General features: G+C 37.8%; 2 protein-coding genes across 3 annotated transcripts in view; one reads left to right on the forward strand and one right to left on the reverse strand.

Moving 5' to 3' along the window:
- The first annotated feature begins 281 nt into the window (after nucleotides 1-281).
- On the forward strand, nucleotides 282-36935 carry LOC114654715 (uncharacterized). The gene is made up of 6 exons (XM_028805442.2): nucleotides 282-455; nucleotides 17044-17608; nucleotides 21670-21933; nucleotides 29783-30051; nucleotides 36579-36668; nucleotides 36881-36935. Exons 1-6 carry the CDS (start codon nucleotides 435-437, stop codon nucleotides 36920-36922), a joined length of 1251 nt encoding a protein of 416 aa, XP_028661275.1. The 5' UTR covers nucleotides 282-434; the 3' UTR covers nucleotides 36923-36935.
- Nucleotides 36936-42097: 5162 nt separating this feature from the next.
- LOC114654714 (DEP domain-containing protein 1B-like) overlaps nucleotides 42098-72089 on the reverse strand; it is a 34913-nt gene continuing 4921 nt past the window's right edge. The window contains exons 3-11 of one of the 2 annotated variants that reach the window (XM_028805440.2): nucleotides 69986-70124; nucleotides 68682-68809; nucleotides 65944-66074; nucleotides 58277-58324; nucleotides 56494-56634; nucleotides 49074-49240; nucleotides 45614-45790; nucleotides 43835-44020; nucleotides 42098-43109 (exon numbers count right to left, since the gene is read on the reverse strand). In XM_028805440.2, the coding sequence (XP_028661273.1) occupies nucleotides 42948-43109; nucleotides 43835-44020; nucleotides 45614-45790; nucleotides 49074-49240; nucleotides 56494-56634; nucleotides 58277-58324; nucleotides 65944-66074; nucleotides 68682-68809; nucleotides 69986-70124 (1279 nt within the window). In that variant the 3' untranslated portion in view covers nucleotides 42098-42947. The remainder of the gene's footprint in view (nucleotides 43110-43834; nucleotides 44021-45613; nucleotides 45791-49073; nucleotides 49241-56493; nucleotides 56635-58276; nucleotides 58325-65943; nucleotides 66075-68681; nucleotides 68810-69985; nucleotides 70125-72089) is intronic. The other variant, XM_028805441.2, reaches the window with a different exon arrangement.

A 72089-nucleotide genomic window follows, 5' to 3' on the forward strand; every position in this document is an offset into this window, starting at 1 on the left:
CAACTAAAAAAATGTTTAGTTTCTAGAATGACATTTCGAAATGATATTTTACATCGATCCATTCTCTTGGTTTGGCGTTCTTACTTTACAATTCCAAATGAGGATCGGCTCCAGTATATCGCCGAGCACGAGATGTTGTGCAACATCCGGCAGCCAAACCTGTTTAGAGAGCTCACGTTGGGCTTTTCATCTTCTTATTCGGGCGGTGCGTGTAAAAGAATGCTTTCAGAGCCAGCCCGTTTGAGAACCGCCTCGATTTACCCCGACACACCTGCGTGAACTTTACGCCGAGAAGAGAGGCATCAGAGGCTGGCTCGGCGCCCGGCAGGCGCGTCTGCGCACAATCTCGAACACTCTTGACACTCCTCGGGGGAACTTCTGCCGTGTCGGCTCCTTTCTGTACTCAAGCGGGAATCGGCTTGAGCCGGTGGGCGATGGCCGCGATTTGGCACCTTGTGAGTATGGCACTATTGTTATTATTATTTGAACTGTAGTAAAGTGGTTTTCCCGAGATCCACTCCGGTCTGGCTCTGCTTTATTAAGTGTCACAGATAACAATCATTCCTCGCAAAAAATGATCACGAGCCAATCGATGCACAGTAACAGGCTTAACTTGTCCGTTTTTAACCTTCTTACCAGTGCCACTTTACTCCGAGTTCACTTTTAATAAGATTCAGAACTTCCGATGTCCTTTTACTTTTTTTTGCTTCCACTTTCGTGTTAACTTTCATTTTGTAAGTGGTGGATCTGGAAAAGTGAACACCGGATTTAAAAAAAAAATTGGCGTATAAATACTCATAACAATAGTAGATATATCCGAATGGCAAATGAACTTAAAAAAGAAAAAGTAATCAAATGAAACTGTGTGATTTTATAATGGTCTTGTTAACGCATTTACTCGTCGCAACTCCTCTTCGACTTTTGATAGCAACAGTGGACGTGCGGAGACTTGGAAACTTGTACAGTTCCTCCACATCCTTTTTGCTCGCACTAGACTCTTTTAGGCAATTTAAAAGTTAAACTTTATAAAGGAGAAGACAAGAACTTGGTAAAATAACTGTAGCCAGAACGGTTTTCCTGTGGGTGTTAGTTTTTTTGTGTAATCGATGAATTAGAGCAGAGGAAGCAAAGTGATGGACAGTCGTCATGAGCTCATTTCCAGTTTTTACATTCCCTGTTACTCTTCATACAGTTTTACTTTTTTATTCCATTTAAAAATGTAAGCTGCTCTCATTACAACAATTAACATATACAGTATCGGAATAGATTGTTGCTTTTCATTCCAGCCAAGCTCTTATTAGCCATTTTAGCAATGAGAGATCAACATCACCTATCATCTGCTCAGGTATAAATCTGGTATTTGATTCCGTTTGAATTCACAAATACCAGAGCTGCCTCAGCCTGTTTACAGGCAGCTTTCCAGTTTGCTATGTTGTTCATCTCTCAGACCATGCTGATCATACCAGCTTGATTTCACATAGCTCAAAGTTAAGTTACCTTTTTAATTTTTTTTTATATCATTTGCTCCATCCATACTAATTTTCACTCTATAATACTTCATAGATATTTTAACAACATCAGGGCATATTCCTTATTTTCCCTTTTTTATCCTAGCAGTTGTTCAGGCTATTTTTAACAGAAACTGGGACAGCTTCTTCCATTTACTCCACAAATGTGCCTCGTGTTATTCCCCTTGCTTTTCAGTGGTGGTCTTAATACATGGGCACTGGCTGGAGGCCCCAGGAACATATGAGCCCACAATGTTTCTGATGCCTATATACTGTATGCATCTGTTTTGCTATCAAAACAGGGACCCCCAGTGTATTACTTTGCCTAGGAGCCTATGATGCTGTTAAAGATGGGCCTACTAGTTAAGTTCACAAAGGTTTTAGCTACTTGAAGACACGCTTGTCAGTTTCCCTAGAACACATGCGTCCTTGTTTTATTTCAGCTGAATTCACAAAGGGCTATATTTAGGCAAATGCACTTATTGTCTTGTTATGTGCCTGCTGCTTTTCATTTCAGATGAATTTGCTTATGTGTTAGCATCTGTAGACAGACTCCTTCTACATACTGCTTTTCCTTTGAATCCCACAAGAAGTGTAATGATAACTCCTTGACTGAAGAAGGGGCCTGAGCTGCCTCAAAAACCTGCATATTGTAAGCTACTCAGCCAATAAAACGTGTCATTTGCTTCAGTTCTCATTGCATCCATAAGTGACTAACGCGGTACATCACTCTGCCACTTTGAACCCCATGACACCCATTTTCCCTACCAAGCCGATTATAAAACATTATTAACAATTCGCTCCAGTAAACTGGAATCTGTTGTACAACATAGTCCACCGTGTCTGAAAAGATTGTTTTAAAGTTAGTCTCAAGGAACTTATGGCATATTTACATGACCTTTTCCATTTGAGCTAATCTCCTGAATGAGAGCAGAGATCTCCAAATAATTAGAGAATACATTAGTACAATATGAGATTGTTTTAGATATAAATGTGAAAGAATGGGTGGAGAAAAGTGACAGTAATAGAAAACTGGAGCTTGTTATTTTACTTTTCACAGATAATGAAAATATAGAAACAAAGCACATCAGATACTTTTTTTTTTTAAATTAGCTCATTTCTAGTTTTTCTTTATAGATTTTTAAAAGATTGCTTTCAAATTGGTTAACAGAAATAGAATGAAGTCAGTAGGTAATATGTGAGACCAATTTGACTGCACTTAAGATTTCTAATTTAAACTTGATTGGCTTTTATACACAGAGTTGAGGGAACAGGACAGCAGAGGTGACTTAATATGTGTCTTTATGAATATCTGGATTATTTCACCATTTAATTTCATTGTATTATATATGAATACGCACTCTAAACGTATCCTTAGTGAAGAGTGCTATACAAGACTAAATTGAATTGACTAGTAGATACATGCAGACCAGGGTAACGAACTGTTAGCTTAAAGATGCACTAGGAGAGTCTTCTGAAGTTTCAGTTAATTGTTTGTGGCATTAGGTGATCTTTGTAGACTGCATTTTATTGCACTGCACCGTTACTGCAATTTTAACTACAAGAACGCTTGTTACACTTGTTAAGAAATGCACAGGCTTTAGCATCCAACAAAACTCCCCTTGGAAACGGGTTCATGAAGGATGCCAACCTGAACCGTGTTGGAAGTACTGAGAGTAACAAAAAAATGTGAAAATTAATAGCCCCTCACGTTTCAAGTGTTTTTAAATTTGGTGTGTTACTTGCTATTGTTATTCTAAACTTTTTTCACACTTCATACCATAAATAAGGTGCTTCATGTGGAAAATAATGAAAAAAATCTGTCTTTAAATAGGCCAAATTGGAACAAGTTGTCTAATGGTCACTATGATATCACCCTTTTAAAATTATTGCATGCATATTGAATAGCATTGACAACCGAGAAAATAATACTATTTAACTGTGGGCTGACAGAAAAGCTTTGTGTCCGGTGAACATGCATTTCAAGCCCTGCATTCAGTTTTCCTTCGTGTGTTGATTTTTGAGGAGATGTGTACCAGCATGGTCAGCGCTGTAGGAAACTAAAACCCAGCCCATTCAGTTTTAATGTGGAGTTTGCTCTTCCTCTCCACGCCTAAATCATCCTCAAGGCTGGACTCTAAATTGGCAATGATGTCAATGAGCATTAGAGTAATCTGTTACAGACAAGCACCCCATCCAGGGCTGGTTCCCGTTTGAAGCTCAATGCTGCTGATGTAGACCCTTGTCCTGTAGTGCAGGGGTCGTCAACTCCAGTCCTGGAGGACCACCGTGGCTGCAGGTTTTCATTCTAGCCCTTTTCAGAATGAGTGACCTGTTTTTGCTGCTAATTAATGTCTTTTGAACTAATTTTAATTGATTTGCTCTTGAAGACTCAGACCCCTTAATTGTTTTTTTCCTTAATTAGCAGCCAAACAATAATGAGATACAAAATGAGCCAAAACAACTGGTGTCCATCATACAATATCTGAAAATAACGAAAGATGATGGTCTTAGGAACGCTGATCTGCTCAGGTCCCCAAAACATTTTAATAGTGCTCTTAGAAAAGAGAAAATCAACAATTTTGAAAATATCTGCTAATACACCACGAGAGCAGCAACAAGCCATGAAATTAAAGAACTGGTTTAATTAACGACAGGAATTGGCACCTCATTAAGCAGCTGGTTTGAGTGAAATTAGTTGGAGTTTGAGGCCCTGACTTAGTTGGTCTGTTGGCTCCCTCACTTCACATTTCATTTCTGTTTGGGTGCCATTTAAGGAAAGAAATGAAGTAATTCAGAGGAACAATGAAGAAATTCAGGAGAACAAATCTTAAAAAAGCAATTAAATTATAATGAATTCACAAGAAGTTAATTAACAGCACAAACGGGGCACTCAATTAAAAAGGGTTAGAATGAAAACCTGCAGTCATGGTGGTCCTCCAGGACCGAACTTGGCGAACCCTGCTGTAGTGAACATATAATTGAAAAGATTTTATTTGTAAAGTTATGTATAGTATGTAATGTTACATAAATATGTTTTAACAAATGGAAGACTTTAAGGAGTGCTTTTGTTCATTAAACTGAATCATATTGTGTCTTTAACATTCTTACTTTAAATCACTGTAAGAAAAGAGCTGCTTGTTTACAATACTCCTGAAGGCAGTTGCCTTTTAAGTGGTCTGCAGGTTCTGGAATATTTTAAATAGCATTAAATAGTGTTTTTCAATGAAATTGAATTCTAAAACCATAAGATGATAAAAATTATTTTATTGTTGAAACCAGCCTTTTCAAAGAGTAAATATTTAAAAACTGCAATGAAAATACATAAGTAAATAAACAAAACACAAAAAAATGATGGCAATATGGGGCAGTAGTAATGTTGCTACCTCACAGTAAGGAGACTGGGGTTTACATCTCGGGTTCTTCTTGCATGGAGTTTGTATGTTGTCCCTGTGTCTGTGCGAGTTTCCTCCCACTGGCTAAAGAAATGGTGAACTGTTGACACTAAATTGGCCCCAGGGTGTATTTGGTACCTGTGTGTGTTGGCTTTGTGATGTACTGGTGCCGTCTGCTGGGTTTGTTTCTGCCTTATGCTCTATGCCAGCAGGGATAGGCTCCAGCCCTGACGTCACCCCTAACCCAACCCATGACCCTTCTCTGGATTAGAAAATAACATGACACTAAAAACAATTAATTGGATTTACTCATTTGAATGTGGATAGCAGTTTTACATAAATTGTTTGCATTTAAAGTGCCCTATGTTTTCTGCACTCTTTCAACGCATAAATATTGGGTTACTTCAATGTAATTCTTCTACCTCCTTTGGCTGCTCCCGCTAGGGGTTGCCACAGCGGATCATCTTCTTCCATATCTTTCTGTCCTCTGCATCTTGTTCTGTTACACCCATAGCCTGCATGTCCTCTCTCACCAGTATGGAAATTTGTATTGTTGTCCACATACTGTATTGATTTGGGCAAAATTTTACATCGGATGCCCTTCCTGACATAACCCTCTCCATTTATCTGTGCTTGGGACTGGCATGAAGAAACACAGTTGTGCATCCCCTGTAGCTGGGTTGGTTACTTCAATGTAATTAATTTAAGTAAATTATATATACAGTTTGATAAACCTACTCCGGCATGAACTAGTTAGGTTAGCATTGCACAATTGTTTTTTGACAGTATTTTTTGATTATTTTAACCTCACACAATTTAGTCATTGCTTAGCATCATTGTTTTACTCAATTTGAATGGTTTATGTAAGTGAAAACATTCCCATCTTTTCATTAAAAACATAAATAGTTCCGATTTAAGAGCTTAATTCTGGATTTCCACCAGTGAACCACCTATAGAACTCCATACTACTTGGGAAGTTGTATTGTTTTCAGTCCTCAGGACTCACTGCTCAGTGCCCAGCACTTTTTTTTAATGTTTTTTTCCTGCCCAAACACCTGAATTAGCCTCTCAGCTAATTATTAAATGTGGCATCAGGTGTGATTGGCCACAATCACCCTCAACGTCTTCTAGTTGTTCTTTAATCCCATTTTAAGCACTTAATTACAACATGATCAAATCACTTTGAAATATAACCACATGCTAAGTTCAAACATTCGACTATTAAAGTGAATCCATGTGATCTGCTTTTATATATTCAACAGAGGCTTTTTACTCTTATTTCAGGGCAGTAACAAAATGTGAGCAGAGTTAGTTGGTAGGGTTCTTTCTTTATTTCTTGGCTGGCAAGATGTCCAAATTCTTATTAAGCTCACCTTGTTTAAATAGTGTTGCCACTTGTCCCAGTGCTATTTGCCCTGGTATGGTCCTTTTTTCTCCCTTATTGCAAGTCTGGCTCTAACTTTTTTGCTAGGTAAAGATGAAAATGTTGTGCCCAAACTATGAAGCCTTGAAGGTACAGTAATTGTTTTCCATCTGTTGCATGCATGAGCTGTCCCCCCCTTGTTTTTCGAACTCATTGCTACAGAAATATTGTGTATCCCCCCCATCCCTCATAAGCTTTTCTGCTCTACGTAACCGCCTAGTTCACCAGTATGGTAGAACTGGCCCTTTTCCTTTGTCCATTTGCTTTTGTAAAAATATGTTTATTCCTCATTGTAAACAAACAAGTGCAGTCTTCTAAAGATAGTGGCCATGTCCCACAATTCAATGTGGCATGACGTTTTATTCATTCTCTACAAAAACGGAAGAGCTATTTGAAAGCCTCATCGATTACCAGTGCAGAAGAGTAGTGAAAAGATCATTATACATTTGGAGAAAAAAATGGCATTTTTACTCATTTGACCAAATACTTAATGTGCCTTTTTGTTGTCTGAAAATCTGGTGCATCCTTAAACACTAACAGCACAAAACTGTTAAATGAGCTAATCTGACAATCACTTCAACATGCAAGTTACCCGTCTCGAAATAGAAATGCATGCTGATAGAATATCTTAGCTGTATCATAAAGTTTAATTAGCTTTTCCCTATAGTAGTGCCACTGCTAGCTTTGGTGGCTTCCCTGACTCAATTGAGAAAGTGTCATGTATCTCTATAATGGAAGTGGAGTGATGGTTATTATCTCTGATGGCTGTTTATAATTTATTTTAGCAAGCCATGTTAGAAACTTTATCAGTGGTTGATGGATCACCTGGGTCACAGTGGTAAGTCATGTGGTCCGTAAGGTGACACTCCTATATGAGTAAAGTGACTTTTAAATTGCTTAGATGTCAGTCCGTTATATACAGGTATGTCTTTATAACTGCTGTGCTGCTCTTTGATACCTATACTATGCAGTAAATGAGGATCAAATTGAAAAATTATCACCATGGAGCACAGCATCCAACTATCTTCTGTGACAACTAATGCTTCATGAACAAGAACAATCAATATTTTTATTAATGAACAAAAGGAAAAACAGTATGCATGCCATAATCACTTTTTACATACAGGCCCTTAAGCTAATTTACAAATCCTTTCTGCATTACTATAATTCTTTTAATAAATTGTACACATGTATGTTACCTGAAATATATGCGCATGCCACACCCCATATTACAGAAGGGGTCCTCAAGTGCAGCCTTGGTGGACCACAGTGGCTACAGGTGTTTGTTTCAAACCAGTTTCTTGATTCAAAGCTATTTATCACTACTGACACAGTTATTGCTTAAACAATATTTTTTGTGCTCTATTTTATTTAACTCAAATAATATAATTTCTAAACCTTAATTTGCCTCTTAGTTCTAAGCAGCTGCATTCACAGCTGTTCACAACATTTATTTCGATCACACATTTAGATACAAAGTATAGCTGAAAGTGCTTTACAAGATGTCAAAGAAGTAGTTACACACAAAGAAAAGCAAATTAAAACTAGATAAGAAAAATAATGCATAATAGTATAAAAATACACACTTACATAAGATATATAATTAAGAGAACTAGAGTCCTTAAATATAGGATTGTTTAAGTCTCTAAATGACAGTCCAAAGATAAGGTCAGTGGCCCAGGGTGGATAGAAAAACTCCAGTTACGCTGAAGAAAAAAGCAAACAAAATCTGCAAGGGTTCAAGGCCTAACATTAATGTTCTTAAGTAGTTGTTTATTTTATGTATTTTTAATTTTTTTAAGGCTTTGTTTCATGGCATTTAAACATCACAGGCAACTGCAGAGGACTTTGATCAGATGGTGGTGGCGCAGAACTCCACCACAGAAGAACTAAAAGAGAAAACAGAAAAAAGTAAAGATTAATGAAGTTTGCAGGTTCATTGGAGAGTATGATAATTCTGTGCAGATCTAGTTTATTAAAGACAGAACAAAAATGTAGCTTTAAAGAGGCAAATTAAAAATGTGGCTTTTTAGGAGTTTTTTTTTTTTTTTTTATATGATGCACAGAGTTAGTCTGGCGTATCTCTAATTAGTAATGCATTCTAGACTTTTGGTGCATTTTAATCATTTCTTGCTTTCTTAACCACCTGCCAGTTAACAATGAGATGGAAATGACAAAGGAACTAGCAGTTCACCATCTAATAACTCAGTGGATCCCAAATTCAATCCTGGCTCCACTGTAGTAGCAAATTTTCATCCCTGCCAATTTCTTCTTTTAATTGGTCTCTTACCTGTCAGTTCATAAATTACAAAATGGGGTTTTCTGAATGTTTACTGGAATACTATGTAGCATGTATTTATTACTTTATTTGGTGATGATTTTATGTCTTTTTAATCTTGATGTTTAAGATGTTCATCATCATCACCACACTTTTTATTGTGCTTTTCCTGGTGTTCTGGTTCTGGTTGTTGTAAAATTGTCATTGTTAGATTACAATTAAAGGAGCAAATTCCACAGAGAAAAAGATGAATTAATTGAAAAAAAAATGACAGAAATAGTTAAGCATTTAAAACTGTGTAATATTCCTAAATGTAAATATCACACTGCTGCGATTTTCTGAATGCAGAATAAGAAAAGAAAAAAAAAACAAGATTAAACAACATCATCAGCCAGACGTAAACTGAGTCACTGATTGTGAAACTGGTTGGAATAAAAACCTGAAGCCATAGTTACCCTCGAGACGTAATTTGAAGAAATCAGATCTTACTTGGCCCCACATATAACTGAGTGCTCAACATAAAATTTCTGGTTTAATAAACTATTTGGAAAGAAAAGGAACAGGAAAAATTAAAGGACTGAATATTATTAATCTGATCCACATTCTGTTACTGACAAAGGGTAAATTTCAGTTAAGTAATTGGGTTGGAACAAAAGCCTGTGCCACTTCTCTTTCTCTCATTCAACAATTACAAAAAATAAATCAAACGTATTCTTAAAGTAGTACTGACTTATATGAAACGTTTTCTTTTGATTGGATCAATATACTGCTTATTCTTTATCCTGAGATAATTGTTTACAGTAACAAAAGGTAAGAAATTGAATCTATACAGTGCTTGATTTCTTCTATTGATGAGCCTAAATAAGCCACTTTCACTGTTCTACTAAGGTAAAATGTTATTCTTTTGTATTTTTCAAAATGCTTCTTAATGTCAGCCAGAGAGAGTAAAAGTTGTCTGCCTTGGTTACACTGGTGACATTACTACAGAATGGGGTCACATTACCTTCAGTCTGTTCTTCTGGCTCAGTCTCAGCAGGCAGGTGAACAGCTCCTAACATACTGTCTGGTGAAATCACACAAGCAGCAGTTGGTGGTGTTAGCTTAGCAGTAGCAGACAGATTGTTTGGTTTGAACTATTTTGCAAAAGTCAGACTTAGCAAACAATTTGTTGATCTTGAACGACATAAAGAAAACTGAAGATAATGAACATTAAAGGTATATTTTTCTGTTGACAAGAATGACTTCTAACTTTTGTTCTTTTCACCTGAAAATCTTAAAAGGTGCATGACAGTTTGTGCTGGGGCTATCACTGCATCTGCTTTATAACCAATACATGCATACAGTGCAATGGAAATGTCATCCACAAGAAAAACTTATCTAAACTATTTATATCATAACAGTACTTTTTATGTGTGTTTCATGAAAATAAAATAAAACAACTGAACGTTTAACTTTTTAATTAAATATAAATAGATCAAACTTTAACAAATGACTATTTAAGGGGTGCTTGTGCCTCCTTCATGTTATGCATATTGTGCATGTCAAGTACCAGGATTACAAATTGTCATATTTCGTTATTGCTTTTTAAGCTGTTAAAGCCTTAATGTGTTAGCCAAACATAAAAAAGGGTTCACTAAAAAATTAATTTTTGAAATAGGTATCACATTAAACATTCCACTACTTGATGAGTCAATGACACAGAAACACCTGTTTTTCAATGTTTGATGATGCCGAAGATCAGGAAAGTGAGAGTTTCCGTTCCAGTTAATCCCTACAGATAATTGCATCTATATTGCTTGTGCTAGTAATATTGAAAAGAACGCATATGCATTGTCATTTTACTGCCAGTTAAAAGTTATTTATGTTTTTAAGGGATGTGCTTCATTGGGGTAGCATATTGTCACAATGGTTTGCTATGCAGTCTCACAGTTTCAAGAGTCAGGATTCAAATTTGATATTGTCTGTGTGGCGTCTGCATAGTTCAATTGCATCACTGTGAGTTTCTTCCTGCAGTTCTCTCTCTTCTGAACAATGCATCTTCAAAATGTGAGAATTTTCTAGTAATTCTAGGCTTAATGAATCCTCTGGTGTGAGGCAGCTTTAAAAGAGATACCAAGGCCCCTTAAAGCTAGTGAGTGGCACTTTGATTCAATTAACTGAATTCATTTGATCAACCCATTTATGTGAAAAAAATCCTGTACTCTTGGTGCTTACTGTACTCTAAACTACAGTAATACAGTAATAACAGTACAGTAATAACTGATGGCTAAACCAGTTGAGAAGTTGGGGGTTAATTAATGTAAAAACAATGACTGTAGCAGGCTTCATGCATCTACTTGCTTGTCTTTTAGGGAGAGGTTTGAGATTAAAACAGTTAATATGACAAGAATATGACAAGAAATATTTACTGATTGACTTTAAAAGAATTAAATACATGAATGGCAGACATATTTTCAGTTGTTCGGATTTATGTATTTTTTGTCCTTGAGCAGTTTTAAATGTGCAATTGAATATATAATTATTACTGTTATGTAATGCAACATGGATTTTTAGACAAGATTTTCCAGTTTCTGACAGTTTCATTTTAGTGGCTGGATATCAAGCTGTTTGTCTTGAAACACTTAAATAGAGCGAAAGGTGTGCAATTCTGTTTATTTTCTGAACCTGCTTATTCCATTAAGCAAGCAAAAATCTTTCATTTCTTATTGCAACCTTCTGTGGTGAGTGCAGGTTTCTACTAAAACGATGTACACGGGCAGCACGATAGCGCAGAGCTAGTGCTACTGCTTTTCAGTCAGGAGATTAAGGTTTGCCTACCAGGTTCTCCTCTTGTCTGCATGGGTTTGCTCCTGTTTTCTCCCACTGTTTGAAAACATGCAGGTTAGGTACATTATCAACACTACATTGGCCATAATGTGGGTGTGTGTGAGGTTGCCCTATGATGGAATGACGTCTGTCCAGGGTTTGCTCCTGACTTGCACTCTATGCTAGCTGAGATAGGCTCAAGCTCCCCTCATGACCCTAGTGTGGATTAAGCCAGTTAGAAAATGACATGACAAATATGTGCACAGTACCAGTCAAAACTCTGGACACACCTGGAAATTTGTGTTTTTTGATTGAAGTTGATGCCTTTTTTAATTAAATTTCCATTAAATTGATTTAACATATAGCCAAAACATTTTCTGTGCTTCTAGTGGCTATTACTGCTTGAAATGACTGATTTTTTATTACTCACATGTGACTACAAAACCCTATTTTCAGCAAACATTCATTTAATGTCCTAATGATAAACTCCCTTAGCTTATTATGGTCAGCATCTTTGAGTTGTCTTATCGTTGTTGCAGATGACACTGGTATTTGGGGTCTAAGGAAGATTACAACTGAGAATTTGTAAGGCTTTTGTTTCTTAAACTACAGGCTCTGATGTTCTTATCCTCTTAGTTTGTCCATCTCAGCCTTTCCCTTCTTTTTCTGTCCTGATTAGATCCAGTTTGCCCTTTTCTCTCAAGATGTTAACAGACATCTTTGTATTAAATCTTTAGTTTCATAACAATGTGTCACATGGAATAACCTTCATTCTAAAAAAAAAATAAGACTTAACATTTTTTTGAGAATGTTATTTCATTTTTGAACCCAGAATTGAATTTTATGAATGCCAGTACCTTGTAACACAAGTGAACAGAGTAACAGGTTTCAGCGGTGCTAATACAATTAAAAAGGTTTCTCTAATAATCTAGCTTTTAAAATAACTAATTAAGGATAAACTAAGGTAGCTGACTGTTTTGACACTGGAGGAATTATAGCTGAAAATGGGGATTTGCAGTCATAAGTGGATAATTAAAAAATTGTAATTTCAAGTTGCAACAGCCGTTAGCAACACTAGTCTTGGCTGTATTTTTGAAATCAGTTTAATGGTATCTTGATAAACAAGGCATCAATTTCTATGAAAAACATGAAAATGTCTGGGTGTGTCCAGACTTTTGACTGGTGCCAGAATTTAGTACTTCAAGAGCACAGGCACTTTAAGTGACTTATTCAGAGAGAACCAAAGCAGCAAACTTGGAGTTGGGAGTCCTGTTCTTTGGTCACCATATCCTACATGCAAATAGAGCCAAGAAAATAATGCTAACGTGGCAGCACACTGCTGGGCTCACTCTCCTACACTTGCTCACACAATTTAGTGTCCTCGATTGGTCTGACTTCCATGTTTTTGGGATGTGAGAGGTAAGTGGAGAACCTGAAGTAAAAATCCATGTAGATACAGGGAGAACATGTGAGGTTATCTAAATAAACTGGGATAATAGCCTGAATGATATCACATACTACTAGACAACAAAATTAAAAGGCTTTTCTCACATATAAAATAATCACATTTGTTATTGCTATTCTGAGTCATGCCTAGGATTATGTGTTGTTCCAAGTGACAGGATCTTTTGATGTATTGCACAAGAAGGGTGTATATTAAATCTTTTATTCACTGAATGGCTCATCTTCTTATGGGTAATTATCATTTTTAGTGTTTTTAAGCAGCAGATGCATGTTACCATTTCTGTCATAAGACACTATGCATTCTCCATGTCCACAATATGGAGATTTTTAGGTTTATTTTGCTTCTGGTGCTTTTGATACTATAAAACTAGATTTTTGGTTAGTGACCCATTGCCTGTACATCTTTGACACTTTAGCAGGGTGTCTATTCCTAATGCCCTCAAGCTGACTTGCCAGGTGCACACAGCCACAGCATGTTCAGACCCACTTGTATCTTTAGTCTTCTTCATTCGATTAAGCCTAACACCTGGAGAAGCCTGTGTAGATATCATCTTTTCTAATCAAGGTAGAGTAAGAGAAGTGGAAAGGGGTGATCCTCTGAGTAATAGCTACCACAATATGGTTACAAGTGAAGCATATAGTCTTTGACAATAGTTAGATTCAGAAACAGGTACATGAATGTTTTCTAGGACTTGGTTGTTAGATGTTGCTGAAATATACAAGGGCAACACAAAATATAAGGAGATATATACAATGAAATATGAAAAGTCAGTGGTGTTCAGAAATACAGTACCTATTATAGATATGGAGTAGAAACTCAGACCAGATTCATCAGAACAACAGCACATGGAAAAAACTGTCATTTTACCTTTCACCGCACCAGCGTGTTTACCAGAGGGAAGTCTTTGGAATAGGAGGTGCCCTATGGAGGTGGCCTATGGCCCTATGCCAAAAGAAAATCAGACGCCTTGGTAAAAAAAAAATGGAAAAGGCAGAACTGGCAAAAAATAGCTGTAGTATAAAAACATAATGTACAATTTCATGGACACAATGATTCATACACAGCATAAATATATTCTTAAAACAGACAAGACACAAATTCAAAGGCCCGAATGAGTACAAAAAACACATTCTTAAACCTTACAACTTCTTCAGGTGCAATTTGACCTGGTTTTGCGTTTTAAATCAGTAAAAGCACCTTAAGTGTCATCTGTCATCAACGCATAAAAACATCCTAAACGTCATCCACTTTTAGATCATTGGTACTACTGGCTAAGATGGACAATCAAAATGTAAAATATATTCGGGGTGAAAAATATTATGTCCAGGTCACTTTAAAGGAGATGTCAGAATCACAGCATTGGACCAATACATGAAGACATTGTAAGGAGCAAAACACAAAACTAAAAAATATCAGTCTGCAGGAATATTAAAATATCAAAAAGCTATAACCCAAGAAAAGCACTGGAAACTGTGAGTAAGAATTTACAGTGCTCTAAACAGCTGTGGAGTCATTACACAAAACCTTCAACTCTGACTCCAACTCCTCAATTTATGGTACCACCGACACCAACTCCGACCAGTCAAATGTTTGAGGTCACACAGAAAATACCTTTTTTATCAAGATACTAGTGTGTATGATGGCTGTTGCTGCCAGAAATGATAGTAGAGAAAATAGTTTATTTGAATTAGAATATCTGAAATTGGAAATTTTAACACATTACATTTTATATGTAATGGTAATCGGTCTAGTAACAAAATAATTGTTTCCAATTCCATGACTCTGACTCCATAGTCCTGGCTTTATATGCTGACCTTCTGGCTGTCACTACTGTTACCCATGAACTAGTCTCTGAAGCTGAGGTGGACACTCTTGATGCCGCCAAATTAATGAAGGGAAACGTCCATCTTTGTACTAGTGGATGATGATCTACCAGCCTTTCTACAATATGTCCCATGCAGTACCACAAACAATGCCTGTCATTTCCTGTGATAATATCAAGGGAGCACATCTCTCAAAGACATTAGCAGCTTTTGAGAGCTTATGCTAACCTTGTTCAGAAATGGCTGAGACAGAAATAAAAAAACACATTTTACATGATTGTCAATGCAAATGCCTTTTCTCTCCACATACAGCAAGCAACACAGTAGAAATAAATCAAAAACATTATGTAAAGGTGTGGCAGTAGTTGGGTAAGGCGCAGAATGGTGACCAGCCCAGACACCTGTGATGCTATAAAAAGTGGCAGCAGTGGCATGAGTTAAGTCAGCCTGTCATTTCCTTCACAAGACTGTCAAATCTTTGCCATCTTGCTAAAACACCAACATTTTTAGTTGCAGTGAGGCATGAGACTTCATCTTCTTTTTAATTTTTTCTTGTTGGATTGTTATAGCCTGTCTGTTCATATTCTAACTACAGGTGAGTAGCTGCAATGTACTGTGCAAGCAACCACTAAACCCCACATTGCTGTTCATATCTCACTCACCCCCCCATTGTTCACTTTATGAGGCTAATATGCTGTACCTCTTTTATTGCTTGCACTCAATTTAAATTATTTTTTACTCCTGAAGTAGGTAATTTAAGATAAAATGTGCAGCTTTAATAATAAGCTTTTTTGTTTATTTGGGGCTCAGAATACTGTTCATACTTGAAGTTAATATAATAATTGCTGATATTGAACGATATGGGAAAAATATATCATCATAACATACTTGGCCGTTTCACACAGCCCACTGTGATGGTCCGGGTTGGCTGCATGCTTCCTTGTTGCATCCGGGGGCCTTTTCAACCCATAACTGTCGATAGTCATGTACTGAGCCGGGCAAATGAGAACACAAAAAATGGGCCAGTGCTTTTACTAAAAGCAAACAATAAACAGTGTCCAAAAGTGCAGTGGTATAAATCGTTCCAATAAATAAATAATCAATAAAATCAGTGAAAATCATGGAGGTTAAAATATCTAAATAAATATCTCCATAAAGCGAGGTTGAAACACAAGGGTGAACATTTTTTCTTTAAAAAATCAAGAGCCTCGGTGCTGCTTTTTAAAAATCTGACAGCTCCCCGGCACAAGGAGACATCACCCAGCAGGCGCAGACAACCCTTTGATTTGACTCGGGTCCATCAGCACGAACAGTGCGCTGCACTAATTCTGTACTCCTTCCAGCTCCTGTTGCCATTCCCTGGCCTTGCCGGGGAGTCCTCCTGAAGTAGTTTGCTCACTTCTGCTCCCAGGCTGCTTAGCAGGAGCAACTCTCAGCTCCTTCAACCACAGGCTTCTTTGCCTGGGGCTCACTTTCCTGTTTGCCTGCTTCCCTTTTGTATCGCACTGGCTCTATCCTATTCCTGCCCTTCTCTCCATTCCTTTAACCTTCTTTTTTTGATTTTTCTTTCTTATCCCCCCTTTGCCATGCAGGCTCCTTTTTATTCTGCCTGATTAGACGCAGGTGTGGTGCTTTGTCCACTCTGAGGTGTGAATGAGGCACCTGACTGATCTGCTTGCATTTACACGTACAAGCACCCCAATCCACCTCAGACTGAAGCACGCTTACGCACACCTGCATCCGATTGGAGCCTGCAAATCACAGGATGCAATTATTTATTTAAAAACTACACTGCGCCACAGACCTCTCATCACGACAACCCAAGGTATGCGTCAGCTATCCAGCTGTACAGTGAGAGTGTCAGGCACCAGCAATTCTGGCCATGGAGTATATAACTTGCAACTGGCCTTTTTATATATTAAATTTCCTGGTCATGGATAGTGATGAGACTATATGAACTCTCAAATCATTCTCATAAAGTGTACTTTCTAGCTCTAAACCCTACATTATATGCATGCATGCACAGGCACAAACACACACATACTTTATAATAATCTTCCTTCCTGTAAGCATCTTTACTTTGTAAGCCATGATGTGCTAAAAAAAAAAATAATACTGATCACTCATTTTTCTTATTTGGTTAGCTAGAGTTTAACTGACCCAAGTCTCTAAGTTACAGTTCTTTTAAATGGTTCAATGGTTATATCTTCAACACCATGACTGGATGTTTTGCTGTGGGCTCTCACTTTCCTGTCTACAAAGAAGTGCTTCGGGTATTGAGGCTTCTGCTCAAGTTCTGCGGGGTTACTCTAATATTGTTTTAAGAGGTTTGTGTCTTTTCTGCAGGCACTTCTTCTGTGTATGCTCTTCGTCCAAGTTCAGCCAAGTTTTGCATCAGAAGCAGACATGTACACAATTAAAGACAATGCAGGCATAACTATTCACTGCAGAAAATGCTCAGCCGGGCAAAAAGTTGTAAATGACTGCACTGCAGATAAAGAAACTGAATGCGAGGATTGTGAAAGCGAGACGTACATGGATTACCCTTCAAACATGAAGAAATGCTTAACTTGCCGGAAACCTTGTGGAGAGTATGAAGAGGAAAGCTTGTCATGTACAAGGACACAGAAACGGGAGTGCAGATGCAAAGATAATGCATACCTGCTGGACAGTGAGTGCATCAGGCACCGACCGTGTTTCCCTGGCCATGGAGTATACAAACCGGGCACGAATGTCTCAAATGTTATGTGCAAGCGGTGTGTAAATGCATACTCTGATGTAACATCAAGCACTGCCACTTGTAAACCCCACACAAACTGCCTTGCCAAGAACTTGACAGTGATAGCCTTTGGTAATGTCAGTGCTGACAACGTTTGTGGTCCAAAGCCCATTAGGTCTGTTACAAAACCAAGTAAGTGATTTTTTTTCAATTTTTTTATTGTGTCTTTTGTAAGGTCATATTATGTTAATGTAACATCTCAAAGAGAAATTTAATACAAATTAAGAGCAAAATATGTGTGAAGGGGTGGTGGAATTACCAAAGGAAATGAAGACACCCTTGATTTGTCACATTGGTTAATTGTACAACAAAATGCCACTGTTGTCTCCATAAATATAAAAGTATTGCAATACAAAGCTGCTTTAAAGATTGGGGACCCAAATGTGGTTTTTTAAATATCACGTTTTCCAGTGAAATTCTTCTATAATCAAAACTAAGCCTTTGGGATTTGGGAGGAAAACTAAAATGTAAAGGAGAGGGATAACAACTATGCCTGACATCCTTAAAAATCAACTGCTTATTTTTCATTTAGCATGTATATTAACTATAAAGGTATAGTTTCATCAGTTAAGGTTTTCTATTTGACACAAAGTGTTGAATCATTCATAAAGTATGATCTTTATTTCATCCTCACTGACCTTGCCAGTGTTTTTAGTTTAGCTTTTATCTTGAAACAATGGAGAACAATAAACACACAATAAGAACCACTAATGGCAGTGGCTGAAGTTACCAACCTAGGTACTTGCAATTATTGTAATTTTTTTTTTTTTTTTTTTAGCAATTTGTAGTTATTATTGTTAATTGCCAAATTGATTTTCACAGCAAACTTGTTGTTTGCGGAACATTTTCCAGTTCGCTGGGCAACTTTCTTAGGCATACACTTTTTTTCTAAACGCCACATTATGCTTTGCATCACAGAGCTGTAGCAGCCTTGAGCAGAGTTTACATTCATGCTTACTGTAAGATCGTTGCTGTAGTGGTCATCACTCAGTCACAAGCACACAATGAAAGTAAAATAAAAGCCCCATTGCACTTGATAGTGCAATGCGATATTCTCCCCATCTGTAACCACATTCATTTCACGAAGAGGAAAGCTCCACTCTTCTGCTCATCGTTGTTTCAACCCCATGGTTTTCCATCCTGCATGTATTTAATAAAACAAAAAAAGTGCTGTAATTTCATTTGAGAGGTACATTAGCTGACCATAATGAGAATATTAGGAGTACTGCCACCAAATTGGTAATACTGATCCCAATGAGCTGACAGCACAGCACTGCATGGCTAATTACACATGCGCTCAGCTATTATCCCAAAACAAGTCTTAAAGAAGCCCCAGCTCCCCCCTTATAAGAAAACACAGGTCACACTTTGAAACAGTAAAAGCAGAAGATTTATTACAATTTACAACATGTTTCTTTCTTCTTGATGAAAGTATCTGCACAGATAAATTAGAAATAAAACAGACATTTCCGGTGTGCCCAAAGCAACATCAAAAAAATGGAATAAGCCAGTCCCACACCACCGCTGTGTGGCATGGCCAATTTGTACCCCAAGATGGGAAATCTGTAAGTGCAATGATCAACTATTTTTTATTTATTTATTGCTAGTTTGTCGCCATTTCTTGTATGTTATTTGTGGTATTTGTTCCGTCTGCATCTTTTGTCATTTAAGACACAGAGAAACACTGGCAGAAACTTTCGTAGCACTCAGAGATGTATAAAATACTATTGCGTCATTATAATCAACTCAAAACTGGTTCAGTACATCCTTACTCATAGACTTCAATGCATTTCACAAAGTGTGGCAAAGATCTTGATCATTTCAGTGGTTTTGGCGAACCCATTGTACAGGGTTTGCTCATCACTAGTGCTTATATTTTTTCATTTTGCAGCAAACTTCCTGCAGTATAAACAAGCTTGTTTTATAAGTGAACAAAAGGTGATTGCTACATTAACCTTTACATTAAAGAAAGTAGAGTAATAAACTGGAATAAAAAAAAAAGTAATCGTGGAAGTCGTCCTGTGCAATTTGACAAACAGCAAGAAAAGTTACGTTAAGGAATTCAGACCTTTATTTTGTCCTTGAATTTATAACAGATACCACTTGAGTTTGGACAGTGAGCTTGTTTAAATGCAGCAGCTTATATTTTTAATTGGAAAAAGAAAAGATTAAGAAAAATTTGAAATTGCTGCCTAGTAAACGATAGACCTTTTTTTTTTTTTTTTTTTTTTTTTTAAAGATTTATACTCTGTTTATTATTTGCATAAGTTCTGGTAAGAAACAAGTACAGTAAAACCTCCATTATCCATCAGGGGTCAGGACCAAGGCTGTGACAGATAAGAGAAAAGACAGATAACAGAACAGCTACTTTAAAAATGATATACAGTAGATTAGTTTAGCAAATGGTCAATTTTTTTTTTCAAAACAAAGCTACTGTATATTAATAAATTATAATATAGTATTAACAATATTAATTAACTAATATAATATTGAAACACAGCAGTGGGCTGGCGCCCTGCCCGGGCTTTGTTCCTGCCTTGCACCCTGTGTTGGCTGGGATTGGCTCCAGACCCCCATGCCCCTGTGTTAGGGTATAGTGGGTTGGAAAATGACTGACTGACTGAATATTGAAACGACCAGTGTAATAAGCAAATACAACTCAGAAGTACTGAAGTTTTCTACGTTTTACTTGGAGTCTTCATTCCATAACAAACGGTGCCCTGTCTTATACTCTTTTGTCTGGGTCACAGAGCACATCTCCAAAAACAATAAAAGAAAGCTTTCCCTACCAATCAGTTTATCTCCTGCCACTTACATTCTGGACTCCCTACTTAAAACTTCCTTCTGCCGCACTTTTCTTTTTCTTCTAACTTCTCCTGTCTGTTCTCATGTCCTAAGAGGCGTGTTAACCCCTTAAAGAACAGAATCCCTTCACCCAGTCCCATCACTTACAACATTCATTCCACCCTTTCTGCTCCTGCTCAGCGCATCACAAGCTGCCTACATATCACAATATATTAACAAAACATAATACAACAGAATTTTAAAGGAAAATTACGAGACAGAAGAACATTAACATTAATACAGAATAACATTACCGTCGGTAGTTTCCATTTTTGATACATGTTTCAATTTTCTCAGCATCACGTTTTGTACCGTTCACTGTTGTTCTTCCTACTCCGTAAATTGAAGTAATAGTTGAAGCACTTTCGCAGAAATGGAGAGATCATAGTCAAAAGCTAGAAAAAAATATATAGATCTTTTAAAGACAGAAAACTCAACGTGGCGTATCATGACTGAAGCCGCTGGCTCATTCTATGTTTTTGAAGTTGTGCTGAAGGCTCAATAAATTGTCTGTGCTAAAGCTTTGCACTTGTTCTTCTATCAAAAAGATAGAAATGTCTTCTCTTCTGTTATTATTTCGTTATTATTTCCATAGAGTCTCCTGTATTGAGATGGGGAGGGGGGGTTAAGCTACTTCAAGGTTTGCTTTTTATCTCCATGTAGTTAATTATGCACGCCTCATTCACTTATACCAACGTGGAACTCAAAGATCGACCTGCACATTTGTGGCAAGCAGAGATAACTGGTTATTTATGCTGTATATGTTTCATAAAAAATACAATTATGAGAAGCTGCATTATTTACTTCTCTGTTCTACCACTAAGTCGCACAGAGCCTGTAATGCAATGATCAGCATTATGTAACCATGGGGCGGTCCCATACAATGTTGGCTGTTACAGCTCCAGGGGGATGTCGCACTGGCATCACAAAGCATTATGGGGCACTGGGAAAAAAAGTTCTCCTAAATCACCCATAAATATCAGTAAGTCATTCAATAAACAAGGGCAAATGCAAATGCAGCAAATTCGCTGTAAGTAATGCTTTGGCAAAAAAAGGTGATCAACATTAATTAGCACTAATAATTCCTCCCATCCACCCTGGGTTCTCAGTGTTATTGACACATATTAGATGTTGGACTAATTCAGTTTCCAGGTTTGTCTGGTTCATTCTGAAAATGTTTCTTTCCAGCAGTGTTAAGCATCCCCCCTTTTTATCAAAGATTGTTGAGGTAGCCCCTTGGCCTTCTCCAGGTCACTGCAAGAAAGCTAATTTGATTTTAATTTTGCTCACGAGAGAATTTTGGTTGAAATAACTGTATAAATGACACCCCTTTCTGTATCCTCTTTCAGGTTTACAGAATGACAAGGTCACTGAGAACATATCTAGCTCTGGGACAGACAAAAACAGTGAACCTAACAGTTCAGACAAGTCCACTGGCTGTTGGTGTTGGACAACTGAAAGAATTGCAATTGTCTCTGTGATCGGGGTGTGCCTTTTAACATTTACAGTACTGGGTTGGAGTTTGTACTTCAAAAAGAAGAAAAAGTTTAAAAGGCATATAGCAGATTTAACTCAGGTGGACAAAAAATGGATGTTTTCATGCAGAAAGACAGGTAAGTCTCTTTTTCTATAAGCAATCTTACATTTTTTAAATCTAATCGGCATACAAGCAGTGGAGCTAGTCTGAACTTTAAGATTTAACAAGGGTGAGTATGAACATTATGTGTCAAACTCACATCCTGGAGGTCTGCATTGGCTGCCAGTGATGTTGAGTAATGGGGTACTGCTACAAATAATCCAATAATAACTCAGCAGTTGAATGAATGAACGTTAAGGAAAACACTGTCAGCTAAAACCAGCATTATTTTCTTTCTGAATAGTAGTACTAGGGTGTTGTACCATGCTTAACCATTATGGATGTAGTGAGAAATCCAGCAAAATGACATCTTTTATTGGCTAACTAAAATACTGTAATTACAATAAGCAAGCTTTCGAGGCAATCAGGCCCCTTCTTAGTTAGCCAGTAAAAAGTGTCATTGTGCTTGACTTTTCTGAATAGTAAAAACTACTCCTTAGGAATTTAAGATTGCAGACTGGGAGAAGCTACCTGATTTACAGGTACTGGTATCTAATTAATAATTAGCCTGGAATAAAAAAATAAGTAGCCACATGGGACTACTAGAACCAAGCTTGAAACAATAATCCATCTGCATTCCTGAGTAACACATTATCTGTACTTCTGATCTGTCTCTCCAGCCCAGAGACTAACATGGACCCCCTTAAATCCTTCTTTTTGGCTTCCTACTAGACATCAATACATGGACCTTGCCCCATAAATGATACAGTAACCTTTCTCTTCACACTTAAGGCATTTATGTTGAGAAAATATATTCACACACCCTGACAACATACACTTCAAATACACCTTGTGTCAACCTGCTATGTAGTTCTCAGCTACTTAGGATGTGGAACTGGTCACCACACTGAAAATACAGATATAACTCTGCTTTCATAATGAAGCAGTCATGAAAAAACTTTAAGAAATCAAGGAACTGACACTTGTGATATGGACGCACAGAGGCACGTGTAAAATCCAAGCACACTTTTATTTTCTTCACCTGTGGGGCACGTCTTCCCTGTGAACCCCACAGGCAATACACAGTCCCAAAAGCACTAAATACCAACAACACAATCCTTCCTCTGGCACCACCACTCCTCCCAGGCAACCTTGTCCTCTTCCTCCCGATTCTGGCTCCTGAGTGGTGGATGCTGGCCCTTTTTATAGCCCACCCGGAAGAGCTCTAATTGCACTTCCAGGCGAGGCTGTATACTTGTCTGGGCTGCCTCAGGGACCCATGCAGCACCCCCTGGCGGCTACCCCAGATCCCAACTGGGCTGTGGAGAACTCCATCTTCCATGGACACCTGCGGGAAACTGAGGCACCCACGTCAGCCAGGGAGGCTGCCACCAAGCGTCCCGGGGAAGGTATTGAGACGCCCATGGTTGCTCCCACGGAATACAGTATATGTTGAAGGGGCGTCCCGGCTGGGCATAGGCCCTGGCCGCCCACCACACACTGTGACTGTAAATTAGCTTAAAGGTGTACAAAACCCTTAAACAGTAGCAGTTGTGTCCTCCATGAAGTTGAAATCATCAGTCAGTGGGCCTACTATTCTGTAACAAAATGTAGACATTCATCTTGTGGAGCTCTCCCAGTTATTACTTGAACAGTGGGAAAATGCATTTGAAGTTCAGGATAAAAACCTTTAGTTCTTCTGTTAGTCTCGCAGGGAAAGTCGTGAGTCTCAAACGAGAGTACACGTATAGAGACAACCTATTAAAAGTTGTGTAATGAATGGCAGTGGAATCCTCTGCTGCAAAGGCTGCGCCCACAGACCTTCCTAAAACGCCTGCCCCCATTTTCTTCAGCATGTTCAATTTAATCCGCTGCTGGGACCTTGGGGAGAGAGCAAAAAAATACTGAACAAAAGACTTGATGCTGAGAGGAAATAAAAAAGGCTCAAATTTCTGTTAATCCATTCAGGAGTTCAGTAGCATGAGGCACATTTTAATAAGCACTGCAACAGTGAAGACGAACAAACAGATAGATAAACACACGTAGACCACCGCAACTACTGCGCTTAAGGCATTTGAGAAGTGCCTCGGTCTGGTACGATATCTGTCATTTTAACTACTTCATAACTATATGACATAACAACAGCAAATAGTTTAGAGAAGTGTTGTGGTCTATGGCTATCCTATGTGTTAAAATGCTGTGGCTAATTTGTTATGATATGTTTGCATTTCCAATTAGACTTGAATATTAACTTTCTTTTATTGTTCATTTAGATGTATAGCCATGAGGTGAATGCTGTGAAGGCTCATCGTGCTTTTACTGGAGTCGTTCGGCAGTTTTGTTGATTCGGGTTTGTTGAGTACTGAAATCTGCCTCTCTGCTGGCTCTTCGTTGATAGCTCTCTTAACGGTTGTCCTTTTGACAGAGTGTGACACGTCATGTACTTCAAATGCTTATTTTGCAGTTCGTATTTTCATGAATGTAGCTGCCAGTTCTTTCAAGTTTACATCAACTCCTACACTATTGTTAACGCTGATCAACAGAGTGCACGATGCTACTGAAACGTTTTTCCCTTGCATCAGGTTTTTATTTTTAAAATGGGTTATGTTTATTTTTTTAAGACATGCAATGTGGTCTCCGCACATGCATCACACATTTAAATATTGAATGTTTTTTTTTTGTTTGTTTTTTTTTTTAATTGGAGATTGTAGACGGTTCGTCGTAAACAGAAGCTTGCAGCCAGGTTAACAGGAGTACCTTTTGCTCTTTGCAGTTCAAAGTCAAGACTCCTACTTGGAGTGCCACCTTCTTGAAGCATTGGATTGGTGTAGAAAAGTTACACTCCCTGAGCTGTCTAATTGTTCCCACCCAGTTAGAAGCACAATTCACGTATGTTTGTCTCCAGATGTGTATATTATACATTTGGCTTCTGTGAGACTGTAGTTCTGTAGATCTTATGACCGCAGTGCAAATACTGCAGTTGTAGAATGCGGATGGATAGAAGCTTTAATAAACACAGGTAAAATTCAGTCACATACTAGAACATTCTGCACATTTGTTAATGCTTTATTTTAATGTTAATTTGCCATTCTGTCTTCCATCTTTAAAGTAAGCTGTGCAGTGGCTGCCATTTTTAAAATTTGGAAAAATTTGCCATTTAATCCTGCTGCAGTACAACTCCCACAATAGTGACAATTTCCAGACGCTATAAAAGGCACAGTATAACTGGAGATGCTTCTTCATGGGTGTGACTGATATAGTTTTAGTACTTAGTACTTGATGTAGTTTTAGTAATAGAAACCCAAAAGCGTTTACTCAAGCATTTAAATTGGTAATTCATGGAACTATTTGTGGGCAAAAAATAGTAAAAAAATAAAGTAACAAATCTTGACCGGTGGGGAAAAAATGAAATCTAGAAAAAAAATGAACAACAAAATCAATTCCCTGGCCCAAACTAAATGTAAAGAAAGCAAAGTGAAATTAGCAACTTTGAAACCATGCCACAGGTCCTGCAGCGTGTCAGCCTTTGGTAATAAATGTAATGAAGACAAACAAAATATTCATTCTTTTAAAAATCCACTTATTCTAATGGAGCCACAAAGAGTTGGATCCCATCCACTGCTCAGTTCTCACTCTTTATCTGTTAGTTACTTTCTTCTCTACATTTAAATTCTAGCTCAACATCCCACTGAATTTCATCCAAATAAAAATCAGAACTTTCTCTGTAATGGATGCAGCTGTTGACCTAACATAGGGAAAGTGTTTGGTATTTTTGGAGTGTATTTTCTTCACAGTAGAGGCTTGCTGTAATGTGTAACAGACAAATGCTTTATTGACTGAATCTGTACAACGGTGCCTGCCAGTAGGATTACTTGATCTCGTTTCCTTTCAAAACATCTAGCGTGAGTGCACGTGAGGACATCACTCGCCTTTCAACAGGGGTCCTCATGTACAGTCCTGCATGACTGCAGTGGCTCATCTTACAACAGGGGTCCTCGGTTACAGTCCAAGATGGCTGCAGTGGCTTTCCTTTCAACAGGCTGCCTTAATTACGGTCCTGGATAGTTGCAGTGGCTCAAATCACAACAGGGGTCCTCAGTCACAGACCTACTGTAGATGGCTTCAGTAGCCGATTTTTTTTTTTTTCACTTCAGTTTCTTAATTAGAACCCATGCATTTACTGCAGGAGCGATTTATTTTTGTGAGCTTAACTTTAGTTAACTTACATGTTACGATTCAGAACTTTTAACTGATTAGATTTCAAACAGCAGCATTTACTCATTTCCTATTATCTTACTCTGCCAACATGTAATAACGCGGTGGAAATTATATTGAAACTGCCAGCTTTCCCACTAACGTGGCCCTATTTAAACCTGTGTAAATGCGTCATGAGGTATTTACAAATAATTTATTTCTGTCTAGACAGAATGAAAACACTAACAATCCAAATGATTAAATACTAAGTTTCTTGGAAGCAAACATTGACGTCTAGTTAGAAAACTGGCTGAAACGAAAATTCGCAGCGATTTAGCCCTCCAGGACCCCATGCTTTATAAGGACCACCCAATAATTAAAACCCATGTATCATTGTATGCAATGACAAACAGAAAAGGGGAGATGGACTTGTGAATTTCCCCTTGGGATTAATAAAGTATCTATCTATCTATCTGGACTAATTAAGTGAATTACTAAAAATAATGTAATGCAGAACAGGACTTCATTATGTGGCTTTGTAAAATCAGTAAGAGCCCACATCTGTCAAACCACTCAGTCACATTTAGCAAGGATTAAAAAAACTTGATCTTTCCAGGTTTTATCAACTTTCCGGTTAAATTTTAAGAAAAGAACGGCATTGTTAAAAGTAGCTATAAACCTGTCTGTTAGTAAGATAAGGCACGGATGTGGTGGATAAAGCACTCTTGTCCACACCAATATAGATGCAGTCAAGCCAAGTGTAACTATTCACAGTCAGCATATTCCTCTGTAAATAGTTAAACGTTACACGTACCTTTGCTTGTTGTTTTTTCTTCTTCAGTGTAGCACGTAGGTGAGTACGTGACATGCGCTGGAAGCTTTACCGACAACTGTGGGCGACAGTAAAAGCGTTGCCGACAGCCCGTCCTGGAAGAAAGCGCTTTAGGGAGGCCAACCTTAACGTGAAGCACCAGGCACTAAGCAGTCACCTCGGCGAGAAGCCGAAGAAACAAGTTGCTGTGGTATATACACTGGGGCAGCGCTGCGAGCGCGCGCGCGCGCACAAAAATAACAAATGTTATAATAATTTTTGGGGGAGGTCAACGAGACTTACGCGTAGCTAGCACGCTACGTGAATTAGAATGGGGAATACCCGCCTAGAGCGTCACTCGCGATCGGCCGCTAAAGAGCCTACGGCCGTAAAAAAAAAGCGGGAGTGAAGGCTACAGTGGGCGGGTCAGTCGTCGGGCCGTAGAGGTTAGTTGGGAGTACAGTAATGCAGATGGACTGAAGAAGACGCATGGAGAGAACCTGCCAATTACATACTGAAGAAGAGAAGAGCCAGGGAGTTTGTGTTGGCAAGGTCAGGGAGGAACTTTGTAAATATTCATTTTTGTATTTACACTTTTGCAAGACTTTTTTTCTTACAGTGGATTATTGAAGAAAGTATTTGTTTTGCATTTTTTTCAATCCTGCAGACTTCTGAAGTGCAAAAGGTGTAAAGAGTACCACAGTTTTTACCGTGGCGAGTTTTTTTTTTTTTCAACCAAGTGTGTGTGGACACAAGTTTGAATGGATTTTGCATGACACTCAACTTTTAAGGTATCTGAATGTTCTGTACTTACATGCTATATATATTTTTTGTAATAAAGGACATTTTTTTATATTATTAGGGGGTTCGCTTCGTTCGCCAACATCCTCAACCTGCACTACGCGCCAGCAACTTCACATCTCTGGATTTCACTTTCACCAAACAACAAATCTTTTAATTCTCCCGGATACACCTCTTCTTTGGGAAGAAACACTACTTTTTCCCGATGGCAACACGAATTAGACGATCTACAAGTCTCCGATTTAAAGTTTAAATCTGAACAATATATTAGATCTCTATTCGCTGTTCTGTTATTTCCGTTTGTTAGCGCCAATTTGATCTTTACTCTCATTTTTTGAGGCTTTTGAATTTTAGTACTTACATTATCTCTAACCTGCTCTGCATGTGTATCGCGCCAACGTTTTTGAATTCTACTTTGTCATCTGCTCTTTGACTTTTATTGGTTAAATCTCTTGGCACAAAGCCTTGCGGGACATGAAAGTATCTCTCTGAAAAAGTCATGTCTAGTCCCAGGATTTTTTTATTATAATAAAGAGATATTTGCCTTTGTCACACATATTGTACATCTGGTTTCATTTCAGTTATGAACTACTAGTAGCCCCATTACAAAGGATGTGCCAAGGGTTCAAGGGCGCAGGGTTCTAGCCGATTTGTGGTAGTGCCAAGAAGTACTCATTCTTAATGGGCATTGTTTTGTAATTCTTAAAATTGTGGTATGTATATGGAATTTGACACTTCTCACATAAAGACTTATTAGTCACCAGGTGTCTTTAGTCTTGCAGCAACCTTAGGGTCTAAGTTGTATTTGTCTTTGCTGGGCTGTCTCCCACTTGGCACTAACATACTCCATCAGCTCATTCTAGTTTCAGCTGTACAGTTATGGCTGTTGGAAACAAGCTTGAATGGGCCATCAGTGTCACAACTTCCATCTCTAAATGCTTGAAGTTATTTGCTGAAGAGAACCCCACAACAGTGGGTATGTGGGTTACAAAATGGATGCACAGAGGCTGGAGAAGAACGATGGGGAAATGTTCCCTATTCACTTGTAGATGACATGAGGACGTAAAACGAATATGCGGTAACATTCCTAACCTTACAATGGACATGTCTTCTTGTATAAATATCTGACTGTGGTAGACCAAGTGTATACTTGCTTGTATCACAACCGACAGAAATAAACAAATAAAACATATATTAATGTACACAAAAAGTGCCTGTCATAAAGAGATTCTAGCAATGATAACCAAGGTGGTCAACAAAATCAAAGTAAAAGGGCCTGTCACAAGCCTGGAAAAGAAAGATTTGCTTTACTCCTCTGCCATTACAAGGACAGAAGAGTATCAGTACAACATTTGCTACCAAGTAAAGAGTAAAATAAAAAAACACTGAACCGAATAAAAAGGAAAAGACGAGGCAGAGTTTAAAAAAGAATAAAGACAGGAGTACAAAAAATACAGTATAGTACACAATGGGAATTTACAATATGTGGGTCTCTAAAATGCATGTAAGGAATAGTGATAATCTTATCTTTTTATAGGCATGTGTTTATAGTGGGGAAAATGGCTGCCTGATATCACAATACATTATCATGGAATATTCCTTGAAAGATTCCGATTCATCAGCTCCTTCCCATTTTCCAGCATTTCCTTCTAGATAAAGTGGGTGGCTTCAAGGAAGACATGATCCATAGTGACAGAGCACAATGGCCTCTCTGTGATTTTCCTGTACCTCTTTACCCTCACATTTGTGCGAGTTGTGCACTAATTCTTACTGCCGCCTGGCCATATTATTTTGTTTCTACCCAGTAAGTTATTGCTCTTTGTTGATTTTTCCTTATTTCATAAGACTTTTCACAAAACAGAAAAGACCATTCAGCCCATCAAGTATGGTTAATAAACTAATAGCTCTGTTATCTCAAAATACCATCCAGATCCTTTTTTTAAGAGTTGTCAAAGTTTCTGTATCAACATTGTGCACCGCTGGTTTGTTTGACTCTTTCTAGTGAATTTCTGCTTTGCAAAACAAGCACACGTTTTTAAAAATTTCTTCTGCAGGCTATAACATGATTGTTCTTTTGTAGGAGACAGGAAAAATGCATTGCATTTGGTGGCACAGATGATTGGGAAAGACTGGACACAGCTCCTTGGAGAACTTGGTTTTACCAAAGACTGGAGGAACATACGAGAAGAACACAGAGATGTCTACAACCAGGCCCTGGAGGGGCTCAGGCTGTGGACTCAATGGGAAGAGGAGTCCTCACTTGAGCTCCTGAAAAAAGCAGCCAAAGGCATTGACAGAAATGACATATGTGAGACCCTGGATCTACTAGAGCGAGAGATAAATAAAAAGGTAAGCTTTGACACTAAAGTGATGCACACAAGCCTGCACCTGTTTCACCTTCTGTTACGCCCTGGCCAAAGCATGGAGTATTCACTTTCTTTATTTCTCAGTTACATTTCATTACTCACTTAGCAGATGCTTTTATCCATACCACTTGCCAACATTAACATTATCGCATAAACATCAGCTTGGTGACTGTTTTGACACAAGTACTACAGGCCAAGGTTGCAAAATTGACCACCGTAAGTGAAGAGCTCTGCAGAACAACACAAGACTAGTTACTCTTTTCTTAACTACTAAGAACTTGGCATCACATTTTCACAGAGGAAGAGTGTCTTCAAACGCTTACACGGTTTGAGTAAGGTGATCAGCAGTAAATGGTGGTGTGTGGCTCATTCCACCACTGAGGAGCTACAAATGAAAGTCTGGATTGAAACAGGATGATATGAAAATGTGGCATCAACAGATGTCACTCGCTAACAGACCTGAGTGGGTGACAAGGTGAATAGGACCTCATGAGTGCCTCCATAAACCCCAGTGAGCATCAAGGGTTTGTACTTCATACATGCTGGTGCAGGGAGCAAGTGTAGTGACCTGAAAAGAGGAGTGACAAGCACTTGTCTCAGCTGGATGAACACAAGACGTACAGCCTCTGTAGTGGCTTGGTACCTTGACATGCAGGTACTCCTACCACTGAGGAGTTGCAATAATCCAAACGTGTCACAACCAATGCCTGGACTAGGAGTCATGCTGAGGTATACAGTTAGCTGCGAATTCCAGATATATGGATGATTTTTGGCCTTTGCACATTAAAGCAGATTGCAAATGTCCGTATACCACACTTTTTAAGTAAACCAAATAATATGAATAAAACAGATGGGATATTATGAATCTTATAGAACACCAGAAGCCTTCAAAAAAAAATTTTTTTGGTCAACTTTTTATTAAGTTAAGTCAAATTGACAGGATATATCAATAAACAAACCCCAAGGGTAGAGCCAGGTTCTTTTCTTGGGAGAGAAAGAACAAAACAGAGTACAATAAGTGATTTGGTACGGGGGTAGTTGGGGAAAATCACACATGGTCTGAGCACTGATCAGAGTTGAAGGTAGAAAAAGAAACGAACCAAGGAGATTAAAACGTGGTTATGAAGACTGGAACCTCATACGCCTCAAACTATTAAACAGATACCCCAGCACGCTGCCAGGGAAAAAATACACAGGGCTGGCCACCTATTGAAAGGATATAGGAGTGAGGGAGTGCCATTTTCTGTGGGTGCAAGTAACTTTTCCTCAAGATACCAGATATTCATGGCATAAGGAAAGTTTGGTGGCATTAGACTTCAAGGAGGTAAACAACACCCTGAAGAGAAAGTGGGAGAAAATATTTTTACACACACATATATTGTGTTTATAGAGTATAGTGTACACTCACTATCTTCAGTCTGACTCAAAACCCAGGGCATTGTTTTTGTGTGACCTGAACATTTATTTTTTTTCGCTGGTTTTCCTCTGAGATCCACAAAGGTGTACAGGTTAGGTTAGCTGGCAATTTTAAACTGAAACCCCTTGATGGAGTGGAGATACATCTGCGGTTTTGTGCCCTAGACCTGATGTTGCTGGGGCAGACTGCAACACTGAACTCATTTAAGCAGCCTTAGAAACTCAAAGCAAGGGTTTATGGATGGTACTGTATTCATGCTGAAGTTGAATCTCATTTTTTATTTGCTAAACAAGATACCACTAATAAGTTATACATTAAGCTTTTATTTTTATTTATTCATGAACCCATCCTTTGATCTAACTTTGTTGTCAGTGTCCTCTGCTCCTCAAAATGCAAAGCACACAATGCCATCGTTGCAAGGAAACCAAGGGGTACCAAGAAACGAACCGTCCAACATAACACTTGGCTGCTTATATAATGGCACATGTCTAGGTGGTCATTCGTTAGTGTGGACTCATGGCACACACTTACACCTTTGGGATATGCAGCCATTAAATCCAAAGAACAGTCACATTAACACCTGGATCTAAAAAGAAAGACTAAAATTTGGGTTTTACTCCTTCAGTGTAAATAATACACTATAACTTTGGTATTTTTTTTTTAAATTAAAGTTTATGGTATATATGCACTTGTGACACAAAATTGTATTCTAAAGTTAACTACTTCCCATAAATTGTAAAAAATATCTTACACTAATTTTACATTGTAGCCTGTGCATACTTACTGTGTAACATAATTACTCAATTGTAATTGTTATTCCACAATTTTTAAAAGGACGTATATACATAAACTGTAGAATAACCATTACAATAGAATGCTTAACCATAGCATTATATTGTGTTACACAGTAAATACAAAGTAATAATACCTAGTCACTCTGTTATTATACAGGTAATTACATTGTAAGTACAGTGTAATTAGGGACACCTAATCTAAAGTGATAACCACATACAGTACAACAACTACAACTGGAATGTCTGTGGCACTATTTAAATACACCAACTCCTGTTGTTTTTGGGAATGGGACAGCCCTGCTAAAGAGTCATTACTTTAAAAAGAACTGGCTGCTCCATAAGCACTTGAAATACAAACCATTTATCAATAAAGATATTTTTGCCAGTTGTGAAAGCCATGAAAGGATTTAAACATACAAGAGGGATGGTGCCACCAATGGCTAATGCCAACATCAAGGGAGTCATTTTTGCTGGTTCATGAATCAGAAATGTCATTAATGACAAGCTTTCTGAAGATCTGTTAGTAGTGCTGCAGAAAATCACAAGGAAGACATTCAGGGATGCTGTTCAGAAAGTTCTGGGCAACTACAAAGCACCAAACTACACGCAGCTGCTCGACACCCTTCTTCACGCATTGTGATGATGCCGGCTCGGCTCCATGCTCCCATCTGCTGTTAGGGAGCCCTTGAACCCTACACCTTCGATAGTTATAACTGAGATGAGCTAAGCAGTGAGGCAACATAGCAAAGGGGATGGTGGGAAAGTGCAAAGTGCTTTATTAAACAAACAACAAAACAAAGTCCACAAAGTGCAGTGAATTCTCAAAAGTCCATAAATAAATAAATAATCCATTAAAAGACGATGAGGTTAAAATGTTGCTGGAAGCAGACCTTTAAAATACAATTAAGAGCCCGGTGCTTCTTTTACACTAGCGTCTCACCTGCTTCTCCTGTTTGGGCCCTGCAGAAGGTGAGACGCTCTCTCTGCAGCTGACCTTCTTGCTCTCACACAGGTCTGGAGGCCTCCCGATCCTGGCTTCGGTCGAGCACTCATCCCAGGCCCAAGACTTGGTGTCCTTAACAACCAGGATGCTCACATCAAGGATTTCTCCACCAAGCCTCCCGACTCCCATCTCGGCCTAACACGGCCAGTTGCCCTTCACTGGTCACTCCCACTACCCGATCACTCAGCGGGAGCGACCACTACTACGACTCTCAGGTGTCGGCCTAACACCCAGGCTTCCGTTTAGCTGCTTGCGAGCATTCACTCACTTGCTCACACCGGCTCTCTCTCTTCTCTCCTGGTCCTCGCTCTCCAACAACCTCCGTCTTTCCTTCCTTTCTTGTTCTTTTCCATTTCCTTTTCTAGCCAAACTCGCGCTTCTATATATGTCGAGAGGGCATAGCAGCACATTTGCAGCCCCAGGAACAATCACGGATGTAGGCAGTCTCTCACCTGTGCACTTAGGCGAGAAACGCCCACACCGAAGATCGCCCGGAGACCCGCTTCAGCCACAACCACCACGCTCCCCTTGCTAAGCCGCGAGCACGATTATTTATTTATAACTGGCCTTTGCAGAGAGTTGTGGACCCGCTATACCACACGCATGCAAAACCATGAAGTGCGTTCACACTAACTTCTGACCTGCTAATCCTGGTGCAGTCACTGGCTAAGATGGTGAAAGGTTTCAGTGGGGCATTATAAGGATGGAAATGCAGTACCAGAGTAAGTGGAATCCATCAGTGCTGGCTGGCTGTTGCTGGCCACTAAAACAAGAAGCATCAGATGACGAGTATAAATGAAAATTAGCAAAACATTTTAGCACAACTGAACTAAAGCAATTGGTGTGCATTACCAAACATGCCAAATACAGTATGTCTATCAATCACCAAAAAACTTTTGGGGGGTTGGGGTCCAGTATAAGCTACACTCCTAAATCTCTCTCTATGTATATTATATATGGAAGAGAAGGTCTGTGATACAGTTTGCATATTTGCAGCTGGAGCTCCACAGAGGGAGAAAAATGAATCACGTATCATATAGTTTTTATTCCTGAGCTTTCAACCCCTGCCAGGGGTCTTCATCAGAGGATAATGCTTAGACTTAGAATCAAAGGCAATATATAGCAAAAACATTAGGTGGAGGGGTGGGTGGGGGTATTGGGTGTAAAGTCTTGTTTATTATGAATATGTTCTTAAGTTTGCATATGCTGGATTTATGTCCAAGTGTCTGTTGGTGGCATTCTCATTTGATAACCAGGATTCGGCCAGTTCTCTGGCACTTTTAGTACTGGCCTTGAATTTTACTTGTACATTGTCCCAGTTAAATGTATGTCCTGTTGATTTAGTATGCGTATAGTTCAATGAAAGCGAGTCCTTTCTTCTGACGGCGTTGCGATGTTCCTGTACAGTAATCCCTTGCTATATCGCGCTTCGACTGTTGCGGCTTCACTCTATCGCGGATTTTATATGTAAGCATATCTAAATACATAACGCGGATTTTTCGCTGCTTCGCGGGTTTCTGCGGACAATGCGTCTTTTTACTTCTGGTACATGCTTCCTCAGTTGGTCTGCCCAGTTGATTTCATACAAGGGACGCTATTGGCGGATGACTGAGAAGCTACCTAATCAGAGCACACAGTTAAGTTCCTATGTGCTGATTGGCTCAGCGACGGAGTGCTGCATTAACCAGGAAGTCTCATCTCACTCATTCAGCATTAACGTGCTCCTGCTACTGCTTCAGGGTCCGTGTCCAAGCGCCAACAGAAGATGCAAATGATTGCAGAAAAGGTAAAAGTTTTGGATATGTTGAAGGAAGGGAACAGCTACACCGCTGCAGGACACCCATTATGGCATCAATGAGTCCACGATTCTTTTTATTTAAAAAGGAGGAAAAGCATGTAAGATCTACGGCCGCAGCGTCCTTTAACCAGGGCGCAAAACGAGTTTGCAAGTGGACGTGATAAGGCAGTAGTCTGGATGGAATCTGCTTTAGGGATTTGGATTGAAGACTGCCGGAAGGAGAACAACAGCAGTGCTACACAGTCGCCTGAAGAGGATCCTTTAGAAGAGCTGTAACGCTATCCTTTGTTGTGCAGTAAAATTAAACTCATCGTTATCGGACAAGTCGTCGTGTCATTGTTGGTGTGTAACCATAATTAATTATCTACGTACAGTATTTATTACATGTACATAGTTTAGTGTCACTGTACACACATTTTACTGTATACAATTTTCCTTGCATTGTACGTATTTATTGCTGGTGGCCTGTCTGTCGTAATGGCTGTAACATATGTGATATTGGAGACACTCGATATCTTTAAAATAATATTTAGGTTTTACTGTATATAAACTGTTTACATACATAATTTCAACGAATCTTACCTAATATGTAAGAGAATACAAAGGGTTTATGCTGTATAATTGTGCAGGAAATGTTCATAATAGTGTGGGAGAGTTTATAAGGGCTTAAAATATATAAACAGAACCATATGAACATATGGTTTCTACTTTGCGGATTTTCACCTTTCGCGGGAGGTTCTGGAATGCAACCCCCATGATGGAGGAGGGATTACTGTATATGTGTTGTGATTATTTTTGAAGTTTGTCCTATGGATACCGCTGAGCAAGAACTGCATGGAATGCTATAAACCGCGTTTTGTTTTTCTGCTGGCGATTTCTTGTTTTAAGCATTAAAGCGGACCGTGTGCAAATTGTTTGTGGGTTTGCGTGCTATTCTGACGCCTGACTTGGCCAGGATGCGCGCTGTACCTTCAGCCACCTTGTGGTGATAAGGGAGTGAGTGCATATATTATATACTGTATATATGCAGAAAATTGAAATCAATTAAGCATACAACAGGACAAACACTGAACTCAAGCTGCCCTGGATTGGTACCTCATAGACAAATGTAAACATAACCTACCACACCTTATAAAAACATGCTAGTTAAAAAAAAAACCCAAAAAAAAAAAAAAGCGTGCCTTTCACTTTCCAAGCTCAAACTGCAGTCTGTTTAGTGTCTTAGTGAAGTTTGCACCTCCGACCACATATGTTTGCTGCCCAGTCTCCTTCCACACCTCAAAAAAACACTCATGTTACACCCCAAACGAGTGTGTGTATGGAAGTGTGGAAAATGGCCTGCTGTCCAGTGTTGGTATCTGACAATACGCTCAGAATTTGGCACTCTGTAATTGAGAGCATAGACACAGAAGAGGGATACTGGAGGGACAGCAACTCAGACGGAGATGAAATCTTTCATTCAGGTTTTTGTTTTTTTTCTCCCCTCGTTTTATTGCAGGCTTACAAAGATAAGGACTCGCCCCACATTTTACAGTGCATCAGAGAACGCAAATCATCAGTAGGCACTTCAAATCAGAAGGAATACAAGGTAAATGAGAAGTTTTATAAATACATAATACTTTATAAAACTGAAGTGCCTGCGATACCCACCAGGCAGCGCTAACATGTGGCTGTACAAAGCCTTGAACGTGCATAGGAGCAAGTAGATGATATACTAGAAATAAAAACTAATTGGATTCAGAACTGGCATCTAAAATGAAATGTATATAAATATGCATTAACCCTCTTTTATTCTTTCAGAAACAACTGAAGAAGCCTCTGTTACAATCAATTCCCAATTGAAATGAACTCCCCAGTGGTATGGAGTCAACACTCCTTTTTAAAGAAGTTTGAACAAAACCAAAATGGACTCATTGATTTGTATATTTAATTTTAGACCTTTCAACCATAAGATGAAAAGAATCATCTCTGCATTTTTTGAATAAAAAAAAAAAGGTCTGGCCAGAAACAGAACTTAAGGGCTTTCTTTTTCCTTTTAATGTGCAGCTTGTGTGTTACTAACTTCCAAAGCACCATATACAACCTTTGATAAAAGGCAAGAAACCCTACTAGAATCAGCAGCCCTCAACAAAACCCACAAGCAAATCGTGTGCCAGCAGCACTGAAAGCCCCCTGCTCGAGACACAGCTTTCACTTTATTACAGAATTGTTTAAGAACTTGTGTGAAGAACATCTGTTAAACATCATTCTTTTATTCTCAAAACCAACATAAAATTTCAGACTATCTGAAAATAAAAAAATGCACCAACTGAATATTTTATACATCATCTCACCACAAGCAGGAGCACTGTGCTCTTACATGTCTGCATACAGAGATATACACTGGCATTTATTCTAGAAAACAGTTTACTGCCACGTGTTGTCAGAATTACACACAGGCAAAAAAAGGGCTTTAAAATATCCAGAGATGTTTTTGTGGTTAAAGTTCACACACGCAGACCGCATTAGATCAACTTGTGAGTTTTCTTTTTTTACATTGAAGAAAACTGACAAAGACAGCTTAGTACCATTACCAGAGTATAAGGTGAATTATTTAAAAACAACATGGCTTACTTATTCTTATGTCAAAATTTAACTGATTATTTTCCTCACATTTCTGACAAAATTAACCGATTTTTGGTACACTGGCTGTAAGCCCAAGACAGAAGCCAGTTTTCCAGTAGACATGGAAGAGTTTTGTTTGCCTGTACAGTGGACTTGAGGAGCAATGAGGCCCATCAGAAACCATTTGTGGGGAGTAGGACAATGTTTGCATAGAATTTTGAAGTGGGCATGCGGGTAATGTACAGTGGTATTAACATTGTTCAAAATGTTATTTAACATCCAATAGTAAAATAGTTTATTTTTAACACTTGCATTTGTGTTTTAGTGATGTCCTACTTTACAATCTGTAAATAAAAATGCTGTTATTTCTGTTACATCTTATGGACTTGTTGAGCATCCAGCCTTAACATGTGCCCAGACAATCACTGCTAACACTTCATTTACTTCACTTCTTGAATGACTGCATTTCACCTTACCAACATGACAATCTTCCAATATGGCAAATATTTAATCTCACTTATCCTGAATTCTGGGTCCCTACTGCTAGGAGTTACCATCAACATCTGTGAATCCAGGTGTGTTCAAAGTCCTAGCCTTGCTGATAAGATGCCAGGCCTATCCTCTGTGTCTTCACTTTTCCACCAATGCAAGTGTTAAAATTATAAAAGTACCAACAGAATCTGAGCAAAAAACAGTTTTTAAGCTTGCTATGTTTTAAACTCAGGTGTGACAGCACTGTAGACCCTGAGCAGCTGCAGAAGTTGCACAACATTATTAAAAATATGCAAAAACCACCATACACACTTTCTTTTGGGAAGATTAATCTCTGTTCAGCTATATGAATAGTTCATAAACTGCCACCTAAAAATTTCAGCAGATAAATCCCTGAAATTGGTCATAGCTAATGCAGCATAGGTCTAGCCAAGCAGGATGCATAAACAGGAAAGGGTGGAAAAAAATCCTTAAAACCACCAGATGTCTGACAGGAAGCAGCAACAAAGCACTGAAAATGCATACATCACAGCATCATGTCTCTGCAAGAGCTGCTGTCAGTGAGCAGGCCACATATCAGCTCTAGACAAGGGGGTTTCAGCTTCTATTAATAGCAGCAGTAGTAGGACTTGTGTCATTGTGTGCGTAACAAAAACCCACAAAGTGGCTATTAAGACCATTACAGAATGGCTACTGAAAAATTTTCAGCAAGAAAATGCAACATTAACAGACAAGGAGCATTGATAATTAGAGCATAAACTTAAAAAGGTCTGCAGCAATGCAAGTCTACTGTTTTAAGAATGCTCTTGTGAGGTGTTGCTTGGGTGTGCATTTTGTTTTGCCGATCCAAGAACAGGCTCAAATCAACAACAGAGCACTTACAGCATTTATCGTTTCAGAAGCTGTTGTAAGTTATAAAAGCATGTTGCACTGTTGTCTTTTGCTTCTCATATTAGATTTTGGAAACCTGGTTTTCAGGTTTTAGGATGATGGCAAAGTTGCCTTAGAAACAGAACCATATCTAATTTTGGCTGTTAAAAAAAAAAAAAAAAAAAAAAAAAAAAAAAGCACTTGTCAGTCAGAATGAAAATGCTTTGAGTCACTGCCATTACTTTAAATTCATCTGCTTAGAGAATAATCCAGGTTGTATGGTGAATTGCCACACTCCAGTAGTGGCATAAACGAAATCAATACTTGAATGATACTTTACTATTAAAAATTATTAGACCTGCATTCCTGCCTGTACATTTGCTCTGTTCTGCTGCCAGGGGCCGGGAGCCGAGATCATTTCCAGCTAAGCGAATCAGGGATGCAGGAGGACACTTCAAGTGAGACGCTACAGTGAAAGTCATAATTGGCTAAAGTCTAAAAGAACTACTGATAAAAGGTAACTGTGGGTCCACATAGAGAAATAGTCACCAAAAGAAATTCACAGGGTTAGGGCAAAGCGTACTCTTCCATCCATTTTACTTCACTCGTGTAATTTTATGAAATTTTTATGGAGGTCCAGGGTTAATAGTTTTAGCTTCACACATTAATAAAACTGCATGCAGCTGATTTGGACAGAGGAAAAAAAAACAAGTCTTAACACTTAAATACTACGGCTGTCAAGTTATACAAAAATTAGCATTCAAATACTATTAAAAGTAGGTACATTTTCAAATGTATTAAAAATATGTGGGTTAAAATAACATGTACATTTGTGCTTAATATATGTCTGCTTCATTATGAATATTTTTGCTTGTTTGCTCACAATGCATCGGCAAAACCTGCATCACTTGTGACCTGTGCATTACTCAGCCTTCAGTTGGAAAGCCCAGCAATTTACAAAAATGGGATTTTCTGTGCATGGAAAGTGACATGATTCAAGAAAAAAATTGGAACCAGAACACTTCACATGCTTGTAACGCATATACAAGTCCTTGGGTGTATAAATGAGAAGAAGTCAGTGCCCGTCTATATTTTAAAAGTCGAGGCAAGGTGAGTCTATTCATGTTTCACAAATGGAGTTGCTGAATGTACTAAATATTGTATTGTAATGATCTTTATATATATTTAATTTAACAAAAACCATTTATTCATCCATCCATCCATTGTCTCCCGCTTATCCGAGGTCGGGTCGCGGCCAACTTATTCACAGCAACTTAAACATTCTACTACTAAGAAGAAAATACACAGCAAAATTTTAAATCAAAAGAGGCACAAGTATAACACTTGTAATCTTACTATTTTTTCATTACGCCTTTGTTTTAGGAATTAGCCAACAGCCTCCAAAGGACGTGTTGGTTAAAGTATGCTTTCCTAAAACTGAAAATGCTCTATACAACATTTATATTGCACGTTTTCATAAAAATTATGTAGCTCAAAGTGCTTTACAAGATGAAGAAAAGAAAAATATAAAAGATTAGGCAATACTAACAAAGAATAAACGGTCCAATGGCAGGAGGACAGAGGAAAAAAAAATCTGCAAGGGTTCCGAGGCCATGAGACCACCCAGCCGCCACAATGGCGATTTTAAAACTCATATAAATAAAAGAAAAATCAAAAATAAGGCAGTTATTTCCCATTATGTTTAATGACAAATGCGTAACAGTTTTAATATAAAACAGCAGCATATCAGGGAAATCTGGTTCAAGAGTAAAAAGGAACAGGAATACTTTTAGGGCACTAGAGAACTGTTTACAATATGTTAGTGCATTTGTTATCCAAAAAAGACGATCAATGTGGTAGAAAAATGTGTTTTTATAAATGACAAATTAACAATTAAAAACTACACAAATGGTGATTATGAAAGTGATGTGCACAACATGCAAAATATAGAAGTGCCAAAGCTTAGCAATGCAGAAATTAGTATGAAGTAAAATAATGGACCATCAAACTGTCACCATTTGAGTTTCAAAACATCCCCCCCCCCCCCCCCCCCCCCCCCAAAATACATTAGATTTCTAATTATTGCTTGAATAATGTTTGATCTGACAGCCCTAATGAAGACAACAATATAACAAAACTTAGCACATAAGAAATCTAACAAAGCAGAGGTGAGAAGTCTGCCAAACTGATTTGTTTAACAAATTGCTAAATTTTCTCAACATCTCATCCAGAAACATCTTAGATTATCAAGGTTTCTGCTTCAACTACCTGTATCCTGTAGTTTGTCCCAGATTCCCAAAACGTTTTGTATTAAGTAGTATTTCTTGGCTTCAGTTCTAAATATAACCCCTCACCCCTTAATTTCCACTGGTGGTCAAGTATGTGACTCACTGCTATATCTATTTTATTAATGTCCTTGAGAATTTTGCAGACATGAGTTATGTCCCCACCCAGTCTCCTCTGCTTGAGATGAAACAGGTTAAATTCTCAGAGTGTCAGAGCTGGACATGTCATTAAATCTTAGAATGCACTTGGTTGCTCTTCTCTGCACAGCTTCAAGTGCTGCTATGTCTTTCTTGTAGCATGGTGACCAGAACTGCACACAATACTCCAGATGCGGTAACACTAGACCATTATATAGTCCAATCATAGCATCGTAAAAAATGGTTGCATATAAATCATGCTATTTGCCCTTTTAATTGTTTATGCACATTGCTTGCCCTTTTCCAAAAGTATGTTTTTAAGAGGGCACTTCCAGACAACAATATATCAATTAACAAGTTGCAGAGATCATGGGGGGTGTGTGATGACTCCCACAGAAAACAGTTAATGAAGAATCACTATTCCAAAATGGGTAACAAGCCTTTGATTCTGTAACAAAGTGTGGAGCTTGCTAAGCACTTTATATACAGACATTATGTATATTTTAAAGACTCAACTTTGCAACCTTTTTTTTTTTTCGCAGATTAGGAAAATCAAGTATTGTGCTCTCTACCTATGAAGGTGGACACTGAAATGTACTGCATCAGTAAATCAACAGTTTTAAAACTGTTCACAATAAAACTGACAAGACTTTAATACACAAATCTGTTACAAAGAACATTAAAACGGGATTTTTAGTTAATCCGAGAATTGCACAGTAGAAGGCACAAAGGATAAATATGTACAAATAATACTGCTTGTAAAGGTCAGACCAAGTCTGAACAGTAGATGCACTATAGTCTAATGAAATAAACATGTATACTATGAAATGTAAAACAGAAAATATTCTCACAATATTAGAAATGTTATGATAAGAGCTTTTACAACTTTCCCAGTTAACTTTCATAGAAGATACAAGTTCTGCAGTTTAAAACACTCCTTTCACCATTTAAAAAACAGCTGCACACACACCCCAAAGAAATTCCATAAAGATACTGTAACAGATATAATTCAGATCATACCCACCATGACAAAGCAGCATTCTCATTAAAAATCTGAACATTTTTTCAAGTATACCAGTGAAATCTTCTAAGTTAGTTAAAAGTACAAATTAAAAGTTTTAGATGAGCTGTTTTCTTTTAAATACTTAAGATTTGCATAATTGAGCCAAAACTGAAATTGTGGACAAAATTAAAATAAGTGGACACTTAATGCTTAATATTTCTGCAAAATAAAATTATCAGATACAAATTAACACTTTCCCCTTTTAAAAAACATACCGTTCACACAATTCTTCGTGGCATCTGGGAAGAGTTTTAAACAAAATATTAAAAAAATAAAAACATTAAAAATGACAAAAACTCAACTAATTGAGAGGATTTTCCGATCTTCTCATTGACACAGAATGACAGTTGATATGGCATAGACTAAAACCTATGAGGTGAAAGACCACTCGAGGTTTCCATTTCAGAAAGCGTATTCATGTCCGGAAGCTCCTCGTCCTTTGAAATGGTTGGAAGGGTTTTTTTAATGCGAAAAACATTAGCTGTGGTTTTATCTTGGGTTTTTCAGGAAACAATGATTTCTCACTTTCTACTGTAGGAAACCTCTTCCTGTAGACTTCAGGATAAGACTGCTGAAACTGTAGGATATAGAATTTGATTAAAAAAAATGAACAATTTCTTATTTACATTTACAGTTTGTTTTATAAAAAGTGTTAGGCTAAATCATTGAAATCACACAGTGAGAATAGATTTGGGTGAAATAAAATTTAATTTTTAAAAATCCATGTACAAGTTTTTAAGATTAATTGAAATGAGCAGAAATCTCAAATTCCTCAACTTGTTACTTTTTATTGACTCTCAGAATGTGTTTCAGATTACTGGAACAAAATTGGGACATTCTGAAGGCATTAATAACCAAAACTGAGCATTTCTGCACTTTCATGATTCATAAATTGCCTTAAAATAAAACATTCATTCGTTTCCTGATTCTACTACTACAGGGTGGTGGTGGTGAGCTGCAGCATTGGGCACAATGTATGAACCACTTCCAGTCTGTCTAAGAGTGCACACACACCCACTCAGACAATTAGATTCACCCCAAAAACCAATTATTTACTTCTGCAGGGGAGTGACAAACACAGAACCTGAAGACAAAGGGGCGTTGTGCACGTTTCACTGACTGCGACCAGGCTTGAATTTGAACCAGCTAAGCACTGTACTCCCCAACTAAGATTCCTCTTAAAAGAAATGGAACAACTTTCAATGAAACCAGAACATGGCCTGCCATTTTAGAATTTACACCTCCATGAGTTAAAAGCTAGAGCTGAAAACTGTAGGTTATCTATACATAACCCTTTATTACCTGTTTAAGTTTCTTCTTTTTCTCTTTGACAGAAAGCTCTGTATCCTTGATGATCTCTTCTAGCAGTTCAGCCATTGGCACCTGGGCACTGCTTGTTCTCTGCTCCTCAAATTCTTCCTTGCTGATTCGTTTGCAGTAAGAGTGGGAAACAAAAGATGCATCTGCATCAGCACCAGCATACTTTATCTAGAGAGAAGAAATGATATATTTATATGTCTATCAGCAAACCAAGCAATATCAAATACTGGCCGGTTTACTTTGTGGTTATGTGACCTGCTGGTTTACATGAATGCATTCAGCTGAACAAGCATGTGCTACTGAGATCTCTGCCAGAAGTAAACAATTGCTGCAACAAAGTGAGGGAAGTGCAGAAAAAGTGCTTGGGTATCAGCCATGCCTCTAGTGTTGATAAAAAAACAAACTTATGTACTACTGGGAATGACGTACTTTAACCCAGCCGCTACAACCATCACTTACCCACAGAGCAACAACTGTGGTACCCCATTAAGCAGCACTCAGCCCAACACAGGTCAAGGTTTCAAGAGCTGTATATTGTACAAGACTGCTTAGGATACTGGGCGAGTAACACCTTCAACCACATAGCAAACATTATGGTTTATACTGGACTCCACATCTCTAGAGTTAAACCACAGAATGTTGCTGTGAGGAGACAACCAATCAGTCATTTGTGGGCTGAAGAAGTCAAGAGGCAGAAACAAAGTTTTGATAGTCTGGCAAGACTAGAGGACAGGGGCGACACTAAGATGTCTGTCCTGGAAGCATATCACACAAGACAAACCAATTCTAGGGTGAAATTCAGTTTTATACCAAGACACTCGCACTCCCACGCGTTCCAACGTCTCCTCAGTCATGTACTACGATTTCAGAGTCAACAATTAACATGCATAATAACGGATATGAAATTTAAAGGCTTATATAACAGCAGACCACAGTGGTTCCCCATTTCTTTCAGGCCAATTGTTCAATAAAATCTAATTATTGTTCCTGAAGTAAATTAGTATGTTAGGAATATTTTGTGCTTCATTTTAGTTAACTTATTTAAGATCTCCAGGCCTGAATTACTTGTTTCAGTTGCAGAAAGCTGCATTCTCTATTTCAATTGTTTTCTTAACCAGCCACCACTTAACGATTAAATGCAAAATGACAAGCCAGCCTGCAGTTCACCATCTTACACGGTCGCATTTACATTGGTCAGTTTTCATTGTTAAATATCAGACTTAAATATTTGGAAAGAAAAGGAAAATAGTAAAGGCTTGAGAATTTATCATTTTCCCTGGGACATGTATCATTTAGATGATATTTTTTGAAACAAAAATGTGCAATGCAAAAATGAACAGACATGGCTGAATGAAATCACCTACTGGCCAGAAAATTAAATAAGCTCTGTTATCAACAAAGAAACTGGACTTGAACAAAACCTGCAGAAACAGCAGTCCTGCAGGCCCAAATGTGAAAGACCCTGACCTACTCATACCATTAAGAAAACAAACGCATAGCATTTTAAGCTCTTAGCAGCAGCTTTAGAAATCTTCTTCCATAATAAATTGGACATCATATTGCAATCCCCCCCACCCGAGTACAATTCAATAAGAATGAAGGCTAAAATATTGTTGAAATGTGAAATGCTTTAACCACCATCAAGTACATCCCTAATTGTAACCATTAAATATTTTTAATATATCCCAAGTCAATTCCAGAATGCAGATGTTTCTGTCAACCACTGACGTATTATACAAGAACAAATCCTGGATAACTTACCTGAACTCTTCTTAAGTGAGACAGGTGCTCCTCCACCATTGTCTGCAGTTTACCAGGAACCTTAAGTATCTCATCACTATTGTCCATCATGAAGGTCACTAGCTTTGTTGCCAGCAGCTCATCCAAATCAACCTCATCTTCTGAACGCAATATACAGCGTGAGAATGTCTGAACCATCTGGTAGAGAAAGTAATCAGAGCTGGTTAAACAAAAACCTCAATGTTCTGGCATGTGAAAAGATAAATATATGAATTAAAAAAAAAAAATAAAAAAAAAAAAGCGTTTTGCTCACTTTCTAATAGGACTGCACAATCAACTGTGTAATGTTCATGATGACAAATACAGCAACTTACAAATAGTGGAAAGTGACAATTACAACATTCCATTTAATTCTCTGAGGTAAAATATATTTGTTTTACTAGCCTGCAGCACTTCTTGTGGATTGGTATTAGTAGACCCAACACAACCTCTTATCCAAACACTTGAAAAAAATATTCCAAAGATCAACAAGGTGACAACATAATTAACGTTCAAATAAATGCAAGAAATTAACAGTACACTGACAATATCAAAAACAGATTTTTCAAACAGCATAAAAATAAGCAAAAGCTATTATAAGCAAAAGGAAGATGCAATTAAAATGTAACCTTCACTCAGCTTCCTTTGAATAAAATGTAAATGGGGCATTTCCAGATGGCACGTCTAAACATGCATGTCTCTCTCAATTTTTTTAAAAAAAATACCTTTTCCTCTTAAGTTTAGTCAACAAATAACTTTGCTGGAAAAATTGACGTATTTCCTAAGTTTAAGCTTTTCCTCCATGATTGAAATTGGGGACGCTGACAAAAAAAAGAATAGTCCGACGTGTTTATTTGTTAATATTTGTCATTAATAATGCTTTACCATGTAAGGCATGCTAATACATCGCATCCCCTTTTTCGTCACAGAGAAATGAGGCGTGCCAGTTTACGCAAACTATGGTTGCCTGTAAAATTGAAGCTCGAAGACAACCTGTGAGTTGTGGGGTTGTGAGCGTTGTCAATTTTGCACAACTGATCCAATAAGAATGGTGTTATATATATTGTATATTCCCCCCCCAACCTCTTCATCTAATCTGTGACATACTACAAATGCCACAGTGGGGACTACAATTCTCATCAGGCAGTGCAATACTACAGAGGATTTCATCAGGGCTCACCAAGTTTAAGCACTAGTTTTATAGTCTTGAATAAAAGTGCACTTGTTCTATTTGTACCATTTGTGAAATTGCTTATTTGATATTTGGAATTAAGTCTTCACACATTATACACTTCATGTCAAATTTTGTCATTAGTACTAAAACATGAAAACAGTTTGTCTTTTAGATATGTGTTCAATATTTCTTTCATTTCCTGTCATCCTACACTTACATAGATCTTTGTAGACACGGAACACATGTGAAATGCAAGTGTTCCAAATGATATATTTTTTAGCCTATACAGCTCTGGGTACCTCCCTCCCTGAAAAACAAAGCTTGAGCTGGAAGAGGTTTTCGTTTCTGCAGCGGTGGGAGGATGGGATAGCAGGCTGGTTGGGCTTATCGACACATTTACAAGACAAAAGATGCTGACGGAGAGGTGTGAACGGATTTAAGGTGGGCAGGATTTACGAGATTTTTCGTAGGCATTGGTAATTCCAGTGTTAAACAAGATTGTTGATAATAAAAGCGCCATCTCATCAAAGGTAGAAACTGCTGCTTTATCTTCCTCCCCTTAACCACTCTAGAACAATATCATCTCACTGAATAAAAAAAAAACATTTATCTTAGAGCAGTGTTTCTCAAACTTTATGGTCTTGTGACCCAGTTTTACTTTACGTTCCTTGATGACACAGACAACATTTGAAGATAGGGGGTTCCCCACTTTGTGAATCAAGTGCAATTAGAAGAGCAGGGTTGGGGGTAAAACGAGCATAGTTAGAAACAGGGAAAAATATTACACAGCACTGCTGATTGCTTCAGCGGACTGGGGGTGTGTAACATATGACAATAAATCCGAGATAAGCTGATTGCACTACATTTTTTTTTTTTTTTTTTTTTAAATCTATTAGTGCAAAGCATTGCATTTTTGAAAATGCCAACTCTGTTGTCCACCAGCATCTCATTTAAGTTCACAATAAGTATGCAAAAAAAAAAAAAAAAAAAAAAAAATAGAATGAAGCATGTTTTTTTCCCTATAGTTGATGGAGATGCTGTTGATGAGAATGTGATAAGACGACAACAGGAGGGTGCTGTTGAGCGAGTAAAAGACATTAGTAACTTTTGTTTTTTGTTGGTAGAGCTTTATTCAAACCCACTTTATACCTAGGCCTTACTAATTTTAGGCTTTGATGTTAATGGAAAATGGTGATTTTTAGGAGTTTTTAAGCTTTGAATGAATCACTTTTAATTAACCTTTGTATCCTTACTAAATACTTCTTTACTATGAAATTCTGCTACAATCTTAAGGAAACTAATAATATTAGCACCAAATTAAAAAAGTAACAGATTTCAGTTACGTTTTCTTGTATTGCTTTCTCTCTGCATAAAACTAGCTTGTGAATTCTCTGTCAACTGGAGTTAGAGAAACATTCTTCATTTGAAGTGTTTCAGAACTTTTTAATAACTGCTTGGAAATTGAATGTCATTGCAGATACAAACCAAACCAAACAAACAAATGCATACCATTTAGTATAGGAATTCCTGCAGCTGTACCACCATTTGTGGTGCATAGTCTTTTAGAAGGTATTGTTATGTATGCTTTAACCAGTACTAGTGTTTCTAGTTTAGGACTAGAATATCTCCTTGACTGTACCAGCTTAGGCAATTGGTGCAATATACCAGCACGTCCAGTTACTGCTCAAGAAAGATTTTAGTTGTACTAGACTCTTATTTTCTGAAGAGCATGTAAATAAATGATACATGCTTTACCCATCTTACCAGCTGACAAAATACGTTATTCAAAAGAATTATCTATAAGCGATCCTGTAGAGACTAAGTTACACTTATCAATATACCCAACCTACATGCTTTGGAAAGGGGGTGAAAATCAGAATAAGCAGAAGAAAAAAACGCGTAAACAAGAACAGGCGAGCTCTGCGCATTTAGTGTCCAAGTTATAACCCTGGTCATGGGAACCTTCTGGAAGTGGTATCCTCTGTTTCAGTGTAAATCTCTCAATACAACATTCATATCAGCATTAATGGTTTAAAACTACACACATTAGCAACACCATAGTGGATTCAGTTACAACATGAAGTGTTGAGTGCTGTCAAGATATGTATATAAATTCTCTACAGATTAACCACTGAAACTGTGTTGTCACTGTCTAAACCGAAGGTATAAAATAAGAATTTTAAAAATAAGCAAGATGAAAGATGCCAACTATGTTCATCTTCAAACACATGGTACATAGCGTGAAAACTTATTTTTAAACTTTCTTACCAATGTCCTGTTCCCAATGGCATTATTAAGAGGTGGGATTTCAATGTTTCGACAAATTTTTGTCATCATCCTCATTAATAACTGAAGCCTCCTCCGATTATCTCGAGGCAGAAGAAGACAGCAGACTTGCAATGCCTCAGTTGCAACTTGCTGCTTCTGCAGGAGACCTAGGAATGTGAAGAACATTAACGCATATATTTTTTTATTTTTACAATTCTGAAGATACTTGTAAGCACCCGTTAAATGTAAACAACAGGTCTTCAAAGAGTATTTATCCAAAAGCACATTAATATTAATGGGGTAGAAGGAAAAGATTTACTGTTCACATGAACAAAATATGCTAATATATCAAATGTACACATATCTTTTAAGTTTTCAGAACGTGCAATGCAATGGCTTTAGATTTAATAGAAGATCAAGCAATGAGAAAATTGACTAAGATTTTTGGTGATCTGAACATGACCGGAAAGACTAGAACACACTTATTTATATATTAAAAAAAAAAAAAAAAAAACTTGGTATACATGCACTTGTGATAGGAGAACTGAGACCACTGAGACTTGGTCAGAAAGGGACAGCAACCAAATCTAACACAAGGTTAAATACAAATGCATTTTTATCTGCATACAACAAACAAATGTATGTACCAACTGGTGAAGTTACTCAATTACTGCTTTTAACTTTGTACAGGAAAAGGGAATAGCATCTCTTTCTGGACGCACATTTTATTGACAGGTATAAATATAATCTGCCAAAATTATTTTTAAACAGTCTAGATAAAAACCACATGTTAATGCAAGACATAAAGGAGGTCAGGTTTAATAGAACACAAATGAAAATGCAGGCAAAAATTACATTCAATGCTGAAAGCCTAATCACTGAAAATTACGGAAATGATCAAAAACCATCCCAAAAATGCAAATGATTTCACAGGCACAATTACCATCCACCATGAAAATGTGCATATGCGCATACTTGCCTTGCTGCTTGAATTAAGTACTGTACTTAAAGCACGAATCCCTCATAATTAATGGAACACAGAACCAAAAATCTAACCAAATTAGCTAGACCAGAAATTTTGAAATGAAGACACATTAGAAGCCAGCACTTGGTTTGAAAAACTGAATGGTATTGAAGCCAAAAAAATGTGTTCCTTGGTGGCATAACCTAATTATGACAGATCTTCAAGTATTTCTCAGGTTTGAGTCCTGACTAAGGAACCATTTCTGAAAATGCAGTTAATATGATCACTACACTGGTTCTACACAGAGTATCCGTTAAGTTGAAAAACAAAGGATTTCTAGACTTTTCTTTAGGAACCCTGAGGGGTATGCAATCTTCCACTTGGGATTAAAGTAAGCTTTTTGATTTTTGTTGGCATGTCACTAATTTATGCTTCAACAGCACAAGATTGGCAGAAAATGCACCTAAACAGCTTCACTATGGCATTCGTATGGCAAATGTTGCTTTATATAGTTTAACCCTTTAACTGCCAACTCCGTAAATATTCCCCACGCCGGGCAAAATCTGAACAATTTTCGTTTTTTTTACTTTTTTGCATTTATTCAAGCAGTATTTACCACTAAATGTTGTGCAAGTTCTAGAAATGGGCAAACGCGTAATAAAACACAAAAATGTACATTTTCTCAGGCTTCTGGATTTAGTGTCTACTACAAAACGGAACAGTCAAAAGCTATCGAAGTAGTTCGGTCAATCATAGTTTCATTCCCAGTATTTGAGTTTGCTGTGCCACAGGCCAAAGCAGGGAACTGCACAAAGTCCTGGATTGCTGGGACACTTTGAGCAGAAGGTCTTGACGTCTCTATGCTGACCCTTCTTTGAACATACACGACAGCGTGCCTGTGGCTTGGTCCAAGTTGTTGTTGGTTTGAGTTTGTCCGGAAAGTGACATTCTGTGAGCCTCACCACTGCCTCTACTCTATCTGCATGTTGTTCCTCACCAGAGGAAATGAAGTCTGCAATTACGTCATGTTCAAACTGCAGAAATGTTTTTGTGCCTCCATTTTTCTGGTACAGAATGTGAGCATTCAGCATTGCCATTTGAAGCAGATGAACTGATAACTTTTTATACCACTTCATAGTTTTTCTTGCAGCTGAATAGGGCTCCAATACTTGGTCCTGCTTGTCAACAGCACCCATGTTGCTGTTATATTCAATGATGCATTGTGGCTTGTAACGGACATCAGTAGGTGATGGGCGTCCTCTTCTGCGGGGAGCCTCCCGCACAGACTCATTGTGCCGAGTTGTTAGCATGTGAACATCTTTCTTGTCTCGAAATTTCAGGCACAGCAATGGGCCACTTAGGTATGCAATGTGCTGACCCAGTGCTGGCGCTGAATTGCGAACTTCTGGAGGGACCCTGTTAGAACGAATTGTGCCACATGCTGTAGTTTTACGATGATGAAGGTAATGGAACAGCCTACAACTGGAGTACCAGTTATCCATCCAAATGGTGTACCCATTGTCCAATAGTGGTAGGGCAAGGTACACAACAATTTTCTCTGAAAGTCCGAAGTCCTTACATTCGTCTGGCAACACTGCTGAAACACTACTCATAGGATCCTCTTTGCCAGTGTATACATGAAATCTATAAATGTAACCTGAATTCTCAGCTAAGCAAAACATCTTGATACCAAACCGTGCCCTTTTCAATGGTAGATACTGTCGAAACTGTAAGCGGCCCTTCCACAACATTAAACTTTCATCAACTGCAACTGACAGGCCTGGTATGTAGGGCAACTGAAATGTTTCAAATAAATGGTCAATCAAAGGACATAGCTTGAACAAGCGGTCACAGTTTGGATCTTTCTTATCTGGCTCATTGCTGTTGTCATTCAAATGAAAGAATTTCAGCAGCAAAGAGAATCGGTTACGTTTCATGATAGCTGCAAAAATAGGTGTTGCATACATAGGATCTGTAGACCAGTACATCTCAATATCTGGTTTTCTGATTATTCCCATCAACATCAAAATCCCAATTAATTTTTTCATTTCGTTTTCATCAGTGTCTACCTAAGCATGAACACGGGAATGTGGAATAAATTGGGATTTTTCTCAAACTGTGCTGCATACAGATTTGTTTGATGAACAAAATGTCTGATCAAGTCAGGTGACACAAAACTCATAAAACTGCTCAGCAGTGTAATTGTTTACATCAACAGTAAATCCACACGCTGCCTCAAACGGATGCAGAAATGGTAGTTCACCACGGGCAGCAGTCCAGCTGAGATGTTGGGTATACACCCACTCATCGCCATCATCCGATGCGTCGTCATTCACAGTATCATGCAGCGTACGTTGCTGATCATCATTGTTGCTAAAATCTTCTTCAGAACTGCTACAATCGTGATCAGAATTATTGTCCAAAATCGCCTGCAAAACCTCACTTGAAGTCAGTTTACGTTTCGCCATATTCATAGCTTTCACTTCCGAATCACATCACGTGACCGGCCAATACAACCACAGAGTTGTCGAAATACAATGTAGTAATAATACCCACGCCAAACCATCAGTTATACTACGCGCCAGGCATTCACATAACCATAGGCAAATGTGCTGGTGACAGAAGCATAGTTTGCTTCTTAGGGGTTTTACTTTGGCAATTAACATTGTGAAAAGTGTTATAGCTGCAAACAGAACATCCTGGTTTTCAAAAACACACAGGGGTTGTACCCAAATGAATTCATAGGTGCAGTGGATCATATAAAATGTTCATCAACTATTTATAAGTAAAAATGTTTTAGCATTTTTGCTATGGAAGTTGCATGCATCTTTGACCTTGGAGAAATTATGTTTAGTGTGCTTAAACAAAACCATCGCTCACTCCAGCAGGGTTTACAAGTGTTAAAGGGAGGAGGTTGCCACAAATTATTATAACCAAATCAACTACTGTATTCATTTCTATTATTAAAATATCCTAAATTATTTCAGGATAACAGAACCCAGAGCCAATCCTAAAACAATTAGGTGCAAGGCAGGGTTACTCTACCACACAGTTGGGCCAACCTAGAGTGCCCAGTTATCCAAATTAAAAGTGGGAGGAATGAGGGAGATGGGGAAAACAATTAAGTACATAGAACACACACACACAAAAGACTTCTGAATTAATTCCAGAAACACTGTGCCCAAGGCTTGGATTTAAACCTAGTGCCCTGGGTCCATGATGCAGCAAAACACACCACTGTGTTGCCATGTTATTTAATCTAACAGTGTCTTTAATTAATTCCAAAGCGACTTAATAAGATGTCTTTCTACTGCTACTTGGGAAGTCTCAGAACTCATCAAAAGCACTGTTTTTACAAAAATGCTTGTTGTCATTACTTGAAAGCACAGAGCATTTTTTACTTATTACTTCATTCACTTTTTAAAATTCAAACCCATTTATTAATTCAGTGGAACCTCGGTTCACGAAAGTCTCTGAACACGTACAAATCGGTTTATGACCAAAAAGTTCGCCAAACTTTTGCATCTGTTCACGACCACACTCAGTATACGAACAAGCCAGTTTCCCTTTCGGTTTGTACGTGTTCAGTCTCTCCCTGTGCAGAGAGAGAGAGAGAGAGAGAGAGAGAGAGACCGACACACACACAGGCAGCGCGAGAGAGACACACACACAGGCAGCGCGAGAGAGACACACAAACAGGCAGCGCGAGAGAGACACACAAACAGGCAGCGCGAGAGAGACACACAAACAGGCAGCGCGAGAGAGACACACAAACAGGCAGCGCGAGAGAGACACACAAACAGGCAGCGCGAGAGAGACACACAAACAGGCAGCGCGAGAGAGACACACAAACAGGCAGCGCGAGAGAGACACACAAACAGGCAGCGCGAGAGAGACACACAAACAGGCGAGCGAGAGAGAGGGCTGGACACAAGGTAGAGAAGGCACTTAAAGAATTCACTGTGCTTGTTTTTGTTTTCCCTTCTGTTTACAGCGATCGGTTCATAGCATGCATTGTTGCAATGTTACTTTTCTTGGTGGTTTATTGAATTAGATTTTTTCAAATGTTCATTTTTTTTCCCTGTGCTTAAAACTCATTAAAAAAAAGTGTTTTTAGCCAGCGGTTGGTAGCGCTATAGCACAAACTCTTGCAGTGTTAGTTTTCTCTGTTGTTCAAGGTTTTCTCAGTGTTATTCAATGTTTTTACATTTAGTTTACTATTACACTGTGCATTCTATGGTTTAATTAACTATATTTGTGCTTAAAACTTAAAAAAAAAAAATAAAATAAAAATTTACATATGGTTCGTATGGTCTGGAACGGATTAATTGTATTTACATACAATCCTATGGGGGAAATTACTTCGGTTCACAACCAGAGTTTTGGAACGAATTATGGTTGTGAACCAAGGTTCTACTGTACTAGAATTACTGAAGCCTATGAAAAAACTTAATCCCGGCCCACCTTAAATTTCTTCGCACCTCTCCGTCAGCGTCTTTTGTGTTGTAAATGTGTCGATCAGCACAAGCAGCCTGCTATCCTATACTAGGACATTTGGAATAATTCATTTTATGACATGTATAGTACATTTCGGAAAACATTGTTGCACTAATTAACATTATATTCATTTGCATACTTTCATGCGGTTGTAGTTAGTAACCGCAATTTTTTTTATTTTGTTTTTCCCTGATCTTGCCCAGTCTCCACATGTTGGTGCATGGTGGCGTTTCCTTTCTACTCTGGGAGATGCAGAGGACAGAACAGTTACTCTGCAATGTGAGTCATAAATGCGCTTTTCCAAATTAACCCCGTGCATGCCTTGTACAACACATATGCATTCAAATCCACGTTTGTGTGTCAGCTGTTATACCACCACATCAGAAAATTCCCTGTAAGATGAGTGTTCATGGCTCACCTTGCAGAGGAGCTTAGTCGTTGCTTCTTACAAGAAAAGGTGATGGAAAAAGAGGATGCAACATTGACAAGCTTCTGTTCCAAGATTTCCGCTTCCCAGTATACCGGTCGTAAATGTAGGGAAGATGGTCCTTAGGTGTGGGGGAAACAGTTAACATTTGAATTTGATGATTGTATTGTACAACGTATATAGAACTGACCACTCTATACTATTTTTCCCTTTGCATCTCCTGGAATACAAAAGAAACACCACCATGCAGACTGGGCAAGATCGGTAAATGTCATATGTTGAATAAAGCTGGAAGAAGGGGAAAAAAAAAAAAAACCCACTGAAATCAAATGCATATTTTTATTGTATAATATTAACAATAAGAGAAGTTCACTACTCGAAACAGTAAATTTGGGAGGCAGCCGGTATCGCACCAGCAACCTCTTGATTAGAAGTCAGCAGTTCTTACTGCTGCACCACACAAGCTGTCGTATCAATAGCCTACCCTAACCTGCTTTATTTTTCTTTGGTTATATTCTTGAATAAAAGAGCACTTGTTACGGTATACTTGTATCTTTTGTGAAAGTGTTTATTTGATATTTGGACTTCAGGCTTCACACATTATACACTTAATGTCTACATTTTGTCCGATATTACTAAAACATGAAAAACGTTTGTTTTAACAATGTGTTTACATAGAATGTTGTAGACACGGAAAACATATGTAATGCATGTATTCCAAACGACGATATATTATCCTCTACAAATACAGGCACTTCACTCCAAGATAAACACTGAGCACCTTCTTTGGGAATTGAGCTCCGGCGGTGGGCAGGAATATGGGATAAGCAGGCAGCTTGCCACTTGTGCTGATCAACACATTTACAACACAAAAGACGCTGACTGAGAGGTGCAAAGGAATTTAAGGTGGGTGAGGATCACTGGTTTTTTTGTAGGCTTTGGTAATTCTAGTGTTAAGCAGTCATTAATTAAAGTGGTGCAAAAATCATGGTAGCCAGTGTTGGAGAACTAACCTTACAGCATATGAATGACCACCTGTACATAAAAAAAAAAAAAAAAAAAGATTTCAATAATTAAAATAAAGCATCTTTATTAATTGTTAATGAGAATGGCAAGAAGATTATTCTCCAGGATTAAAGCTTGAGATTCTAGTTGACGGTTTCCTATAATTTTAAAATTTGGACTGCAGTTAAAGAAAATAATGCAAAGAACCACCAAATTGCATTTAAAGAAAACAATTTTTACCTTATTCAGATATGCCAAGTAAACATAAAGGTTAATGTTAATGAGAAGATTAAAACATTCCCACAACCCAAGTAAATTAATGTGAAACAAAGGTTTCCTATAATGTAGGTATAGCCTTTTTGTTATTAAAGGCGGCATGAGATTGCTAAGCAGCAACACCTTCACAAAATTGGGAGTATAATGGTAAATCTATAAACTAGACCTTTCTACATATTTGCGCATCAAACCCGACATCTTTGTACTGTAAAGTTTAAAAGAAGAAAAAAAAATTCTGAAGTATAACTTACCAAGGATACTAACAAAAGTGTCATACAGTTTAAAAGTAAGCAATGGTTCTTTCTGCTTCTGGAAATAATCTGCCACTGTTTTTAAGACATCCCTTTCAAACCCAGGATACATCGGTTGCTTCAGCTCACCGCCATTGGGCCCTAAATAAATAAAAAAAAAATACACACTTTGTCTACTAAAACATTAAAATTTAAGGTTTAAATAGTTTCACACTTTTCTTCAAAAAGGAAGTCCAAAAATACAATGAATTAAAACTTCCTTGGTTCAAAAACTATAATGTATTACTATAGTGTATATATTACACTATAAATTAAAGAATACTTTTTCATTTTACTAAGACATTAGGTCTTGAGGGATGCACAGGGTGACAGTACAGCACTGTCAACTGATAGATCCGGCATGTGTACCGAGTTTGCATGTGGATTTTTCTCTCAGTTCTCCAAAGATATGGAGGTTACATTGACTGGAAATTCCAAACTGATCCTGTGCGAGAATGTGAGTGTATGTAAGTGGACTCTGCGACTGCCTGACCCCTACTTGTGCTGGGAACAGCTCCAGTAACCACAACCATTCACTGGGTTAAGTAGATTTCAGAATATATATAACTTTGATAGGTTAAATATCTATACCGTAATTTAAAAAAAAAAAAAAAAAAGGACAAAATGTGTAGCCTAGGGCTAATTTTAATAAGTACGAAATAGTTGATCCTTTGCTTAATATTGGAGCTTGTAACAACTTTTAACCTAAATGACAAAAACTCTGAAAATGTAGATGTACAGATACATGGTACTCTGTCCACTTTTAATGTTTAATTTGAATAAGCAAATAATTTTCGTTAACGATATTACGTGGCAAATATCCTTTTCAACAATTTTAGGCAATTGAGTTGTGTCATTTTTTAATATAAAATCAGTCTACACAAAAAGGAACAAACCTGTCACTCAGAATATTTTCATAGTTTTTAGTGGTTCCTGACTAGACCAATAAATTTAGACTGGTTGGTTTTCTACACCCAATGTTTATACTCGAGAGGTTGTAGAGGTAATTAATAAGTAAGATGGAATAATAATGTTTCTCACTAATGCCACTGAAATGGTTGTAAATACACAAGGATATTATATGGACAGCTAAAAAATAAAAGCTTTCTGCTTCTTTAAGTATGATGCCATAACTGTAAAGCAGCATTAAAGTGACTAAGTGTAATTGCCAACAATGAAAGCCTATAATTTGTGGCTGTGAGCTTTAAAGTGTCAGGACAGTGCCAGGGAAAACATATACAGTAATTGCATCTCAGTTCTTAGAGCTGCAGGAATGCTTCAGGTCAGGTATTAATATTCTCTCTCTCACGCTCTGGCTGCTTACAAGTTACAGAACGGACTGATCTGTAAATCTGGAGAGTATTTACTTTAACTGATATATGGGACAAACCAAATCAGATCACAGGAATAGGCAACTTGTCTCTATTAGGTCTCACTTCAGTTCTCAAAGCATCACATTACACTAATAATGTAGAAGGATTCATTACACAATCTGGAAGAAATTTCTGCCCTAAGTGAAAACATTCTACACAGATATATTGATGGGAGACAATTTTTAACGAAGTCTGAAATTAGATGTGCCAGATTTCTTTAATACAGGTTATTTTGTCTTTTGCTGTAAACTGGAAATATCAGATAAAACACAGACTTAAATACTGTTTAAAATTGTGATATGCCCCAATTCAGAGAAAAATCTGCAAAATGAACAGTAAATATATAAAAAAAATCATAAAGTAATACTTACAGTTGGCTAGACACTTCATTGCTGACAGTACCCAATGAGGAAGTTCTTCTATGAAAAAGTTAGAGAAAACACTTCAGGTAATGATTGCTTCACCACAATATTTTGCTTAATCCTTTAATTTGGTCCTAGTTTATAAGATTTAGAATGCACTGTGTATTAAAATGTAAACAATTTATGATTAACTTTTGTTTTATTCTTCATTACTAGTTCCTAACTCACACTTTAGCAGTAAACAGAACAAAGCAGGATTACTAATCAAAATGCAGCACAGATTTGAAGTGCATCAAAGAATTTATCCATCCATCCATTTTTCAACCCGCTGAATCCAAATTTATAAATTCGGAATTAAAATTGTGAGAGAAGAGGTGTACCAAGACAGAAGTGAAGAGGGGGCTAAGGCAAAGGTCAGAGATGGGATGGTTGGAGCAGTTGTCAAATGAAATGAATAAAAAAGGGGGGGGATTGGGGGACAACTAGCTGACCCGTGTAAACCCAAGAAATGGCCGATATATCAGAAATGAATGAGAATGATGAATTACAAAAATTATGATGAAAGAACGGGAAAGAAAAACAGTTTTTAAAGATAGATGGTGGAGGGGACAAGGTCAGGAGGTAAGGAAACGTAATGTGTTTTTAAAAAAGTGCAATTTAAAATCATAATACAAAAACTGAGAAGTGTCATCGTCTATCACCCAAAAATCTAAAATACAGAAAATCCTCTATTTTAAATCAAGTAGTATATTTTTGCTATAATGATTACTTAATATGGAATCAGAGAATTGAGCAGCGTTGTATTTTTTAGAATGCTAATCCACATACCAGCCTTGCTTGGACACAATTACTCAGCCCCTTTCAGTTGACAGTTAGTCATTTTATCTGATAACACTGAAATGCTATTTATTACTCCTCAATTTAAATATTTCAAAAGGTTTTTATTCTACTAAAACCTGCTGGACAAGAATATCACAGCTTTTTCAAACAAATGCCAACATGTGATATGAAAGGTTTTACAAAACAAAGGCATCCTAAACAGACTTGCATCTACTTTTTTCCTGGTTAAACAGGCACTTGTCAGAAAAGTAAAGAGAAGGGGTATTCTGAAAATGCAGTAATAAATCTTAAGGCAAAGTTCGGTTTACATTGTATCTTGCATTGAATCTGCTAAGCTATAATTTTTTAAATTTACAAAATAAGCGGTTAGAGCTTACTTACAAATAGCTACCCCAATACTTCCAAGTCGGACTTCAATCAACGGTATTTAATGTTGTATGTAGCTAGGAGCTACTGTAGGTTAGGAACTTACTAACCTGCTTTTAGCTATTATGTGCTGGTAGCAGGTAGCTGCACTGATGTTACTTCATCTAATCTTTCTTAAAACATCATCTATGGATGACACTGCAGTTTTTACACTGTAAAGCAACTGCTTTTAACTTTTACAAAATAAAATCAGAGTGCTTAAATCAACTACTTGTCTCTCATAAGGGTAGATATTCTTAACCTAGATCAAAGGCTATAGTGCATTGTTTCTTCAACTATGGGTGACGACCCAAAAATACCATCTTAAAAGTCATGCAGGGTTGCAACTCACCATTTTATTAAATGGAAAAGAGTCACGTACAGTTTGCAAAGTGTCTCGCGATGGGTTGTTACAGGTTGTGTAGGCGAACACCACGGCCTTGTCTGTCAGTAGCATTTCCAGGGGTGGCACACGATGACCAGAAAGCAATTTGTAAACCCCCACCCTCGAATAACAATTCCCCAAGGGAGACAGCTATAAATTGGAACTACTGTTTAGGTTAATTAACTAAGTTTTCAAAGTCAGGTTGCTCACTAGGGAACTAAAAGTAAAATGCATCCAAATGGTGTGACCACTGGAAACTTCCAGATGACATATACAGATAATTACCAATTGAGGAATAATATTTCAACACTTGCCAGGAAAAATCTTAGAATTCATCAAAAGACCTGGAGACAGTTGAAGAGGACTGTAAAATCTATGCAGCTTATTAATCAACCCAACTGGCTCGGGGAACACTTAACACAAAGCATTTAATGTGCTACATTAACTTATGACGGGGTTTGAGAAAATCTAGTAAATTAAACAATGATTTTAGGATGAAGTTTATAATAAAGTAGAATGTCGTAAACTAAACTATGAGAATACAGTGATCCCTCGCTATATCGCGCTTCGCGGCTTCACTCTATCGCGGATTTTATATGTAAGCATATTTAAATATATATCGCGGATTTTTTGCTGGTTCGCGAATTTCTGAGGACAATGGGTCTTTTAATTTCTGGTACATGCTTCCTCAGTTGGTTTGCCCAGTTGATTTCATACAAGGGACGCTATTGGCAGATGGCTGAGAAGCTACCCAACTTACTTTTCTCTCTCTCTCTCTTGCGCTGACTTTCTCTGATCCTGACGTAGGGGGTGTGAGCAGGGGGGCTGTTCGCACACCTAGACGATACGGACGCTCGTCTAAAAATGCTGAAAGATTATCTCCACGTTGCTATCTTCTGTGCAGCTGCTTCCTGAAGCGACATGCTGCACGGTGCTTCGCATACTTAAAAGCTCGAAGGGCACGTATTGATTTTTGACTGTTTGTTTTTCTCTGTCTCTCTCTCTCTCCCTGCTCCTGACGGAGGGGGTGTGAGCTGCCGCCTTCAACAGCTTTGTACCGGCGGTGCTTCGCATACTTAAAAGCCAAACAGCCCTATTGATTTGTTTGCTTTCCTCTGTCTTTCTGACAGTCTGTGCTCCTGACGCGCACTCCTTTGAAGAGGAAGATATGTTTGCATTCTTTTAATTGTGAGACGGAACCGTCATCTCTGTCTTGTCATGGAGCACAGTTTAAACTTTTGAAAAAGAGACAAATGTTTATTTGCAGCGTTTGAATAACGTTCCTGTCTCTCTACAACCTCCTGTGTTTCTGCGTAAATCTGTGACCCAAGCATGACAATATAAAAATAACCATATAAACATACGGTTTCTACTTCGCGGATTTTCTTATTTCGCGGGTGGCTCTAGAACGCAACCCCCGCGATGGAGGAGGGATTACTGTAAAGTGGAAATGTCGACTTTATTCTCGACGTATAGTTTGTTTTTCTTCTTCACCGTGGCCGTAATACGATTCCGTAGGGCTATACCACAAATAGCATTATAAATGCAAGTTGCAGTTTTATTATTTATGTATATAGCTTATCTTGAAGCAAGGTCCATATTAATGCAGTTTGCCTAAATGATGGTTCAGTTGGTAAAGATGTCATCACCAAGTTGCACTTGTTTTGTTTTATTTTATTTTGGTGAATACTGTGTAATGCACCTGGGCTTTACGCCTTGAAGTAATAGTGCAACTATCAGTAATAATACAATTATTTATTTTATTATTATTTATTAGTTTAAATATTATGCAGTTTAATGATGGTAAAGTTGTTTAAAAAGTCACTTTAACGTGTCAGTGGACAGAGATTGTTAACATTAACAGAAGGTGTAGTTGTTTTACAAAAAATATTTATTCCGTTTCTAAGACATGTTCAGTGCAATACAGCTTTTGACAAGCACTTCTGGATATTTTCCTAAGTCTAAATACCTCTTTGGATGGTTGAAAATATGTTGTCAAAATTATAGTTTAAGTTTTTGCAAAATTTGTTCAATAAAAAGGTTCTATATTTTGACTGCATCTGTCATGCAATGTGATTTCCTTCTTTTCATTAGTGCCACCCCCTTGAAAACTCACTTTATGGGGCAATGCAAACCTATATTAATACTTGTGTGCACATTAAAAATTTTTTTTGTACAATGTACAATGCTCGACAGTGGAATAGGTTATTCTTAGCCAGTAATTGCAGTGGAAAATGTATTTAACATCCACTCATGCATAGGGAAAAAAAATACCGTCAAATACTGTGAAACCGGGATAATTTAGAATATAGCAATCCCTCTTCCATCGCGGGGGTTGCGTTCCAGAGCCACCCGCGAAATAAGAAAATCCACGAAGTAGAAACCATATGTTTATATGGTTATTTTTATATTGTCATGCTTGGGTCACAGATTTGCACAGAAACACAGGAGGTTGTAGAGAGACAGGAACATTATTCAAACACTGCAAACAAACATTTGTCTCTTTTTCAAAAGTTTAAACTGTGCTCCATGACAAGACAGAGATGACAGTTCTGTCTCACAATTAAAAGAATGCAAACATATCTTCCTCTTCAAAGGAAACAGAGAGTAAAGCAAACAAATCAATAGGGCTGTTTGGCTCTTAAGTATGCGAAGCACCGCCGGTACAAAGCTGTTGAAGGCGGCAGCTCACACCCCCTCCGTCAGGAGCAGAGAGAGAAACAAAGTCAAAAATCAATACGTGCCCTTTGAGCTTTTAAGTATGCGAAGCACCGTGCAGCATACTTAAAAGCTGCACACAGAAGGTAGCAACGTGAAGATAATCTTTCAGCATTTTTAGACCAGCATCTGTATCGTCTAGGTGTGCGAACAGCCCCCTGCTCACACCCCCTACGTCAGGATCACAGATAGTCAGCGCAAGAGAGAGAGAAAGAAAAGTAAGCTGGGTAGCTTCTCAGCCATCTGCCAATAGCGTCCCTTGTATGAAATCAACTGGGCAAACCAACTGAGGAAGCATGTACCAGAAATTAAAAGACCCATTGTCCGCAGAAATCCGCGAACCAGCAAAAAATCCGCGATATATATTTAAATATGCTTACATATAAAATCCGCGATAGAGTGAAGCCGCGAAAGGCGAAGCGCGATATAGCGAGGGATCACTGTAATACTGTGATACAGAATTTTGGTCATACTGCCCACCCCTACTTTAAAGAAAGTGGAGTAAACTGAAGAAAAAAAAAAAAAAGTAATCTGAAAAGTCGTCCTGTGCAACTAGACAAAAGGGCAAGAAAAGCTACTTTATAGAATTCAGACCTTTAGTTTGTCCTTCAAATTAAAACAGGCACCGCTTGAGTTTGGACAGTGAGCTTGTTTAAAATGCAGCAGCTTACAACTTAACTAGAAAAAGATAAAGCACAAATTTAAAATTGCTGCTTATTAAACAATAGGCTTAAAAAAAAAAATTTGTTTTGTGTTTTTTTGTTGCTGTGTGTCATACAGCATAAATTCTGGTAAGAAACAAATACTACATAATTAAAATGGTAATCCATATTTAATAATTACACCTGAAGAATTATGGATATCTAGTTGATACTCCGCGGGATGGGGGGAGATGGACACACACACACCTGGATATAAGAAATGTATATTTTAACAGCAAAAAGCTGTAGTGCTTTTAATAATTTGAAATGATTAAAACGTACAAGTGCATGTATATATATATTTTTTTACCTTTAAGCAGCAGTTAAGTGCCTATTTCAATTGTGAGAGATTATGTGTGAATATATTTTTGTTGTTAGAGAAATGGTGAAAAACCACTTTAATTAAACTTAGTTTCAGATAGATTAGAGAATGCCATTAGAGAAAAAAACTAAATAATATGACAGCTTATAATTATAAGAACATTCTTTTCTTTTATGCCTTATGTATTATAGATAAGCATAATACATATATACTTTGAAATATATTAAAGTCACTGTATAATTAGGCTACTGAATTTCATGTTCTTAAAACATGAACAATTAACACCTGTAGTCTATAGATTAATTATAAAAATACACATTACTATATGACATTACGTTTATGTTTCTCTTATGCAGGCGATTAGTGTAAAGATATTTAAGGGGGGGTTGGGGGCAGGGGAGTGTGGAATTAAAATTGGCCGATCAAGTAACATGAAATTGGTGATTGGAACATCCCTAAGGGTTTAAGCATTTTAAATAAAGAAAATTTGGTTTCTTTAAAGTCTATAGAAGATATTTAAATTATATAAGTGCATCTGTTAGTATTATAGGTTTCTTTTAAATTCTTCAGGAGATCTGGGGATTTTTTTTCTCCAAATGTGTTAAGAATAGGGGACGTTGAATTAGTAAACATCTCAAATACTTAAGTTGCATGCTTTGTAGGCATTATGTGAAACAGTCTAAAGTGTTTGACAACTCATTGTCTCTGTAGTTAAATATACAACATGAGCTCAATGTGTGGCATGTACATTTATTTCCTGAATCCATTTTTTTTTTAAAAACAGTACAACACCATAAGAAGCTACAATTCATCATTGTACCATTAGGCAAAGGGTACGAATCAATCCAGGTTAGGGTCCAGATCTTACATTCACATAAGCACATACAGTACCATGAGATGAAGATCCACAGGAAAAAGTTATTAAAGTTTACCTGTGTTATACAAAAATAATTTTCAAGTCATTTGGTTCTAATGAGGACACAGTCATCAAAAGTTTGGTGCAAAAGTGTCAAATGCTTTTATTAAAATCCACTCAAGTGTTCAAAAAAAACAATGTAAAAACCACATCCTCAATAAGTAAATAATCCATAAAGCCAAAGTGTCCAGTGGAGATTAAAATTCAAATACTTCAAAAACCATGAGGTTTAAAAAAAAAAAAAAGAGTGAGTGGCTCTTCCTTTAAAACAAGCACATGGCTGAAAGCTCCTCTAAAAATATAAGTTCTCCAACTCTAACCTCATAGCATAAGAAGACGCCGGCCAACAGGTGCAGTCATCCATTTATCCTGGGTTTGGGGTCCTACTGCCAGTCCAATGGCGCAGTAGGACTTTCCTACGAAACCCAATGCACATCTCCCACAGCCAGTTCTTGTCAGTGAACCCCACTGGGTGCAGGCGTTATCCTCCACCTACTCCAAAGTGTGAATGAGGCACCTGACTGATCCACTCACATTTGCACGTAAATGCACGATCAGCCAAGTGCCCCAAACCAACCCCAAAGCAGTGCCAGCATGCGTATACCTGCACCCGTTTGAAGCCTGTAAGCTCTGGGACCCAATTATTTATTTAAAATCATGTTTCACCATGGACTCTTATTCATAGTTCCTTACCCAGCCTGGATGTCCATATAATGAAAGGGTGTGAAGGGGGGAGTTTTTCCAACCGGTTTTTTTAGCGATATCTTTCCTGGTTGGGAAGCTGATTTAGCTTAAGCAACAGAGGGAGACCCTCACAGGACCATGTGTTCCATTAATATGCTGGCTGGCAACATCTGTCTGGTATAGCTCACGTTTGGACACCCACAGGGCTACACAGGTGTTTAATTCAGGTGGGCAGTCCAATAAAGTTCCTTGAATGCCGCTAGAGAGAGCTGCTGGGAGCAAGATCCCCTGTCAGGGAGAGGTTCCACCTCACCTGGAAATGCTTCTAGGACGCAGTCTTGGTACACCAGAAGTACTCCCAGAACCTAGTTGAAAAGGAGCTGCTCCAAGTTGCCAGGGTAGTTGGAGTCAGGAGAGGTGGAGGGACAAGAAAATAAAACAAAAATTGTGGTTTGTTACTTGGGAAGACCTAGTGAGGAGGTACAGTTAATAAGTAAGTACTTTTAGATCCAGGACTGGTGTAGAGTAACTGTGTCAAGGGCTCAGTGATGCACCCCAGTGACCACAAATACTGTATGTCATGAATGGGTGCCTGGTTGGCAAAAGCACCTCTATGATAGTCCAGTGTAAGGAAAACTCTTTACACAGTCTCCAGGGTAGACAGAGCCATATTGAGAGCAGAAAAAGTCATTCAGTCTGACTTACCCGACTTGTCTTCTAGTATCACAACTCCCTGCTTGTTAACTTTGTACACATTGTGAAGAATATTCTTAGAGTTCAATGAATGAGAGTCTAGCAGTCCATCCAGTGAGTCAAGACCCAGAATTTTCTGTAAACTTAAAATTAAACAGAATATTATAAGTGCACATTCATTATTAAGATGTTAGTATGGTCTTACAATATATAACCATGCAGGAAGCATGGCCGTCATAGTTAAATATAGATGTCAAATACTGCATATTTGAATGTGTTCTGCAGTTTGAACATTTGAAATGCAATCAAAAAAAGCCCCCCCCCCCTTCACATTCCACTGGACTCCACCCAGAAGGGGAAAAAACAAAGGATTTTTAATCTCATCTTCAGTGTCATACTTCACTTATAGAAACGGTCTATGTTTGTTTGGATACCTTCTATTAAGTATGAACAGATCAATGCCCAATGAAAAGGAGCAGACATTGACTTTTTATAGGCAGGCTGTTCTATGTAGACCTGTAGGAGTTTGGCACCTCGTAAAAAGCTGAAAGGAAAGGAACTGATGGTGCATAGTTCTCCAAACTCTCTCCTATTGCTCACAGAAATTCTTGTTCCTGAGGATCAACTGATAAATCATATAAAGGCAAGTTTCAGTTCCTCTGTGTAGACAAGTATCACATAAAACGCACAGAAGCTTATATTTTGCACTCAAATTTGGTCAAACATGTTCATTCTGTTTCTCACCTCAAAATTAGAAGATGGAATGTTATATCCCAACTTTCTTTTATTGTACATAAAAAAAACTAGTCTTAGTTGTTTCAAAAAATGAAACAATTCAATCATTAAGAATAACCAGCAGTTCATGGAAGTTTTACTTTGATGACCTTCAAATCTCTACTGAACATTTTTACTAGATGAATGGGATTTGATAAGCTATGACTGTGCACTAATGTTCTTCAAACAAAATTGCTTGGACTATGAACAATTCTTACTTGTGGATTCAGTACTCAGCTTCCCCAAAAACAGCACATTTGAATCCATGTGACATATAAATGATATTCTAAACAACGCTCTGCAAATACAATTAAAATCCTTGAGTAGCATGAAAGGGAACCAAAAAAAAAAAAAAAAAAAAAGCAGGGATCCAGATGATTTGTGGTCGATTGGAAAAAAGAAAAAAAAAAGGGTTTTCCAACAGAGATTAAAATATATTTTTAATAAAAGTATTGCTCATTTTCATCAGTGCCACAACATAATAAATGCACCAAAATAGCATATTAATGGCTTCTGTTGCCTGTGTAACATCCTTTATACAGAAAGGTAGACAAAACCACCACACATTCAGCTATTTAAAGAAATAAATTTCTATTATGGTTTATTCAGATGAAAGCCCAAGAGGCAGAAAAGATGATGCCACAAAAGTCACATGTGGCACGGTTTATTGATGAATTTGAAAATGCTGAGATGGACAACTGAAGGATAATAATCGACCATGTAGTCTTAAATATCCATGCATGTAGTCAGGAACAAATAAACCGTCCAAAACACTCAAACAGGTACTGTAAATTAAACAGGGCAAGATAAAAATGACACCACCACATGCAAAACTAAGTCCAAAACACTTGAATTCTAAATACACCAGAAGCAAGAAAACTGACTTGAAAACACAGCAATACTTGTGCGCAAGGAGCTTATGCAAGTATTACAGGAATTAGTATAGCTACAAGTCCATTTAAGCACTGAAGCAGAAAGATGTTAGCTTTAATAAAGTAATTAATGTCGAAAAGGCAGAGTAATTGCTTTATTCTAGCAAATGAAGCTTAAAGTGTAGTCTGATGTATTACTAGCTAAACTAATCAGATGAATCAGAGCCTTTCCATTTCTCTGCTCTCTAATAGAAGGGTTGTTGTAATTTCAATTGAAATATCTCCCACCCCATCCCCCCCGCCACCCCATAAAATTCCTGAATTTTGTTAGAATTAGATGAAGTTTATGGAAGGATTTTTTTTTTTTTAGAATAATAAATGTAACTTCTGGGTGTAATCAGTTATTATAAGAATCTACTTTACACTTAAACTGAAATTTTTTTTTAAATGTTTTAACTATTTTAACCATTCTTCCGTTTTTAATGGCACAGTATCAAATCTAAAGCAATTACTAAACAAACGTATGCCTAATAAGAGCTTTCTAAAAATGCAATTATTTTTGTGTAAATTTAAGAAGAATAATTTGAGTAGAAGCAGTCTGAAAATTGCACTTTTTAAAAAGAACCTGCAGTGATAAATTTACAGATATATAACTTAATACTTTGAATTTGTGGCATCAGTGGGTTAGGATGACAAACAGTGAAGCAGCAGGAGTGTAAAAATACATTCAAAAATATAAATTGAATACAGTTTCCTTGTAGAACACAGTCACTGTATTTTGGTCTTCCGATTCACACTTTGCTTGTTTGCCCCCCACTAAACTAGAGCAACAGCACACACAAGCGGCATATTAAGTAAAACAATACTCAAATGTAAATTAGGGTAAAAGTGTCAAAAACATGCAAAGATCTCTCTCTGCTTTGGCAAAACATTAGTGAAAACTAAAAGCACTGAACATGAGGCCACCTGCAGCTGAGCAAATAGCTATCAGAGTTGCTTCCAGTGGATTTACACAGATTTATGTTATATAACATTTTCAGGACGGAAATGTATTAAATGATAAAGTTTAGTTTATTCAGCCCACCCTAAGTAACTTTTACATACTTTGTTAGAGTCATGGTCTTCCAAATTTGCTCCACATTGCGAGATGAGATCTCTTTTCGGTGTACAAGTCGGCATTCTGGCACCTCTCCAATTGCAATGCTATGACGTTTGTTCCAATCTTCTGAATTCTAAGAAGCAAACCACATGTAAATCACTATAGTTTTTATTTAAAAAAAAAATTGTTTTGAAAATAGGTTAAAAAAAATCAAATTCTACAAATACTACTGCTCCAGTTTATATTTATATACACTGATCAAAATATCTGCATAGAGATGCAGTAGTGCAATTTGCATTAACACTGGTATATGGATCAGGTGAAGTATGAAAAAAAGGATTAGAAAGTTCAGAGCAAAAGAACAATTTATTGGTAATTAAAGGGACACACAAAAGGTTATGGGAATGGGGCAGTTCTGTCAGAAACGGGCTGGGGCACGAATAACACTAAAATATGTCTAGAAGATGGCAACCACATGATACAAGGCATTTTCCACACCACAATGAAAGGACCATGCCAACAGACCACCAAGTGATTCAGTTACCCTTAACAAGCAGTAGAAATGGCAGGCTAAGGTGATTATGGTCGATACTGTGGCATCCAATGCTCTAGTAGTATGCTCCTATAAGATGCAGTCTAGATCAACCATTATCCATTTTACCTACATACATGAATTGGGGGAAAAAAGAAATCAGAACACATTACTGAAGACCATATACCAGACCACAGCAGCACAGACACAGTTGGCAAATAGAGAGATTATAATGGGCAACGTATAAATGGAGTCCTACTGTTGCACTTTGTTGGCTCATCATTGAGGATTTACCAGGCCAATCACCTCTGGAGAAATCAGCAAGGTAGGCAATGTGAAGCCCTGATGCACAATTCTCTAATGGCAGTCTTCTCTTAGTCCACCCAAAAATATTGTGAATGACTCACTGACCAGCCTCATGCAGACCAATGATTGAATCTCTGAATCATTTATTACAACTAACTATATAATATGGCATTACTTGTCAAGAACCAAGAGGTCAATGAGCAGAGAATACATTCAAACCTGCTCATTTTTATACAGGACTAAAATCATGCACCTGGTTATGATACTGGTGAGATTATTTGTTTTGGGCACAGGGTACATTATGTTAGACTTCACAATGTGTGTTTTTTTTTTTTTTTTTGAATATGAAAAATGAACACATTTATAATTAAGATTACCAGTGGCTTTAATAATATAATAAATATAAACACAATCACATTAAGAGAGTAACATTGGCATTTGCAGATAGTGGATTCTACAAGGACAACTTACCAAAACAAGTGGTCTCACTGCATTATCTTGTAACACAACAGGCTCATAGTCACCAAGTTTTGGAAACTTCAAAGTAAATGCATTTTCCTTACAGTAGGACTTTTTTGGGTAAGGCTTTAATGGCGAGGATGGAGGAAACCTGCAAAGACGAGAAAACATTCTTATACATGTAGACTAATGCAAATGATTATATTATACAGTGCTTGTGTAATGAGAAGTCAAGCAAAATGACACCTTTTATTGGCTAACTAAAAATATCACAATATTCAAGCTTTCAAGGCCCCTTCTTCAGGCAGTAAAATAAATGTGCTTTCTAAGCAGAGACCCGACACATGAAAATGAGCTTCTTAAAGAACTACAGAGGGGGTATGATTTTGTGTGGAGAAAATGGAGATGGCAAGCGGGAAATTGGCATGTTGTGGTTCAGTTTTGGGTGGGCAATGGTGCCAAGCACACGTGAAAAGGACAGAAAGTTAAGGTATCTTTCAAGGCCACAATTATGGAAGGTATGTAAATAGTTTGTTTTTAGTTTTGCTAAAAAAATAAAATTATGGTTCACTAATAAGTCAGTGCAGTTCTGTCCAATGCAGTCAAATATTATTTAATTCATAAGTAGCCTAGTAAAAGTAGAATACTTAGCTTAAAGTTTACTTTTTAAAAAACATTTATGCAAGTAAGATGTGCTTTTATACATGGGATAAAACATTTATCCCACATTCTTGTGGCTAAATCAGTTGCTAAGTAGGTAAGACCATGGTTGTTACATAGCCTGGTCTACTCTAAGTAAGTTATATTATTAATCTAAAGACCTGTGTCTCCTTTATAGAATTGACTGTTCAACACACTGGGGTTCAGATCAAAAAGTGGTGAAGCGTATCCTGGAACAAGCACCAGCCATCAGGTGTGTTTTAGCCGATAACAGGAGAGCATCTGCTGTAACTAGGCAAAGATATTAGCATATTATAGTTTTTGAATGTTGCTTTGAAGTCTGTTGTTTAGATGACAGATGTTTATTCAGGAGAAAATTGTATATTTTCTTTGCCAGTACCCATGCTACAGCTACTCGAAAATGACATTCTTGCTGCCAAAGACTAAAGCAATCCCAGATAATAAAGTCAGTGTGCTCAACAAACTTAACCTCCTCAGCGTTACACCCGAGCACCACTCTGGCTGCAAAAACAGTGTTAAAAGCATTAGTCCTGAGCCTCAACTCAGGCAACATTATAGATTAATCTTTGGGTCAAATGCTTACGTGAGATTACTTGGGCTGTAAAAATGCCAACAGCGTTAGTGCCGAGCATTGCTTGGGAAATGATATAGGTGTGTCTTGCGTAAGCTACTGGCCCGAGTGTTACCTGGGCAACAGGGCAGACAAGTCTTCTCATAGGCTCATAAGGACATCTTATAAGAAACCTTTTTCAGCAGCCCAGGTGTTGCACGCCCTTGACAGTGATATGAGCAGTGATGGCAAATTGAATCTCTCTCCAGCAGTGAAACAAACGGACACTGAGATCGAAAGTGATTCTGAAAAATCCGAAAGCGGCGCTTGCGTCAATTGCATGTACAGTGTGCTGTTCAAAAACTGATCGGTATGGAAAGAAAATCCGCAAGGAATCACGCTACTGTTGTCCCGACTGACGTTGGATTGTGCATTTCACCATGCTTCAAGATATACCACATAAACGACACATTGACAGTATATACAGTGTTAGCATTATTAGTTATTCATTATCAGATTTTCTACATTTCTCATTTTTTACTTTGTGTTTTGCACACTTGAGTAAAAAACATGATATTTAATAAATACCTGCTATTGTGGTGATAAAGATAAACTCTGAGACTCAGGATAAAATACATCAGACGTGGACAGCAAGTTGCAGCAGTCAGCAATGATCGAAGTCAAAAATGAAGACAAACGTGAATCAATACCACCACCAAAGGGAAAAAAAACAAAATCTCCTGCCATTCTGCTTGTAAAATTAAAGGAACCAGTTTTATTGTGGGCTTTAACAGCAGCGGACAGCAGCTGAAACAAGAAGCTATGCACAAGAATCTGTAATGTGCGGCAAAGACTAGCCCTTTATTTGGTAGTAAAGCAACAAAA

The sequence above is a fragment of the Erpetoichthys calabaricus genome, chromosome 7 (genome assembly GCF_900747795.2).
Source record: "Erpetoichthys calabaricus chromosome 7, fErpCal1.3, whole genome shotgun sequence".
NCBI lineage: Eukaryota > Metazoa > Chordata > Cladistia > Polypteriformes > Polypteridae > Erpetoichthys > Erpetoichthys calabaricus.

Bases quoted from the DNA above. Each gene is read 5' to 3' on its own strand.
- LOC114654715 (XM_028805442.2), top strand. From the start codon at position 435: ATGGCCGCGATTTGGCACCTT. The intron at 30,052-36,578 runs GTAAGCTTTGAC...GTTTTATTGCAG, and splicing joins AGCGAGAGATAAATAAAAAG to GCTTACAAAGATAAGGACTC. The intron at 36,669-36,880 runs GTAAATGAGAAG...TTATTCTTTCAG, and splicing joins CAAATCAGAAGGAATACAAG to AAACAACTGAAGAAGCCTCT.